General features: G+C 39.9%; 1 protein-coding gene across 2 annotated transcripts; it reads right to left on the bottom strand.

Annotated features, from left to right (window-relative positions):
- Positions 1 to 9110: 9110 nt before the first annotated feature.
- Positions 9111 to 39985, bottom strand: LOC127574388 (uncharacterized). 2 transcript variants are annotated; one of them, XM_052023375.1, is made up of 8 exons: positions 39608 to 39985; positions 32420 to 32534; positions 27172 to 27316; positions 25931 to 26035; positions 20802 to 20946; positions 18484 to 18632; positions 13670 to 13809; positions 9111 to 11979 (listed from the first exon to the last, which is right to left on the bottom strand). In XM_052023375.1, exons 2-8 carry the CDS (start codon positions 32523 to 32525, stop codon positions 11879 to 11881), a joined length of 891 nt encoding a protein of 296 aa, XP_051879335.1. In that variant the 5' UTR covers positions 32526 to 32534; positions 39608 to 39985; the 3' UTR covers positions 9111 to 11878. The 2 variants fall into 2 exon arrangements, with proteins under 2 accessions (XP_051879335.1, XP_051879336.1); XM_052023376.1 differs by lacking the exon at positions 25931 to 26035 and having other exon boundaries at positions 39608 to 39868.
- Between the last annotated feature and the right edge of the window lie 16961 nt (positions 39986 to 56946).

The raw sequence follows: 56946 nt of genomic DNA, 5'->3' as shown, positions 1-56946 counted from the left end.
GTAATGGTGGAAAAAAAAATCTAATGGCCTTCTAGGTTGATATGACCTGGTCCTGCAAAATCCAAGAAGTTTTAAAATGTTTATAGATAATGACTTCTGAATCGTAGTCACTTTAAAAAAAAGGGACAAATGATGGCAAATATCTCAATAGCATGAATAGCTTATTAGGTGAGAGGTAATGTTAAGTTGAACATGGAGAATTCCCTGCATTCATTTGAACAACTATGGATCTTTTTTCTACAATCAACCTAAAATGCAGATGGCAGTTAAATTACATGACTAGAAATCCAGAAGCCTGATCTAACAATCCAAAAACCACAATTCAAATTGTGCCATCGTAGTAGTAGAATTTTAAGTTCAATTAGTAATCTGGAATTTGGGGGCAAATAAAGCTAATTGTAGTTATGATGAGCACAAAACTAATGAGATGTAAAAATAAAACATCTGATTCATTTACATTGTTTTGCAAGGAAATATGAAATCTTTACCCAGTCTTGGGTAATGTGATTCCAGACACACCCAGTCCATGTGCTTGACTCTTAAATATCCTCTGAATTGGCTTAACAAGCTGCTCAGTTGGCATCTCACCCAAGGGCCTTTGCCAGTGACACTTGGATTCCCCAAAGGGAAAAGAAATCACCCTTTTGTTTAAAAAGAAAAAAGAAAAAGGGCAAGTCTGCTAGAGTGCAGTAATGCTAGAGTGCCAGCATAGATTATTTGCTCAAATCGTTGGTGTGGGGCTTGCATCCAAAACCTCTGATTTAGAGGCAGGTATGCTAACATTGAAGTAAGGCTGGCATATTTTTCTTGAGTATACAAACATTTTTTCCCCATTGCATTCAATTTTTCCACTTATTTATAATCTTTTTATTAGTTTTCAAATTAATACAGATTAATATATCAATGTTTATACATGTAATACAAAGAGATCAGGAGAACAATCATGACATGGATAATCATAAAGAACAATAGAGTATAAAAAATCTGTAGATCCAATGATCTGTTAGTGAATGAATATAATATAAAAGAAAAAGATTTATTATGAAATATTTTAAAAAAAAGAAAAACCCCAAAACAATAAGAAAAATTATAAACAATATATCAAACCAAACTAAGCTAAAGAAAAAAATTGAAAAAAACCCAGAAAAAACTGGACTAAAATCTCTCAATAGAAACAGCAATATTATGTCATCAACTCCGTTCCTCTAAATTGAAAGGTTATTATAAGGGGATCTATATCATGTGAAAATATTGAATAAATGGACTCCAAACTTCCTCAAATTTAAGCGAAGGATCAAAAGTACCACTCCTAATTTTTTCCAAGTTTAAACATGATATAGTTTGAGAGAACCATTGAAAAGTAGTAGGGGGTATTGGATCCTTCCATTTAAGCAAAATGGATCATTTGACCATTAATGTAACAAAGGCAATCATTCAGTTAGCGGAGGCAGATAGATGGCCAGACTCTTATCCTTGGTAAACCAAAAATTGCAGTGATAGGATGAGCTTGTAAATCAATCTTCAATACATTTGAAATAATGTTAAAAATATCTTTCCAATATTTTTCCAGAAGAGGACAGGACCAAAACATATGTGTCAAAGAAGCCACATTCGATTTACATCTGTCACATATAGGTTGATAAAAACGAGCTAGCTTATCTTTTGACATATGGGTCCTGTGAACTACCTTAAACTGTATCAAAGAATGCCTGGCACACATTGAAGGTGTATTAACTAAATGAAGAATTTTCTTCCAAGTCTCTGTAGGTATAGATGTCTGGAGTTCACTTTCCCATTCATTCTTCATTTTGTCCAGTGGTTCTGAACAAGTTTTCATAATTAAGTCATAAATTATTGCTATCAAGCCCTTCTGACAAGGATTAAAACCAAAAATTTTTTCCGTAATTTCAGTTTTGTAAGGAGTGGGAAAAGAGGATATAGTAGCTTTTAAAAAATTTCTAATTCGCAAATATCGAAAAAAGTGTGATCTAGGCAAATTGTATTTGTTAGACAATTGTTCAAAAGATGAAAAACAGTTATCAATGAATAAATCAAGAAAACATACTATTCCCTTCCTTTTCCATATGGAAAAAGCTGAGTCAACTCTAGATGGATAAAAGAAAAAAATTAGATTGAATGGGACTTGATAGATTAAATTTATTCAATCCAAAAAATTTACGAAAGTGAAACCATATTCATATTGTATGTTTAACAATTGGGTTAATCATATGTTTACTTAATTTGGTAAGTGCAAAAGGGAGTGGAGCTCCTAAAATAGAAACTAATGAAAATTCAAGTACTGATTGGGTTTCAAGGTGTACCCATTTGGGGCATTGAATTACATCTGAATCTTGTGTCCAAAAAATTAAATATCTAATATTGATTGCCCAATAATACAATCTAAAGTTAGGCAAGGCTATACCACCATCCTTTTTTAGTTTTTGTAAATATTTCTTACTTAACCTTGGGTTTTTATTCTGCCAAATATATGAAAGAATTTTAGAATCAATAGTGTCAAAAAAAGATTTCCGAACAAAAGTTGGAATTGCTTGAAATAAATATAAAAATTTTGGTAAAATAGTCATCTTAACCGCATTAATTTGGTCTACCAATGATAGAGACAGTGGGGACCATTTAGTAAATAATTGTTTAACATGGTCAATTAAAGGCAATAGATTAGCTTTAAATAAGTCCTTATGTTTCTTAGTAATTTTAACACCTAAATAGATAAAATAGTCAGTTACCAATCTAAAAGGTAATTGGCTATAAATTGGAATTTGCATATTCAATGGAAAAAGTTCACTCTTATTAAAATTTAATCTATAGCCAGAAAAAACACTAAACTGATCTAATAGTGATAGTACAGCGGGGATAGATTCCTCCGGATTAGAAATATAAAGTAACAGGTTATCTGTGTAAAGAGATATGAATCTTCTATCCACGAGTAATACCACATATATTTGAAGAATCTCAAAATGCAATAGCCAAAGGTTCTAATGCAATATCAAATAATAAAGGGCTTGACGGGCCTCGAAAAAGGCCTAAACAAAGGAGATCTTTGATTATTAGTAAGTATTGAAGCCATAGGTGCATAATAAATCATGTTAATCGCAGATATAAATTTAGGACTAAAATTGAATTATTGAAGTATACTGAATAGATATTCCCATTCGACTCTGTCAAACGCCTTTTCAGCAGCTAGTGAAACAACACATTCTGGAATTTGGGATGAAGGGGTATATATAATATTCATTAATCTCCTAATGTTAAAATGTAGATAACAATTCTGAATAAATCCTGTCTGGTCTTCAGAGATAATTTGTGGAAGAACCTTTTGCAATCTAAAGGACAATATTTTGGAAAATATTTTGGAATCTACATTTAATAAAGAATTAGGTCTATAAGATGCACAATCAGTGGGATCTTTATCCTTTTTAAAAATTAAAGTAATAGTTGCTTCATAGAAAGATTATGGTAGTTTACCCACTGATAGGGCATCCTTAAAAATTTTGGCTAACCAGGGAACAAGAACATCAGAAAAGGATTTAAAAAATTCAGCTGTGTATCCATCAGGGCCGGGTGCTTTACCCGAATTCATTGAAAATATTACTTTCTTTATTTCTTCCTCCGAAATAGGAGCATCTAATATAGAGCGTTCATTTAAAGATAACTGGGGAATCTCTTAAAAATTCATGTATTAAAGTAGGATCCTCAGGGGATTCTGATCGGTATAAAGGAGAATAAAATTCTTGAAAGGATTTGTTAATTTGAACTTGATCTATCGTGTTGGTACCATCCGGTTTACGAATTTTATTAATCTGATGTTTAGATATGGTAGCTTTCAATTGGTTGGCCAATAATTTACCAGATTTGTCACCATGTATATAAAATTGACTTTTGTTTTTAAGTAGTAGATTTTCATTTGAAGATGTTAATAATAAACTATGTTGTAGTTGCAGTTCTGTTCTCCTTTTAAAAAGCTCCAGATTAGGAGTAACAGAATATACTTTATCGATTTCTTTAATCTTGTCAGCTAATGTATATCTTTCATTATTAGTTCATTTTTTCAATCCAGCGGAATATGAAATAATTTGACCACGGATGTATCCTTTAAACGTATCCCATATTATCCCACTGGAGATTTCTTCAGTAAAATTAGTTAAAAAGAAAAATGAAATCTGTTCTTTAATAAATTGGACGAAATCTAAGTCTTGTAATAGCGAAGGGTTAAATCGCCATTGTCTGACATCAAAGGATACATCTGGTAATTTAATTGATAATCTCAATGGTGCATGATCAGAAATGGCAATTGCATCGTATTTGCAGTCCGTAGTAAATGGAGCTAATCTAGCATCAATAAAAAAATAATCAATCCTCAAGTAATTATGGTAGACATGAGAAAAGAATGAAAATTCTTTATCAACTGGGTGTAGAAATCTCCAAACATCTAAGATTCCGGATTCAACTAAAAAGGAATTAATAGAGACAGCGGATTTGTTTGGAAGTGTAGGATTTGACACAGATCTATCCATCAAAGGGTTTAGACAGCAGTTAAAATCTCCACCCATAATCACAGTGTATTCATTTAAATTAGGAAATAATGCAAACAAATGTTTAAAAAATTCAGGGTTATCTACATTGGGTGCATAAACATTAACCATAAAAACTTTTTTATTATGAAGTAGACCAGTAATTAATAAAAATCTACCATTTGGGTCTGATATTGTCTCATGATGAACAAACAAAATTGAGGAGTCTATAAAAATAGAAATTCCTTTCACCTTTGCTTGTGAATTTGAATGGAACTGTTGACCCCTCCAAAATCTAAAAAACATTGATTATCTTTCTTCCTGGTGTGAGTCTCCTGAACAAAAATGATCTGAGCATTTAATCTATGAAAAACTTTAAAGATCTTCTTGCGCTTAAGCAAATTGTTTAAGCCATTAACATTCCATGAAATAAAATTAATTGTCTTATCCATTTTGACAGATTAAAAAACATATGGTATGTAAAGGATTAATCTTGGTATATACGGATCTTGCCAACAGGAAGGAGTAAAAAAGTTCAAAGAGGAAACAGATATGACAACATTTTAGGAAAATTTGTAGTTTAGCCCAGAAGAAAAAAAACCTAGAAACAGTCCCACCCCCCCTCCCCCAACTGCCCGAAAACTGGCCAATAGACAGCCAGAAAGTTACCCTCTAATTGAATTAACCCCAATTCTATTGGTGGCGGTAGTCCAAATTAACAAATATATAAACCACTCATGTTTAGACTAAGAATGAAAAAGATAACCCAAACAGCGATATCGAAATGACAACAAAGTTATGGAATTAAAACAGAGCCAGAGGGCATTAACAGTCGACATTTAAAGAATACAGTTTAATAATTATTTCAGAAAGAAAGCAAACGATCAGTCATTTAGTTACATTCTTAATTATAATAAAAAACAAAACATTAAAAATATTAAAAGAAGAAAATAGAGAGGTTTAATTCTAAAAATTAATTAGATAATAAAGTGAGTAAGTAATAAATCAAAAGAAGAACACTGTATCTCTTCCGCATTTCTTAGCTTTTAAAATTAAAAGCTAGTTCAAAAGAAACTGCTCGGCCTCTTGAACGGATTTAAACCATTTACGAGATTTATCAGGTAGTGTAATTCTGAGCCTTGCTGGGAATAGTAATGCAGGATGATAATTGCTTTGATAGAGACGAGCCGTAACTGGTTTGTAGGTCAGCCTTTCTTTCATAACTTCTGGGACGTAATTTTCAACTATTCGAAACTTCCATTGTTTAAATTGAATCATTCCACGTTGATGAGCAGTACGAATCAAGAGTTCCTTGACGCTGACAAAATGAAATCTCAAAATTACTGGCCGAGGTTTTTGATCCGGAGCAGGTTTGAATTTTAATGAGCTCTGTCCAGAATGGGGTCAGCAGGAAACGTATCGGAGCCAAACACATCGACCAAAAGTTTAGAAAAGAATTCTGTGGGGTTACCAGTGTCGGTGTCTTCTGGAAAGTTGATGATTCTTAAATTTTTCCTCCTGCTGCGTCCTTCCAGGTCGATGATCCTCTGTTGTTGCTTTTCCAGGTTTTGCTTGGTCGTAATTAAGGCTTTTTCAAATGAATGAAGTTTGGCATCTCTCCCTTTACCAGCTTGGTCGAGTTCAGCAATTAGTTGCCTTTGTTTGGCATTCTCCTGGATAAGAATATTTTGTTTTTCTTCAAAGTCCTGTAAAATGGACTTCAATTTGGCAAAGCTCCGGTCGAACTTTCTATCCAGATTAGAAATAGCTTCCAAAGTAGGTTGGTCTCCATTACCTTTACCACTAACTGATGCTTTAGATCTGGTATTCATTTTAGCAGTTAAAAATCAAGATTAAACTTGTGCCAGTATTGTAAAAGACTTATTAAAGAGTGGTAAATAATAGATTGAAAAGTACTTGGACCAAAGCCAAGTTATGATTTAGTCCATTGAGCGCCACCAACAGACTCTCCACTCTCTTAAATGTTTAAATGATCTGTTTTGATTTTGCACCACTGCCGGTGAGCTATTCTAGTGCACAAATCTTAATTCCAGAGTTCTCTCCTTCGCCATATCTGTGGCAACCTGGGAAAAACAGTGCCATCGGTTGCAAATAGTTTCTGGTATTCTCCAATAAATTACAACACAAAATATCACTTTTTTTTAAGGTTTGGTTTCATGACTTAATACATTCTTTGACTGAACAGGATGGCATTGTGTACACAACAATGGCCATTACTATGGTGTGCTTGCCCATAAGCGGGTGGTAACTTTGAATTAAATCTAAATTATAGCACTTTTTGGTTTTGGTATTTAACAACCTTGTTCAAATTTTGACTTGCAGCAGGCAGCTGCGAACTTCTAAAGTGCATTGTATATAATTGGTTTATTATTGTCACATGTACCAAGACACAGTGGAAAAACTTTGTTTTGCATGCCATCCATACAGATCATTTCATCACGTCAGTGCATTGATGTAATACAAGGAAAAACAATAATACAGAATAAAGTGTTACAGTTACAGTGCAGGCAGACAATAAGGTGCAAGGTCATACTTGAGGTAGATTGAGGTCAGGAGTCCATCTTCGTACTAGGTGTTCAACAGTCTTTTAACAGTGGGATAGAAGCTGTCCTTGAGCCTGGTGGTATGTGCTTTCAGGCTTTTGTATCTTCTGCCTGATTTTGGGGGTGGGGGAAGAAAAGAGAATGTCCAGAGTGGGTGGGGTCTTTGATTATGTTGTTTACTGAGGCAGCGAGCAGTGTAGACAGTCCATGGAGGGGAGGCTGGTTTCCATGACGTGCTGAGTTGTGTCCACAACTCTCTGCAGTCTCTTGCAGTCATGGGTAGAGCAGTTGCTGTACCAAGCTGTGATGCATCTGGATAAGATGCTTTCTATGATTTATGTGTGTGTGTGTGTGTGTGTGTGTGTGTGGGGGGGGGGGGGGGGCGAAGGGGGATAAAAAGTTGGTGAGTGTCAAAGGGATGTGCCAAATTTCTTTAGCTTCCTGAGGAAGTAGAGGTGCTGGTGTGCTTTCTTGGCTAATGCATCTTAATGGTTGGATCAGGACAGGTTATTGGTGATGTTTCCTCCTAGGAACTTGAAGCTCTCAACCCTCTTGACCTCAGCGACCCTGTACTCTGACATCATTATTTGAGATTTGGCCCACTTACAGTGGTGTCATCTGCAAACTTGTAGATGAGTTAGAATCTAGCCATGCAGTCGTGAGCATATAGAGAATAAAATAGGGGGCTGAGGACACAGCCCTGTGGGGCACCAGTTTTGAGTATAATTGTGGCGGAGGTGCTGCTTCCTATCTTACTGATTGCAGTCTGTTGGTCAGAAAGTCAAGGATCCAGTTGCAAAGGGAGATGTTGATGTCATCCTTATTTGTATGATTTACCAAATTAAATGCATGGGGGATCAAGTTTCTCCATCATCTCTTTACCTATTAAGAAATCCAATTACACATGCCAAACCTAAAGAAAATATTGTAATTAATAATCACCACATTCTAAAGTGAGCTATCGCTTAAATAGCTTTCTGAGCAACAAAACTTGTAGATTGAAGACAATTCAGTCAAAACAAACTTTTCAGAACAAAAAAACATTCAGTTGGGAAAAAAATAGGATATTTATTGATGTAATACAAGATAATCTTCTGATCAATATCAATTTAATCTCAAGGAAGATGCTTAACTGTTTGACACTTGGAGCAAATCACTTTGCCAGAAAATGCAGTTTCCATCATGTTGGCATTTTGTTCATAAATACAGAGTCTTAACTCTATATACAGTAAACACTGAGCAATGTCAATCTATGTTATTAAATCCAAAACCTAAAGAGTCCTCCAGCTTGTTTTAGGTGCACTTGAGACTATTGTTCAACTTTTCCTTAAAATGAGGTGAGCTGTGTTGCAACCGTGTTGCAGCTGATGACTAGCATTCAGAAAGATACCATTTTCTTTTCCACCAAAGCTTTTGTGTAAACTTCTTGTATTGATGCAGTATGTCTCATTACACAGCTAGAAATCTGCAAGTGTGTTGCATGTAACTAATGATGTGGGCATGTCCTTTAATGTGCTAAATGATTATTGGTGAATAATAGTTATGATTTCAATAGTGACAATTATCAGAAAGAATAAATATTGGCAACAGACCAACTCTTTATCAAGACATCTCCTGGTATTGTCCTTTTAAATTTGAAACCTGGATAAAGGCAAGTGTCAAGTTTGCACTGACCACCTGCTTTTATATTTAAGGTACAAAGTACTGAAGCCCAGTCCACAGCAGTGAAACTCCAACTGATGGATGAATAGAAGATGCTGAACATATGACAGGGTACTTGGCATTGGAAGTGAAAAGATACATTACCGGAAAAAGTCATTATCTCAGGTAGCCTTGAGAAGCCCTTCTAAATGGATAGGGCAAAATAAAATGGTGCTCTTGCGTCACTCTAGTGCCATCAATATTTGGCATTTTTATATAATCAATGCCTATTCATCTGAAGGTAGCAATAATCCATTTTATCATGAACCTCAATTCCCTCCCCCCCCCCCACTCCATGAAAATAATAATATTGTGCTCTGAACCACTAAAGACTTTGAACCTATCACAGCATTGGTATTTGCAGCATGTTGCAAGGTAGTTCACAAAGTGTTTGGTCCAATTCAAAGTCAGCCCTAACAGGATTTTTTTTTAAAAAAGGAAACTGCATTCAGTCCAGAATCTGGTTTATTATTACTGACACGTCGTGAAATTTGTGTGGAGTGCAAGATGTAAAAGTTACTATAAGTTACCAAAAAATAGTGTAAAAGACAAATAATGAGGTAGCGTTCATGGACTGTTGAGAAATCTGATGGTGGAGGGGAAGAAGCTGTTCCTAAGACATTGGGTGTGGGTCTTCAGGCTCCTGTACCACCTCCCTGATGCTAGTAATGTGAAGAGACCGTGTCCCAGATGGTGAGCATCCTTAGTGATGGATGCTGCCTTCAGGCACGAAGATGTCCTAGATGGCGGGGAGGGTTGTTCTTGTGAAGGAGCTGGCTGAGTCTATAACCCTCTGTAGCTTCTTTCGATCCTACACATTAGAGCCTCCGTGCCAGGTGGTAATGCAACCAGTCAGAATGCTCTCCACTATACATCTGTAGAAATTTGCAAGAGTCTTTGGTGACGTACCAAATCTCCTCAACCTCCTAATGAAGTAGAGCCGCTGGTGTGTCTTCTTCGTGATTGCATCAATGTCTTGGGTCCAGGATAGATCCTCTGAGATGTTGACGCCCAGGAATTTGAAGCTGCTCACCCTTTCCACCATTGACCCCTCAACAAGGACTAGTGTGTGTTCTCCCAACTTCCCCTTCCTGAAGTCCACAATCAATTCCTTGGTCTTGCTGACATTGAGTGTGTTGTTGTGACACCACTCAACCAGCCGATCTCACTCTTGTATGCCTCCTCGTCGCCATCTGAGATTCTGCCAACAACAATGGTGTCATCAGTGAATTTATAGATGGCCTAGCCACACAGTCATGAGTGTAGAGAGAGTAGAGCAGTGAGCTAAGCACGCATCCTTGAGGTGCACCTGTGTTGATTGTCAGCAAGGAGGAGATGTCACTACTGATCAGAACTGACTGTGGTTTCCCAATAAGGAAGCAGAGGATCCAGTTGCAGAGGGAGATACAGAGGCCCAAGTTTTGAAGCTTGTTGATTAGGACTGAGGGGATGATGGTGTTGAAAGTTTTAAATCATCTAAAGATACAAATGATGCTGTCCTCCATCTATCCAATGAAGGAGACAAATGCTGAAAAGGGAGAACCACAGAGGCATATGCATTTTATGTCTTGTAGGCACCAGATCTTTAGTGGTAGAAGGCTGGAGACACAGGAAAATACTGTGCTCATTTTACATCTGATGCACAGGTCTGCAGTGACTGGAGACAGGAATTTCCTTTAAATGTTAAAATATGACTGGGGGTTTTCTGCACGTAATCTACCAATATTTGTTCATTACTCAGTGTGATCAGTATTTACTGAAGAGGAATCATTGGTTACTCTGGTCTGATAAGTGACTTGGAGTATTTTAAAACGGTTCCTATCTGTTGCCCTTCCCACACTATTACTTCACCAATGAAAGTAGTCACCTCTGAAAGGAGTCGCACATTTTGAGTGAAGAAATGGACCAATGGAAGAATACCAAGTGGGACTGTCTTCACCAATGGTGTGTGTGTTTGGATCTTCTCTGAGGAGTACATGCTGTCATAAGATGACTTTGGTACATTTCTTTCCCTCAACAAGGTTTATGAATGTAGACTCAAGGACATAAATTTGAATTAAGGTTTAATTAAATCTGAAATCTATTTTGGAGAAATCCCAGTCATGAGAAAGTGAGGAGGATAATACACCAGAGTGGTTAACCAGCAGTAACCCCCTCTCAAATCAATGTTTTAATGTCCAAGGATCTTTAACAAAATGTATAAGTTGAGAGTTAAAATATTCCTTTCATATTCCCTATAAAAAAATTCATATTCTTTAAGTTCAATTCAACATTCCGGATAGAGTAAACTGCCTCAGGCTGTAGACCAGTGCAATCAGGCATTTACAAGTAGTTAGTCTGACTTTGCAATGGAAATGAAACAGAGGATTATGAAAGGAAGAAACCTGCAGGAAAATCATGCAGCATGCTGGGGTCCAAATTTGATTCCATCAATATTAATTTCAAACTATGACTTTATCAGTTCTGTAAACATACTGCATGTTTTACTTTATATTCAGATTTCCAGGATTCCTTTTTTTATTGTTCCAAATTTTTGCCCAAATGAATCTAGAAGTGACAAGGACAGTTGTAACATAATAATGAAGCCAGGCTCTTGGGTAAAACAAAGATCAACCGCTTTGCTCTTGTGTTTCTACTGGTAAGCAATCACAAAAAAATGCCTTCTGGTCACTGCTGCAAAAACAAACCACCAAGGCTGACTGTTCACCAGGGTTAATAAGCACATTTGCTGCTTGCAGCAATCCATTATCAATCACCTGCAGCAAAATTTAGGCCCTAATGCATAAATGTTCTCAAGCTTTAATTGATCCAATTGCCAAAATGAATTTCCTTCAATTATTGCTGAAACCATTTCTTTTGCTGAATGAAATGGAGACAAGTTTCAATTAATAAAGTGAGGAGTTTGTCAAGAGTTTGAATATACATCAGCACAGCATTGAAAGACAAGCAGATTAAGTGACACACTTCAGGATTCTTGAATTCAATGATTCTATATCTATTCCCATTGTCCTATAAGAATTGCTTGAAGAAAACTATTGTTCTAAATAGATGAACTTTTATCTTTTTCTTGCATCACTTTTCCAGTCATTCCTCTGTGCTCTGATGGAGAGGGTGTTTGAAATGTCTCCAAGTAACTATGGCAATACGTGCTGCAAAGGCAATGCAGGCAGTGGCCAGCAGCACAGCTGGGGGAAGAAGACATCAGTGTTACTGGTTTGCATTTCAATTACATGATGAATACAATATACAATGGGGAGAAAACAAGCCAAAATAAAACACAGTAGTGCTTTAAAACCACCATGTGGTCTCTGGGTTGTGAAGGGCTATGAACAGCTTAACAATTATTGTGCTAAACGGATGAATTTTAGATAAAACCTGAATTCCAAATGCCACACGACCGTACTGGAAATTTGACCTGGGTCCTCTCTATGTACCACATGCACAGCTCCTACCAGACATACAGTGGCATACAATGTATGTCTTGATATCACTAATGAAAAATTCTTAAGCACACTTGAGGTCTACAAATGGTCACTCATACCAAGGCAGGACATAATTGGAAAATGATTTCCACTACAGCCTCATGCTTAAATAGGGTCTCACCGTATCGGAAACATTCCCTTTGCTCAGTCCATTCCTTGCCCACCTTTTGTACTAACTTGTTTCCATTTTTTCCCCCAATTCTCGCAATCTAAAATGTTAACTCAATTTCTCCTTCCACAGATGCAGCCTGATTTACTATTTCCTGCATTTTCTGTCTTTTATTTCAGATTTCCAGCATCTGAGTTTTTTTGATTTTTCAGTCTTCAGGCTTGCTCCTTTTGTAAGCAATGTAGTCCAAATTCCCCCATGTTGTCTCAGAAGTGACTATTGCTGGGCACTTAGGACAAAGATCTTTTACACTTGATTGGGTCCTTACCTTTTGATCCTTCCAGCACCCCTAGGCACCCAGCCCCACCCGACGACCTGTGTGGCTCTGACCCACCCCAATGCATAGTGCTGAGCACAATCTTGTCAGACCAGCCCCTCCCAAACCTCTCCCTCCCACATCAACCCCATGAGGCCAGCCCATGAACAACACCACCCCTCCCACAAGTGTGATGGTCCTGACTACAGGCCCATACTTTCAATCCCCAATGGTCCTGACCCCACCCCACCCTCTGAACCCCGTGCTATAATCAATGGGAGTTCATGTCACACCCTGATCCTCTGGAGCATCAAGGCTACAATGCCTTGAGATCATAGGTGCCACTGATGTTTGCAGCAGTGGGTCCATGACTGAAGCAGTTGTTAGTGCCCCACTGTAAAGTCCACCTTGTTAACCCAAATGGAGTTATTTGTCTATGTGTTTTATCTACTGGGGAAGGAGAAATGATGGAGGAATTAATACGTAAATATTACAGCTGACATGTTTTGTCCAGTTATTGACAGTCAGTATTGCAATGTCATTGACTGACGAGAGTAACAAGAAATTGTCTGTTCAGTGGCTGAGAATAAGCCAGATTTCAATTTACCTTGTGCTTGCTGTTGGAGAACATTTGAAGTAACTTGCAATGCACAACTGTAGCAACTAACCTCATACTCCCAGTATTCTGGTGGCAAATCTTTACAATTCACCTCAGGGGAGAATTTTAGATAGCGGTTCCACTTCTGCAATTGCCACCATAACATGACTTGATGTAAGCTATATAACTTGCAGGTCCTTCTGTATGTTATCTTTACGATAATTGGGCACTACTCTGCACTACTTCAACTCATTCAAGAAACAGACCAATGGCTGCTCTCCTAAACAAATCCATTTACCAGTTCCCAAAAAACAGGACACTAAAGGAAATGAAAACTTTCTTACTACAAATTAATTTGTCTGTTACTCACCAATATAAATGTTGTTCCTGGTTGGTGAGATGGCTTCATAATGTTTGTCCAAAGATCCTGATAATGCCACAATGACAACTGGGTAGATTGTAAGTGTGTAGCGCACATATTTATCAAACACAAAATTTTCCAAATAGAACCTGTGGACAAAAGTAAAAAAACATTTCATAATTTATATCATTTTATTATAAACTGGCAAAATATATTGTTTTAATGTTATACTTAGTTTAAAACAAGAACTCTACAGCACTATTTAAAGAAAAGCATAACATTGCTCATGCACAATATTCTACTAATGCTTGGCCAATATCAATGAATATTTTAACAGAGTGAACAGTAGTTTACCAATTTTGACCCCTCATTTGCTGAAGACACTGACCACTGAGTAGCAGTCCATTCTTCATCTACAGTTTGAGGAATTGTACAGCAGATTGCTCGATGACAGTCCAGGGCATTTCCAATATTCACATATTTGGTGTTGGCATTGGTTTATTATTGTCATATGTACTGAGATATAGTGGAAAGCTTTTGTTTATGTGCTATCCAGACAGATTATTCTTTAGTGTCACGGGTACAGAAAAGGTGAACGTCATGGAGGGACTGTCTACGGAATCTCTGTAGGTGGACGTTAGGAACAGGAAGGGGTCAATAACTTTATTGGGTGTTTTTTATAGGCCTCCCAACAGTAACAGGGATATCGAGGAGATATAGGGAAGCAGATCCTAGAAAGGTGTGATAATAACAGAGTTGTGATGGGAGATTATAATTTCCCAAATATCGATTGGCATCTCTATACAGTGAGGGGTTTAGATGGGGTGGAGTTTGTCAAGTGTGTTCAGGAAGGATTCTTGACACAATATGTAGATAAGCCTACAAGAGGAGAGGCTGTGCTTGATTTGGTATTGGGAAATGAACCTGGTCAGGTGTCAGATCTCAGTGGGAGAACATTTTGGAGGTAGTGATCATAATTCTATCTCCTTTACGATAGCATTGGAGAGAGATAGGACCAAACAGACTAGAAAGGTGTTTAGTTGGAGTAAAGGGAATTATGAGGCTCTCAGGCAGGAAATTGGAAGCTTAAATTAGGATCAGATGTTCTCGGGAAATGTATGGAAGAAATGTGGCAAATATTCAGGGGATATTTGTGCAGAGTTCTGCACAGGCATGTTCCAATGAGACAGGGAAGTTACGATAGGATACAAGAACCTTGGTGTACAAAGGCTATAATAAATCTAGTCAAAAGGAAAAGAAAAGCTTACAGAAGGTTCAGAGAGCTAGGTAATGTTATAGATCTGGAAGCGTATAAGGCTAACAGGAAGGAGCTTAAGAAGGAAATTAGGAGAGCCAAAAGGGGACATGAGAAGGCCTTGGCAGGCAGAATTAAGGAAAACCCCAAGGCATTCTACAAGTATGTGAAGAGTAAGAGGATAAGACATGAAAGAATAGGACCTATCAAGTGTAACAGTAGGAAAGTGTGTATGGATCCGGAGGAAATAGCAGAGGTACTTAATGAATACTTTACTTCAGTAATCACTATGGAAAAGGATCTTGGTGATTGTAGTGATGACTTGCAGCAGACTGAAAAGCTTGAGCATGTGGATATTAAGAAAGAGGAGGTGCTGGAGCTTTTGAAGAGCATCAAGTTGGATAAGTCACTGGGACCAGATAAGGTACCACAGGCTGCTGTGGGAGGCGAGGGAGGAGATTGTGGAGCCTCTGACGATGATCTTTGCATCATCAATGGAGACGGGAGAGGTTCCGGAGGATTGGAAGGTTGTGGATGTTGTTCCCTTATTCAAGAAAGGGAGTAGAGATAGCCCAGGGAATTATAGACCAGTGAGTCTTACTTCAGTGGTTGGTAAACTGATGGAGAAGATCCTGAGAGGCAGGATTTATGAACATTTGGAGAGGTATAATATGATTAGGAATAGTCAGCACGGCTTTGTCAAGGGCAGGTCCTGCTGTATGAGCCTGATTGATGTGTTTAGTCACATCCTCAAAAAAATTCAATGAAGGGATTGCAGTAGATGTAGTGTATATGGATTTCAGCAAGGCATTTGATAAGGTACCCCATGCAAGGCTTATTGAGAAATAAGGAGGCATGGGATCCAAGGGGACATTGCATTGTGGATACAGAACTGGCTGGCCCACAGAAGGCAAAGAATGGTTGTTGAAGGGTCGTGTTCTGCATGGAGGCCGATGACCAGTGGTGTACCTCAGGGATCTGTTCTGGGACCCTTACCCTTTGTGATTTTTATAAACGACCTGGATGAGGAAGTGGAGGGATGGGTTAGTAAATTTGCAGATAACACAAAGGTTGGAGTTATTGTGGACAGTGTGGCGGGCTGTCAGAGGTTACAGCGAGACATAAATAGGATGCAAAGCTGGGCTGAGAAGTGGCAGATGGAGTTCAACCCAGATAAGTGTGAACTGGTTCATTTTGGTAGGTCAAATATGATGGCAGAGTATAGTATTAATGGGGGGAAAGTTTAAAGGAGATTTATGTGACTTTTTTTACACATAGAGTAATAGGTGCCTGGAATGCACTGTCAGGGGTGGTGGTGGAAGCAGATATGATAGCAATGTTTCAGAGGCATTTAGACAGACACATGAACAGGCAGGGAACTGTGGAACGTAGACCCATGTACAAGCAGATGTGCAGTTTAAATTGGCATCATGGTTGGCACAGACTCTAGGCAGTGTGGAAGATCAGAGGGACCTTGGGGTCCGAGTCCATAGGACACTTAAAGCAGCTGCACAGGTTGACTCTGTGGTTAAGAAGGTATATGGTGTATTATCCTTCATCAACTGTGGAATTGAATTTAGGAGCTGAGAGGTAATGCTGCAGCAATATAGGACCCTGGTCAGACCCCACTTGGAATACTGCTCAGTTCTGATCACCTCACTACAGGAAGGATGTGGAAGCCATAGAAAGGGTGCAGAGGAGATTTACAAGGATGCTGCCTGGATTGCGAAGCACGCCTTATGAAAGCAGGTTGAGGGAACTCGGCCTTTTCTCCATGGAGCGATGGAGGATGAGGGGGGACCTGATAGAGGTATAAAAGATGATGAGAGGCATTGATCGGGTAGATAGTCAGAGGCCTTTTCCTAGGGCTGAAATGGTTGCCACAAGAGGTCATAGGTTTAAGGTGCTGGGGAGTAAGTATAGGGGAGATGTCAGGGGTAAGTTTTTTTTTACTCAGAGAGTGGTAAGTGCGTGGAATGGGCTACCGGCAACGGTGATGGAGGCAGATATGATAGGGTCTTTTAAGAGACTTTTAGATAGGTACATGGAGCTGAGAAAAATAGAGAGTTATGGGTCTGTAAGGTAGGGACATATTTGGCACAGCTTTGTGGACTGAAGGACCAGAATTGTGCTGTAGTGTTTCTATTCCATACACTGGACTTCATAGCATGTAATTAAGCAACTCTCAACAATTTTACCCTCCCTATTTCGAGCTGTCCCAAATGGAGATTAAACCAAGTTGATTAAATTTGCAAATAATATCAAACTAGAAGAGGCCATAGACTCAAAGAAAGAAACTCAGGAATTACAGAAAAAGCTAAGTGAAGTGCGAGTACCTCAATAATGGCAGACTACACTTACTACAGACATTAAGAGCGAGAAACATGCATGCTGCTGAAATAACTAAAGATAAAGCTGAAAAACAGGGGAGACATACAATTGCTGGAGGTAGTGCAGGTAAGTTCCATGAGGCTGCTCACTGATTTCACAGCTTTGGATATTGAGGAAAGGGACAAGAACTGCAATTTAAGGTATCTGGGGTAGATATAGATACATATAATAGTAAATAAGATGGAAAATGTTAATTTGGAATAAACTGTGGGTATAGCTCAAGCTTCAAACTCCAAAAGAGGCAATTTTAGGATCAATATCAGGAGGTCCTCCTCCACACTCAGTAATCACTGTGCTGAATTGACCACTGAGCAAAGTGGTGAAAGCAAACCTCCTCTAAACATTCAATTAGAATCAGATGTCTAAAGATAGGCAGAATGAGATTTTAAGTGCAAGTTCCTTGTGATTTTCTTAGTTAAGCAGACACTATTATTTTCACAAAAAATATACAATAAAATCTGTTTTTGTTTTTTGAAGCAAATACCTGGTTTATGAAACAAGAGCCTCTGATCAATCAGCATTTCTAAAACTCTCCATTGGCATTAGATAGTTAAAGTCTTCCTATTGAGTCTTAAACTTCAATATTTAATGTGAATCAGAAATTCTGACAATTTCCTCCCCTTATCCAAGGACACAGAAATTCTAACTAGGGTTTAAAAAAGTGTGAGGGTTTTTCATCAAAACATGCGAGATATAGAAGAGTCTGGACAGGGTGGATATGGAGAGGATGTTTCCTTGTGTGAGAATCTAAAACAAAGGAGTTTAAGAACACGGGTCACCCATTTAAGACTAGGGTGAAAAACATTTCCTTCAGAGAGTTTCTGGAATTCTCTTCTTCAGAGGGCAATGGAAGCAAAGACTCTGAATACTTTTTAAGGCAGGGATAGATAGATGCTTGACAAGAAGGGGAATGAAAGGTTACCAGAAGTTACAATCAGATCAAACATGATCTTATTAAATGGAGGAGCAAGCTTGAGGGTCTTAGTGATCTAATTTGTATGTTCACATGTTGCATTTTGAATGGGATCAGTGAATTCAGCACAGACTGAAAACTGATCTTGTCATTCTTGGTTTTAAGGCATAGTGTCACAGGACATGGTGCGTTTACCTTGAGAGACACTGGGAACTTTCCTAATTAAGTTATCAGACAGTTAAGTTATCACACATCTGTACATACCATAAGACTACTTCGAAGGCCAGGAGAGAAAGGCAAATTGTACCAGATGTCACCATGGTAACGCTTGCATTATAAGTTAATACAACTGCAAAGTTAAGTAGTGTTGCTATGGTGGTCCATGTTGCGTAAACAGCTATTCCATTCTGTACCTATAACATAAACAGCAGTGAGGAAGCATGTCTGCTTAAAGCTCATTTCATATTGTCTTAAAGAAAATAAAACCAAGGTGAAGGCATAGGATCCATGATAGGAGAGACCCCTACGACTAAAAAAATGACAAATATTTTCCGCAAGATTCATTTAGTTTTAATTGGAACTATTTGAAGAAATAAATGACCATCAAACTACGAAACTATTAATGTGAACATTTTGAATCAAGTACCTGACAAAAATTCTTAATAAAACACACGTTAAATCTTCATGCCTCTTTAGCCTTCACACTAATAATATCTCTTGTTCTCTATGTGGTTTTCTTTCCAAAATAGTTCAATAGGTTAAGGCTTTTATTTTTGCTATTCAACCTCTTTAGGAAAATCCAATATATATTACTAACTGGTAGAAGCCACAGAACTTAGAGCAGCACCATGCTTAGCTGATGAAATCAGTCACATCAAGAAAGTTCGTTCAGAGAGCTATGGACTTGCACCCCACAATCTCTTTGCACATCAGTGCTCCTAATGCCCCTACCATTTACTGTCTACACAAATCCTCATTCCACTCTCTATCAGAGAATGAAGGTTCCACTCTAATCACAGGGAAGGTACCTTTCTCAAAAATGACTGAATCCTTAATATGATCACTTTTGTTGCAATCACTTCTTCAGACAATGTCATAAATATAATGGCACAATTTTATTTGTAATACTGCTTCCTTGTACAGTGTCCTTATCTCATCACATTGTCTGATTCTAGGTGAGAACTAAGTGCGGGGTTCAGTGCTTGGAGTACCAAGCTGAACAATAAATTATTGTAAAGACATAAGGAATGCTTTTCAGATTGAGCTAACAAACTTGCCACTTTTGAATCACACCAGAATAATTATAAAAGTAATTAATTGTGGCATTCTTTTAGGGAGAATTACCAGGGCAGATTTCCCTCCCCTAATAATAGGTAGCGATGTTTAACATTAACCTGCTTCTATTTCCAGAATCAATAATAACCCTGAACCGCAGCCAGCCTAAATGCTATGGCAAGGTCTTCTGATGCAACCCTTCAATCCTGTTCAACTGCTATCTTGGCCAAGTGGTGATTCTTCAAGTATGTGCTGAGTCAGTGCTGGGGTATTAATATGAACACATGTAAATGTTTCAGCAGGGATCACTAGACGGGATTATTTCCCTCCTTAGCCTCAGGAGAAAAGTGAACAAAATGCAACATCTACAGAGATAAGGTAGCTCAACAAGATTAGAACTCCAAGCTGTCAGAAGACCTCCAACTCCTACCCCCATCCTGTTGGCCCACTGGACAATGAAAATTTACCTGACTAACCACAAAAGTCTAGGTCAAGGATCTTCCCAAATGTTTTAACCCGAATGAGCAGGTTATAGCATGAGTAACAAGACTCAGCATCAGTAGGGAGCCTAATGCTAGAAAGCAGAAGCCCAGGAAAATGATTTCATAAGACCATAAGACATAGAGCAGAATTAGGCTATTCAGCCCATTAAGCCTGCTCTGCCATTTGATCATGGCTGATTTATTTTTCCATCTCAACCCCATTCCTTCTCCCCATAACCTTTGATGACCTTACTGATCAAGAACCTATCAGCCTCTGCTTTAAATATACCCAATGACTTGGCCCCCACAGCTGTCTGTGGCAATGAATTCCACAAATTCGCCACCCTCTGGCTAAAGAAATTCCTCCTCATCTCTGTTCTAAAGGAACAGCCTTCTATTCTGAGGCTGTGTCATCTGATCCTAGACTCTCCCACTACTGGAGATATCCTATGTCCACTCTATCCGGGTCTTTCAATATTCGGTAGGTTTCAATGAGATTCCCACCCCCCTCTCCATCCTTCTAAACTCCAGCGAGTACAGGCCCAGAGCCATTAAATGATTCTAGAAGGAAAATCATGTGACATCCATCTAATTTCTTACAATTATTACCACTGTCCCCTGCCCCCTCAGGCAGGTACAAGAGCTCTGCGACTTATGTTATACCCCATCTTCACAACTTTAATAGTTTTGTACTTGGGGATAACAGTGTCCAAGATGCAAAAGAGAAGACTAAATCTATTATTTCCCAACAGTACAATAAATATTTTCAATTGATCTAATGAAATTTTAAGTAAGATAGTATTTAGATATTCTATATACACATACCAGTATTCTGACAAGCCACAAATCAACCTTTCTGTACTTTTGCAGCCACGGACCCTGTGTATATAGGCCATGATAAGAGAAGAAAAGAACCACATAATTTGTGAATGCGACTAATGCCAGGAAAATGAGGGCAGGTATAGTGTGCCTGAAATAAAAGAAAATTCAATTACAAATAGATATCATCTAAATGATAACAGAACTCATAGTTGGGAGATGCAAATAATTTACACAAAGAATTTTAGGAGCAGTTCAGCATTTTTTGATCGATCATATAACAAGATAAACTCCTTTAACTAGGAGAAAGTTGCTTCAAAATCTTATAGAATTTCAATTGTCCTGCTTTGTGACATTTAAAAGATTGGTCTCTCCTGCTCACCAAAATGATTGAAATCACATTCTTGTATGAACCTTCTGAAACAATTTACTATAGAAGGCACATGCTTAGAATTGAATTCTACCCAACCCTGGAATCATATCTAAATGAAGTAAAATGACATCTAATGGAAAGTGGCACAATGAAGCAATCTGCTCTTTTACAATTAGATCTCAACCATGCAACATATTCCAGTGTTGCCCACTCAAAGTTACTCTATGACTTTGCTTCCTTTCTTTGGATATGGTCTCAGTACGATGTTCCACCAGCTGTACTTGGCTCCTACCCCAGCCAAGGTTAGACTGCAACCAGTGTTTTGTATTCAGTACTGGACACCACACTTTAAGTAGGACATCAAAGCTCTGGAGCAAATGCAAAAAAGATTTACCAGATGATATTTGGGATAAGGCATTTCAGTCATGTGGAAAGATTAGAGAAGGTGGGATTGTTGCTTTACAGCAGAAGTGTTTTAAGTGAAGTGCTTATAAAACATAGGAACAAACTGATCCTACTATCTGGTAGATTAAAGGACTTTGAGCAAGATCAAAGATGCAGGGGATAGATTTTTTTTGTCAATGAGTTTGATTGATCTGAAATGCACCATCTCAAGTGTATCAGAAGTAAAATCAGAAACTGGTAGAAATATTCAGTCATGCAGAAGGCGCTGGAAGTCAGAAATAAGCATGTATGAGCTCTTGTTCTGCTGCCTGGTCTCACAATTGAGAGTCAACATTCTGTACTTTACTGAGCTGAGATACAGGTTATATTTCCTAATGGGACTCTCAGCTTTATGGGTTGCTGGCCCTCATTAAAATGGTAAGTGAGGTGGAAGTTTTTTTATTTCTTTATTTTATTTGTTTTTAATTAATTTACATCATTAAACATGTTACGTGAAATTTTAATTTCTAATTATTGATTTTTTTTCCCCATCTCTTTCTGAATATCTCTGATCAGAGACATTTTCTGGAGATCCAACAAATCACACCTCTGAACTTGTTTATTTAATAAACAGCACATGTCATTACCACATCTGTATTTGTAGGAGGTACACTGTAGGAAAGAAAGGTGGCATTGTTATAAGTGTGGAGAACAAGGTTCTTTTTAAATAAAAGGATTGTTTCATTAGTGAACATAAAACATAGAACAGTGTAGCACAGGAACAGGCCCTTTAGCCCATGATGTCTGTGCCAACCATGATGCCAATTTAAACTGCACATCTGCTTGTACATGGGTCTACGTTCCACAGTTCCCTGCCTGTTCATGTGTCTGCCTAAATGCCTCTGAAACATTGCTATCATATCTGCTTCCACCACCACCCCTGACAGTGCATTCCAGGCACCTATCACTCTATGTGTAAAAAAAGTCACATAAATCTCCTTTAAACTTTCCCCCTCTCACCTTAAAGCTATGTCCTCTAATATTTAACATTTTCACCCTGAGAAAAGGATTCTGATTATCTACCCTGTCTGTGCCTCTCATAATTTTATATATTGTCAGGTCATCCCTCAGCCTTCGACACTCCAGAGAAAACAATCCAAGTTTGTCCAACCTCTCCTTATAGCTATTACTCTCTAATCCAGCAACATCTTTTTGATTCTCTTCTGCATCTTCTCCAAAGCCTCCACATCCTTATAATAGTATGACAACCAGAACTGCACACAATACTCCAATGTGGTCTAACTCAAGTTTGATACAGCTGCAACATGACTTCCCAAATTTTATACTTGACACCCCAACTGATGAAGACAAGCATGCCATACACCTTTTTTACCACTCTATCTACTTGTTTTGCCACTTTCAGGAAGCTATGGATTGCACCCCAAGATCCCTTTGTATATCAACGCCCCTAAGAGTCCTGCCATTTACTGCATCCTTTTCACTTATATTTGACCTCCTAAAATACAACACTTCACACTTAGTCCAGTTAAACTCATCTGCCATTTCTCTCCCACATTTCCAATTGGTCTATATCCTGCTAAATCCTTTAACGACTTTCCTCACTATCCATAACTCTGACAATTATTGTGTCAACTGCAGTCTTACTTATCAGTTCACCAACATTTTCGCCCAAATCATTTATATATGTATCACAAACAGCAGAGGTCTCAGCACTGATCCTTGCAGAACACCATAGGTCATAGTCCTCCAGTCAGAATAACACCCCTCCACCAATACACTCTGTCTTAAGCCAAGTTAATTTTAAATCCAATCTACCAGGTCTCCATGCATCCCATGTAACTCAATGTTATGGATCAACCTACCAAGAGTGCCTTGTCGAAAGTTTTACTAAAGTCCATGTAGACAACATTCACTGTCCTACCAACATCAATCATCTTCGTCACCTCCTCATAAAACGAAATCGTTTGTAATACATGACCTCCCCCCACACAAAACCATGCTGACTATCCCTAAAAAGTCTTTGCTTTTTCAGATTCGAATAAATCCTACTCCTAGGAATCTTCTCCAATAATTTCCTTACCACTGATGTAAAGTTCACTAGCCTATAATTTCCTGGTTTGTCTCTACTGCCCTTCATAAACAGAGGAACCACACTGGTTATTCTCCAGTCCTCTGGGACCTTGACCGTGGCTAAAGAAGATACAAAAATCTCTGTCAAGGCCCCCACAATCTCCTCTCTTGCCTCTCAATGACCTGAGATAGACCCCATCAGGCCCTGGGTACTTAACCACATGAATGTTCTTTAAAAGACCTAACACCTCCTCCTTCTTGGTATCAACATGCCCTAGAATATCAGCATACCCTTCTATGATTTCACTGTCCTCCATGTCCTTCTCCTTGGTGAATACGAATGCAAAGTACTCATTTAGTACCTCGTCCACTTCCTCTGGCTCCAGGCATAAGTTTCCTCCTTCGTCCTTGAGCGGTCCTACCCTCTCCCTAGTTACCGTCTTGTTTTTAATGTATGTATAAAATGCTTTGGGATACTCTTTAATCCTATTCACCAAGGATATTTCACAGCCCCTCTCAGCCCTTGTGATTCCCTGTTTAAGTTCTCTCGCGCTTTCTTTATATTTCTCAAAGGCCATGTCCAACTTCAGCTTCCTAAACCTTTCATATGCTTCCTTTTCTTTGACTAAATTTGCAACCTCTCATCATCCAAGGTTCCAGAACCTTGCCATCCTTGTCTTTCTTCCTCATAGGAACATGTTGGTCCTGAATTCTGACCAGCTGGCTTTTAAATGACTTCCACATGGCAATGTGGGAGTCATTTAAAGGCATGACAACACAGCATCATTTTAGAACACTGAGGAGGAATCTGGACCTAGCTGTCCTGGAAACAGCCATCATTCCCGAGACCACAGCTCTTGCAGACCAAGAAGTCAATTACTAACCTTTCAATGTTCACAGTAGCTCTACTTATACCACATTTCACTGACCTTCACCAACCCCAATCTGTTCTTCCACTTTCTCCAACTTCGGTCCCAATCTCCTGCCCCTTATCATCCAGACCTCCCCAAATGCCAACCATTACCACCTGGCTCCAATGCCTGCCCCTCTCCCCACACTCCCACCCAAACATCCCCAAATGGACCTGTGGCCACCAGCAGTCCCAATCCCCTAAAATCAGCCTGCAAACAGAGTCCTGGCAGCACCTTTTCAAAAGTGAACATTGTGAACCTTCAGTTACAGTTGGGCTTCAGATCCAACTGAAGTCTTCCACAGAAATGTAACTGAACAGTTTTCTTTGGGATCCTCTGGAATTCCTATGCTTTTGTGTCCAAGATGCTAGTCAGGGTACGTCATTCGCATTTAAAGGGAACTATACAAGTAGTTGAGAAATGCAGGGATTTAGCAGCATTCATAAAATGCATGTTAATCAGATGTTTGGTGTAGGAGTGTGCAAAACATCTTGCAGTTTAATGCTTACTCAGAAGCTGTTCTAGGGAAGTGGAGCGGTGAGAAATCACCAAAGAAAAGGTGAGAGTTCAGGATTACCTCTGAAGCAACTCCGACCACATGTTGAGCAGTTAGGATCACTTAAAAAAACAAAGAGAAAGTAATACATGCCACGAAAAATTAACAGTGATCAAGTAAAAAGGACAGGAAAAAGGGAGATTAAAGTTTCCTACAGTCACTGGAGCAAATACCATTTTATATATATGCCTCCTTAATGTTACATTGAGCTGAGCCAATATTTCATCTCTGCAGATATCCAAGGGTGAAAAGCTGAGGTAGACTGCAACAGAAAAGCATTTTCTGATGTGTTATGCTAAAATAAACATGTTGTTGATTTTCCATAACGTTGTCTAAAGTTGCACCACATGGCAGCATCCTTACATTGTACTCCTGGGGATGCATGTTCCCCATTTCCCAAAGTGGGGTGGAGGAGACCAGCTCTCAAACATTGAGCTAACCAAGTTACAGGTGCAAACAAAAAAATATTCCCAGTTCCATTGCAGGAAAATCAGTGTTTGATTTTGCTGTCAGGCTTTTTGGACATGTAATTTGAGAAAAATGGTATTGTGTGTGCTTTAATTGTCTGATCCAATTCTGTAAGTATTCTTTTCTCCTTTAGATGGTAATCATTTGAAAGCAAGAACTTTTATAATAGAAACTACCACAATGCAAGTACAAGTGCTATTTCACCTGGATCCCATAATTATGTTAAAATTGATGTAAATACAAAGAATGGAAGTTCAAGCATTTTGGTAAAGTGTTAACATTCCTACATTTCCTCCAAGAACGATCATGGCATTCTCATTGGATTCTGATGAAATTATTTCCAATTACTTACTCTCTGTCCCAAAGAAAAAGCCAGCCTATGTTCAAAAGGTTGTTTATAATCCAAGTCATATAAAATAAACAAGGCAGTACAGAAGGCATCCATGTAAAGGTATTACTGTATGAACAAAAAACAAATAGATGTTAGTAACAATGGTGATTTAGAATGTTGTACTGAGAAAATCTGCATGTATATGGAGAAGAGAATTGAGTGTGAGATTAAACTGTTTTGACAAATGTTTTATTTTGAAAGGATTAAACAATTATTGGAACTATACTCTTTAAGAACCTGTGAAATATGCTTAACTGCCTTAATAACTCTATTCTACTCAGTGAATTAATGGCACAGAAGAACCATCAACAATTACTAATGCATCTCCAGTCTCAGCATTCTGCACAGAAGTCCATCCGTTACTTTTCTGAAATAATCTGTCAAAAATCAGTCCCATGCTGTGTAATTCTTCAAGCCCCTTAAAAATAACATTTTAACTTCTAGTTCCTGACTGTTGAAAGTACATCTTTCTATTTTATGCTCCCAAAACATCTACTGGATTACAGTAAATCTTTTGTCTCACCACTTTAAAAACTGTATCATGCAAATCTCACAGGGGTATCATATTCCATGATACATAACAAAACAGTGTAATCTGGGTTCATGCTTCTAGTTTTCACGACTTGATAGTAAACATTGTTACATTTTTGAGAATTTGTGGTCCATTTTAAAATGCAGTTGCCTGGAATATATTATCATTAACTGCAAATTATCTGGCCAATTGACTCCTAAAGCACCAAACCGATTCCAAGATTTGAACCGTTTTTCTCAACCAAGACATCCTGCCCATCAATTATGTATTTCAATATCAGCTATCTAGGCTTAAAAGTAACCCCTGACTATAGATGTTATAAATTTGTCCACAAGAATGAAGCAAAATCCAGAAATTCTGTTGTCATGGAGTCTTCACTTCTGCCTGCAGCAAAAAATTCAGTCTCCCTCTACTGTTTATGTTCAATCTCAGTAATGCAGCCTTGCTTAATCCCATTTTCTCCTTCCATATAAAAGCAGCAGGAAGCAAGTCAGGTCACTGTGAGTAAATCTGCATTTGGTTAAAGTTAAATAGCAGTTAGTTTCCTTAATCTTACTGTGTAGCTGACTTCTTACAGTCATTTTATTGAACACAGTGAAGAAAACTGAATGGTGTTTAAAGCATGATCTTATTCCAGCTCAACATAAAACCACACAGGAGCAAGCCTTACCTTCGACATAATCCGCTGCAGACATAAATAAGCCACACCGCTTGCCATGTATAAATGACTCCCCAAATAGAAAAGGTCCATCCTGCAGGGGTGAATTCAGTGCTGAGCTTGTTTGATATATTTCCAACAGTCTGAAGGAAAATACCTAATATGTTGACAAATACAATTAGTACAAGCTGTAATCAGAGACAATACAATGTCAATTCAATTCTAAGATTCTTTCCATTACTGTTTAATTAATTTTAATTTTTAATTTAATTTTACTTACAGCGTGGTATCAGGCCCTGCCGGCCCAACGAGTCTGTGCCGCCCATTTTAAACCCAAATTAACGTACCTGTATGTCTTTGTAATGTGGGAGGAAACGCGAGCACCCGGAGGAAACCCACACAGACACGGGAGAACGTACAAACTCCTTACAGACAGCAATGGGAATCGAACCCCAATCGCTGGTGCTGTAATAACGTCGTGCTAACCGCTACGCTACCGTGCACTGGTACTTCACTTTCAGAATACACATCTCGAGGAAGTTCACCAAACAGCCCTCAGGACTTGATGTTCAATACTCAACAACTTCAGGGAAGCAACCTTTCAAGTTTCCATCAGAATTGGCCAGGTTATCAACTTGTAAAATTAACTTGTTTTTTTTTGTCTGTCCACAGATACTGCTTGACCTTCTTTCCCTTTTACTTCAGATTTCAGCAGCACAGTATTTGGACCTTGAAATTCCAGCATTTTCCCCTCTCTCTTTCTCTCTCTCTTGTCCTCATCTTCTATTTATATTTCTTCCTGACTAATCGGTCACAATAGTGAAGAGAATGAATAATTATGGTGGACTATGGGGTAATAATCATCTGGGCCGTTTTGTACTGGATAGTATTGAGATCCTTGAATGTTGTTGGAGATTCAATGCAAGAGGAGAGTATTCTATTGTGCTCCTAACTTGTGCCCTTTTCATGGTGGAAATACTTTGGAGTGTCAGGAGGTGAGTCAGTCATTGCAGAATACCAACCCACTCTCCCGTTCCTGTAGCAACAATATTTTTGTCTGTTCCAGGTGAGTTTTGAGTTCATGGCGACTCCAAGATGTTGATGGTGGGGGTATTGGCAATGGTAATGTCATTGAATGCCATTGTGGTTAGACCCTCCCTTGTTGGAGATGATCACTGCTGGTCATTTTAACAGCATGAGTATTACTTGCTATGTATCAATACAATTATCATGAGTATTCCCTACCAGGTATCAGTCCTTGCCTGAAAATTGACTAGCTGATGCTGCATGCAGATACAGGCTTCTTCACTCATTGAGGAGTTGTAAACTGAATTAAACATTGTGCAATTATCAGCAAACATCCGTACTTCTGACCTTATGACAGAAGGAAAGTCAATGATGGTTGTGCCTATGAACTTGAAGAGTGATGTCCTGGGACTGGGACCTCCAACCTGCACATCCTTCTAAGTGCAAGTTAGAACACCAACCATCAAAGTGTTTTCCCCTTGATGTTCATAGAGTTCAGTTTTACCAGAGCTCCTTGATGTCACACTTAATCAAACGTTGATCAAGGACAGTCATTCTCACCCCATCTCTGGAATTCAGCTCTTTGGTCCAGGTTTGGACCAAAGCTGTAGTGATGTCTGGAGCTGAGTGTTTTTCGCACCAACCATGTGGCATGGGGTATTCTTGGAACCTCCTCTGCCCATTAGCTGTTTGATTGTCCATAACTAGATGCAGCAGGACTACAGAGCTTTGATTTGGTCTTTTGGTTGTGAGATTACTTAGCTCTGTCTACTGCTATGGCTTTTGTTGTATAGCACCTATATAGTAATGTGTTGCAGCTTCACCATACTGGCACCTCCTTTTTAGACATGACACGTTGTGGCTCCAGGCATGTGCATCTGCATTCTTCATTGAACCAAGTTTGACTTTCTGGGTTTATTACAATGGTAGAGTAAGGGTATGCTCAGCCCTGAGGTTAGTGATTGTACATTTCTGCTGCAGCTGTTATTGTTTTACCTTGTACCTCAATATACTGTGTAATGAATTGATCTGTATGAATGGTATGCAAGACAAGTTTTTCATTGTACCTCAGTACAAGTGACAATAATAAACCAATTCCAATTCCACAGCAAATCACATATGTCTGGTTTTGGGCATCCAGATACATTCTGAGTCTATCCCAGGTGACATGAGTATAGTGCCACATAACTCAACAGAAGGTGTCCACAGTGAGAAAAGATTTTGTGTCTACAACAATACTTCTACAAATTCTACCAAAGATTGACCTATCTGGCACAGGTCAATTTGCAAGGATAAGGTCAAGTGCTTCCTGTTGGTTTACTTGCTACCCGTCAATCTGGGAGACATGTCAGCAGTACTGCTACCTTGGTGATGGTCACTGAAGTCCCCTACCCAGAGCACATTCCGTGCTCTTGCTGGTCTCAGTGCTTCTTCTACATGTTGTTCAAGATGAGTTAATGCATCAAAAAGTTAAGACTTTCTCTTTTCAGAGCTAGAACACGGTTGATTGTTCCAGCAAACTCTCCCATGAATTTGGTAGAATTTCAGAAAGAAATCTGGTTGGAGATCAATGGTGAATAAAAACAACTTGAAGTTAATAGTTTCCTCAGATGTAAAGCCTGCAAAAAGGTTTCCATTAAACCTTCTAGCTCTGAAGATTTTGTATAGGAGCTTCATTGGTGAATGAATGCTTGTGCTCTCGCACACTCTATTGCTTGCAAACTTCCCAACAGGATGACTCTATTAGGTCCACCTTCAAACACAGCCAGTAGATTGTGAAGGGATATTAAAAGATAAGATAAAAAGTGATAACAAAACAAAGAACATAAATGTACTGTTTTAAAGTGAGAAAAGATGATATCATAGAGAAAACATGAGCAGTAAGAAACATGAAAAGGAGGAATAATAGAAAAGGTATACAGTTGGGAACTGGAACTGGATAAATGTGGAGAGGGAAATTAAAAGGGGTTCAGGTACAAATGGCAGGAAGTATTATATTTATTTATCCTGAAATGGTATGAGGCAATGCTCCAGATAAGCATGAACTTGTGAATGAAAACACAATGCTAAGCTTTACCCAGCACTCTCCATTTGCTGAGGGTTTGCGAGTGGTCACTGAGCAAGTTATTGCTTAAGACAATGGACCTCAAACCAAAAGTTTCCAAGTCCCCCAGTAAAAAACACAAGTATGTGCATGTAGATTTTGCCTCTGATTTATTGTGGTGACATAATCAGCAATAATAAAAGCCTTGGTATTTATACAACAGCAGCAAGCAAACATAGTCCACACATAAGGATAATGTATGCAGGTTCAAAAAACAAGGACAGTGGTAACCAAATACTTGGTAAAAGTGGATTGCAAGAAGGTGGAAGGGTGGAGATAAGGCTCTAAACAGGGAATTGAAGGCAAGCTTCAGTGTCCAGCAGGGGCTTGCAGAGGGTTAAAATAGGGGAATGAACAGAGGCTGAAATATATAATTTGGGGGTATATTTGCATCAGAAGATTACAAAATGTGCAGTACAACCATGGAAGAAACTATAGACAATGTATGGTATTTATATTTAATTTACTGAGGACTTGGACACTGGGATTGAGCAACAATGGAGATAAGATCCAAGACTTGGCATAGAACAAGATACAAACAGAAGAGTTTTGAGGAACGTCAAATTTTTGAAAAATGAAGGCTACACAAGCAGCACCAGAATAATAATGGTACAGTGCTGGCAAAAGCGTGGGCAATATTTTTGGTGGCAGACAAGCTGAATCAGGCAAAGAGTTGAAAAAATGTTATAGGTGAATAGTATAGATTGTAAACAAGATAATTTAGCCTGAAACTGTGCCCAAGGAAAGTTATGGAGTCATTTGTGAATGAGCAGGATTTGTGACTATAACTTCAGCCTACCCTAAGTTGAGCTGGAAGCAGAGATAGCTCATTCAACACTGAATCTCAGGCAAGCAGTGTGACTGCACAATGACAGTAGAGAGTGATGTAGCAGAGAGAGAGAGCTACACGGCATGCATGTAAGAGATTACCCCACATCCTCAGGTAGCATTGTCAAGGAGATTTCAGTGCCTTAATGTTGCTTTCATGGATCTTCAGGATATATTTGACAAATGGTTGTTGCTGAGACTGTAAGATGGAAAGCAGTGGTGTTCACCAGAAATACATGCAAGGACCAATGCTTCTTTTAGACATATTAAATGACTTGCATATAAGTGCACAGGATAAGATTTCAATATTTGCAGATGACATCAAATTCACTCGGAGCAGTAATCAGTGAAGAGGACAACAATAGATAGTGTGACACTAAAATGAATGAAGGGCTGAATGGCCTCCTTTTGTGCCATAATGTTTCTGTGATTCTATGAGAAATAACCAAGAATCCCCAAGGCCTCTATTGCTGAAAGTGTGAGGCTGAACAAAAAGTAATTTTCAGAAATACTATGATTATTATTGAATCGGTGGCAAAGTTGTCCCACAAAGCTAGATATTCAGAGCTGTTGGAGAATGATGACATGGTTGGCCATGCTGAAAGCCATGAAGGAAAGGATCATACAATGCACAGTTGGCAGCGTTGGAGAACGTTGTGAATAACTTAAGTTCCATAGGAAGTGCAAAAGCCATGTTGGTGAAATGTAATTTGATGGGCACAAATCTGGAAATAAAAACACATTGAGGGTTTGAAGGTTAAAGGGATACCAGAGATAAGTGTTAGTTGTGAGGGTAGGGTTAGGGGTAGGCTACTTTGAAGGGGATGTTGATGGATTCACAATAGTGAGATAACCAACTGCTGTGCTGAAAAAAAAACATGAAAACTATACAAATGGGTGGTAAGATCACATATAAAAAAATATAATTTAAAGTGACCCCAGTGCTGCTAACAAGGCCAGAATTTATTGCTAATTGACTTGAGTTGGTTGTGATGAGTGCCTTGAACTACTGTCGTCCTTCTGGTAGTGATACATTCACATTGCTCTTAAGTGAGGTATTCCAGGATTTAGACAAAACGGCAAAGGAATGGTAACAGATTTCCAAATCAGGATGATTTCTGACTTGAACCTTCCAATTGAAATTCCAACCAAATCAGTGTATGACAGAATTATGCAATCCAATTTTGTGACCAATGTACTTCAATTCTACTAGTCAAAATAGTTTAAGTGGCTTTAACTACATCCAAATCATAGTCTCACACGTTCCCTAGTTTCATGCAGCAGAATCATGCTTTTCCTTACCTGATTTTGGTCCTTTCCCTGCAAGAGCATTCATAATCAAAGTGATGATGTAGACCACTAAGGTGGAGACCAGGAGGCAAATCCGACGTAGATTTATGTTGGCCATTGGGAAATCCTAATTGATCAATTTCATTGAACATTATCAAATAAAAATGGTACAAAAAAACATTCTATTACATATTGATGACCTCTTTAGGTGACCTTAAAAATATGCCAAGCATGAAATTATTTTAAGGTATAGATTACAATAGTGCAGGTGGCCGAGAATCTATTCCAATATTATATAATATTCATGATTCTCTGTACATTCTGTTCCTAAGTTTTGCTGTTATTTATTTTGTGGGTAAGCCCCATGCAGATCCAGAGCACTGCACTACTGGAAGGGATTATAGTGGGCAGAATCACAATTTAAGCAGAATTGGAGTTGACACTGCTTTCTGCTAGAAGATTGTCTGCTTAGACATTGTCCTTCTTCCCTGGGGAAACTATTGAGTTCAAGTTCTGCAAAGTTTCACTGTGATGATTTTCCTCCAACAGTCAGTATTCACGTGTATGTATTGAAAGTGTCACCAGTTAATTAAGTACTGGAAGCTTGGTTTTGTCCTGACCCAATGTCCAAGCATATGTACAGTATTTCCAAAGTAGTTATTATGTTCACTAGTTTAAACCTATTCCTACTTTTCTAGATATTTACATTATAAACCTGTAGCATTAAAATGTGTTAACTAATTAGTAGAAAAAGGACATCCTGGATTTGTTAAAGAAAATTCAGATATCATGCTGTTTTAATATATCAGACACTTCTTAAGTTATAAGCCTTTAATGTTTAATTGTCACCAAGCAAATGTAGGATAAGGTCAATTGTGGGGTTGTTATTTTTGTCTTGTCAGGGACCTTGCAGCTTGGAATCTGTCTGCAGAATCAAGCTGCAACCCAAAAGCAGTCTTCTGAGATTGTATTACATTTTCCATGCCCAATGCAATGCCTTTGCATGCTACATACGAGTACTTATTGATCTGTGATGTTGTTCATTGTGAGATTTATTATAAGGAGTGCATTCAGGTATTCATGTGTTGATGTGGAAAACATGACATAGAAAGGTGGACAGACTTGCATTTACAGAGCGCCTCTCAAATACTCCAAACTGCTTTGCAGCCAAAATGAAATAGTTAACCCAATCCCTGATTTGTGGAAAAAACTTCCAAGACAGCTAGGTAATTATGAACTGGACTGTACCAAATTCTGTCCATAAATTAGGCAGAGGCCGACACAATCTGGTCCAATGACTGAAGGATAATGTTGACTGGAGCACCAGAGAAAATGACTTGCTCTTCAAATAGGGCCACAGGATCTTTTGCATCCACTCAAGGTACAGATAGAGCCCCAGTTTAACATCTGACCTGAGTGGTGGTACCTCCAACAGTGGAACACGCTTCTGGTGACTGGACTTTGTGCTGAGGTGTCTGAAGTATCAGAACCTTTAAGCTCGAGGTAAGAGAGCTATGAAATGAACCACTGGTGACAGTTCATGCCGGAAGTGTCTGCTGGAATTTAGTTGCATAAGGGTGGTTTTAATTGAAAGAAATGGTAAATACTGAATGGTCTAAATGTAACGAAAGTGTCAATACAGCAAAATGGTTTAAAATAATGTTCGCTGCATACCTTAAGTTTCCCTTTACAGTAAAACTGATAGTCTGGCACCTTGGGACTTTGGTAGTGCAGGACTAGCAGATTTTCTGGATTATTGGATGTTACTCATATTAGTACCCAAATGTATTTTCTTTTCTTTCTTTTTCAATCTTCTTATTAGTTTTCAAATTAATACAGATTAATATATAACATCAGTGTTTGTAGATGTAATACAGAGAGATCAGAAGAACAATCATAGCATGGATAATCATAAAAAACAATAAAGTATATAAAATAATCTGTGGATCCAACGATCTCAGTGAATGAATATAATATAAAAGAAAGGAAAGAAAAAGATTTATTATAAAATATAAAAGAAAGAAAAAAAATCCCCAAAACAATAAGAAAGTTTATAAACAGTATATCAAACCAAACTAAGCTAGGGAAAAAAAAATCCAAAAAAAAACAAACAGAAAAAAAAAACTGGACTAAAATTTCTCAGAAGAAACAGAGCAATATTATGTCATCAACTCCATTCCTCTAAGTTGAAAGGTTATTACAAGGGGATCTATATCATGTGAAAATATTGAATAAATGGACTCCAAACTTCCTCAAATTTAAGCGAAGGATCAACAGTACCACTCCTAATTTTTTCCAAGTTTAAACATGATATAGTTTGAGAGAACCATTGAAAAGTAGTAGGGGGTATTGGATCCTTCCATTTAAGCAAAATGGATCGTTTGACCATTAATGTAACAAAGGTAATCATACGGTTAGCGGAGGCAGATAGATGGCCAGACTCTATCCTTGGTAAACCAAAAATTGCAGTGATAGGATGAGGTTGTAAATCAATCCTCAATACATTTGAAATAATGTTAAAAATATCTTTCCGATATTTTTCCAAAAGAGGACAGGACCAAAACATATGTGTCAAGGAAGCCACATTCGATTTACATCTGTCACATATAGGATTTATATGTTGATAAAAACGAGCTAGCTTATCTTTTGACATATGGGTCCTGTGAACTACCTTAAACTGTATCAAAGAATGTCTGGCACACATTGAAGATGTATTAACTAAATGAAGAACTTTCTTCCAAGTCTCTATAGGTAAAGATGTCTGGAGTTCACTTTCCCATTCAATTTTTAATTTGGTCCAGTGGTTCTGAACAAATTTTCATAATTAGATCATAGATTATTGCTATCAAGCCCTTCTGACAAGGATTAAAACAGAAATTTTTTTCCATAATTCTTTTCTTTTTTGTGTGTGTTACACAGTAGGAAAATACATTTTTCAGTGAACCTGGCAAGCTTAAAGGGAATGGAAAATATCCAACTCTCCAGACTCTAGCTCCAGCTACAAACCTACCCATGTCCCTGGCCCCTGGGTTTCCAGAACCCAATCCAGGTTTCAGCCACATACCCAGTCATGGAGCAGACTAATCAGTGAGCTGGATGCTGAACCATCAGGATATCAGGACAATTGGATGACAGATAATCAAAGGTTTACTGTAATTGATATATTTACATCCAGCCACCCAAGGTTGTCTCTGACTGTTGGATGATTTTAGCAATTTACAAACTAATGCTTCACACGGAATTATTTCTGACTTATGTATTATATGCTTGTATTTATAAAACCTACGATGCCATGAGTTTTATTAAAGTGCTAAACTCTACTACCTCCTCCAAAATTTGTGAAGCCTTTTTTGTAATGCTCATTTTGCCACATGACCTGTATTGTTTTTCCTTATCTTTCCCACCAAAGTATATCACCTCACACTTTTCTCCATTGGGTTTGGGTCTGCTTGGAGTCCACTCATTACACCGGACTCTGCATATCCTCTTAAAATAGATAACTCTCCTTCTCGCTGTCAAGAATAATTCCATACTTGATAAATCAGCACCAGCATACTGATAAAGGACACAAAAAGATTGATGGATTTGGCATGTTATTAAAAAACAGCACCGGGATTAACACCACACTTTACCTTGGGAACTAAGAGAAAAAACAAATGAAGTGTCAATGTGGCTTGTATTTGTTAGAACTTACTGTTAAAGAGTCAGTACCCTGATGGTGTACAAACTCAAAAGAACTTTATAAACCATGTAAAAAGAGATATAGCAAAATTCAAAGCTCCACTATTGCTTTTTGCCTTGCTGCAGCAGCACTTTACCTGGAATGTTCCTGACTGCTCCCTTCCTCACAAGTTCACGTCTCAATAATAATATAAAAGCAATATTTTAAAATCTTTGAAATACTCTATTCTACTAGCACAGAAGCCAATTCATTTTCTGAATTTTACCCAAGTTCGCTATCAGATTCCTTAAAGATCCTCAGAAAATCTTTTATATAAACACACAAATCACTCATATTGAACTTTATTTTCCCCTAGCAAAAAAGGGTTAGTATTAAAAATGTGGAAAAGCACCCACAACAAATACCCACAAACAACAATAGGATAATGACCAGATTTTTGGGATGTTGATGGGTATTAGCAAGAACCTTTGATCTTCCTTGTTATATGGCATGGGATCTTCTTATGTGTGTCTTTGGTACTACAAAACTCCCTCCATTACAGAGACAGCAAAGGACAAAGCCATAAAGAGATCTGGAAAGCAAGTGGTAATTTTAAAAGTGAGCTAATACCAGACTGAAAGCAAGAAGATCGGCAGACGCAGGGGTAAAGGGTGAGGGTAGGTTGGTGCCAATTAGGATATGCACAGCAAAGTTGTGGATGAGCACAAGTGTATCAAGGTTGAAGGCTGGTAATAGTCTGGAGATAACATAGAACATTACAGCACAGCCCTCGATGTGCCGACATTTTATCCTACTCCAAGATCTACCTAACCCTTTCCTATCATGTAGCTCTCCATTCTTCTATCATTCACGTGCCCATCTAAGAGTCTTTTAAATGTCCCTAATGCATCTGCCTTGACCACCTCTGCCGGCAGTGTGTTCCATGCACTCACCACTCTCTGTAAAAAAAAGCTTACCCCTGACATCCCCCCTATACCTTCCTCCATTCACCTTAAAATTATGACCCCTCATGTTAGCCACTTCCACCCTGGAAAAAAGTCTCTGACTGTCCACTCAATCTATGCCTCTTATCATCTTGTACACCTCTATCAAGTCACCTCTCATCCTCCTTTACTCCAAAGAGAAAAGCCCGAGCTCACTCAACCTATCCTCATAAGACATGCTCTCCAATCCAGGCAGCATCCTGGTAAATCTCCTCTGCACCCTCTCTAAAGCTTCCACATCCTTCCTATAATGAGGTGACCAGAACTGAACACAATACAAGCAGAATAACAAAGACAAGCAGAGAATTTCAGCACCTGTTCAGCTTATATCAGGTAAGGTATGGGAGGGTTGCAGTTTTTTTTTATTGCTGGCAAGCTGAAGACTATATATCACAATGCCAACTTCATTTACCAATCTGGGAGTCACTGCCAGGCAGTGCTTCAACGTCTATCCTCGGAGTCGGCTGGTGTTGCAGTGGTGGAACTAGGCTGGTATGAGCTGGTACCCCAGGTTGCTGTGGGAGGCGAGGGAGGAGATTGCGGAACCTCTGACGATGATCTTTGTGTCGTCAATGGAGACGGGAGAGGTTCCAGAAGATTGGAGGGTTGCGGATGTTGTTCCCTTATTCAAGAAGGGGAGTAGGGATAGCCCAGGAAATTACAGACCGGTGAGTCTTACCTCAGTGGTTGGTAAGCTGATGGAGAAGATCCTGAGAGGCAGGATTTATGAACATTTGGAGAGGTATAATACGATTAGGAATAGTCAGCATGGCTTTGTTAAGGGCAGGTCCTGCCTTACGAGCCTGATTGAATTTTTTGAGGATGTGACTAAGCACATCGATGAAGGGAGAGCAGTAGGTGTAGTGTATATGGATTTCAGCAAGGCGTTTGATAAGGTACCCCATGCAAGGCTTATGGAGAAGGTGAGGAGACATGGGATCCAAGGGGACATTGCAGTGTGGATCCAGAACTGGCTGGCCCACAGAAGGCAAAGAGTGGTTGTTGAAGGGTCATATTCTGAGTGGAGGTCGGTGACCAGTGGTGTACCTCAGGGATCTGTCCTGGGACCCATACTATTTGTGATTTTTATAAATGACCTGGATGAGGAAGTGGAGGGGTGGGTTAGTAAGTTTGCAGATGACACGAAGGTTGGGGGTGTTGTGGATAGTTTGGAGGGCTGTCAGAGGTTACAGAGGGATATAGATAGGATGCAGAATTGGGCTGAGAAGTGGCAGATGCAGTTCAACCCAGATAAGTGTGAAGTGGTTCATTTTGGTAGGTCAAATATGCTGGCGGAATATAGTCTTAATGGTAGGACTCTTGGCAGTGTGGAGGATCAGAGGGATCTTGGGGTCCGAGTCCATAGGACGCTCAAAGTGGCTGCGCAGGTTGACTCTGTGGTTAAGAAGGCATATGGTGCATTGTCCTTCATCAATCGGGAAATTGAATTTAGGAGCCGTGAGGTATTGTTGCAGCTATATAGGTCCCTGGTCAGACCCCACTTGGAGTATTGTGCTCAGTTCTGGTTGCCTCACTACGGGAAAGATGTGGAAGCCATAGAGAGGGTGCAGAGGAGATTTACAAGGATGCTGCCTGGGATGCGGAGCATGCTTTATGAAAGCAGGTTAAGGGAACTCGGCCTTTTCTCCTTGGAGAGACGGAGGATGAGGGGGGACCTGATTGAGGTGTATAAGATGATGAGAGGTATTGATAGGGTAGATAGTCAGAGGCTTTTCCCCAGGGCTGAATTGGTGGCCACAAGAGGACATAGGTTTAAGGTGTTGGGGAGTAGATATAGAGGAGATGTCAGGGGTGAGTTTTTTTTACTCAGAGAGTGGTGGGTGTGTGGAATGAGCTGCCGGAAACGGTGGTGGAGGCTGATATGATAGGGTCTTTCAAGAGACTGTTAGATAGGTATACAGAGCTGAGTAAAATAGAGGGCTATGGGTAAGCCTAGTAATTTCTAGGGTAGGGACATGTTCGGCACAGCTTTGTGGGCCGAAGGGCCTGAATTGTGCTGTAATTGTTCTATGTTCTACCTCAGGGACGAGTATCAGCAATGGAAGTTTACATTGGCTACTGAAAGATTCCTTCAGACATTAAGCATTGAATACAGTCTCCAGTGTGCTTTTCTGTCAATGGCCTTTCTAAATAATCACATTTCATCAAACTTATTTTTGCTCTATGATTGACGGGAATGCGAGCCACGTCCTCTCCCGAGGGAAATTCTTAAAAACACGTTTTTAAAGGCAAGCGCCACATTTTTGTTTCTTTTGGGGTGTGCGCAGGAAAAAACACCTTGGGAAGGATTTCTTCCAAGATGGGAGACTGGAGGAGGAAAAGGTAATAAAGGGAAGGGGACAATTTGTTTTGACCAATGCATACATGGTCTGGGATTATTCTACCGAATAAACTTAAAAGTATGGTGTTAATGCCAGTAAATTAACAAGGTCTCATCAACAACTGGGTCAACGAAATTAGACATCTGCATTTGGCGACATAAGCAAGTTCTGAGGCTCTGAGCGAAATACTTACTGGAGCAAAGACGTTGGAAAGAGACTGCAAGCTGTTGCTACGTTTCGCAATTAATCCACCGGAGAACAAACACTAAAAAGGAATCACTGCGGACGTTGCATACGATCTTTAAAAAGTCATTAGCAGTTTTCCTAACAGGCGCAGCCACCCCTGGAGTGAGTTACACAAGCCTGAGCGGAGGGGCGGGACCTGCAGAGCGTAACCAGATGCCAAGTCTATGACTCGAACCATTCAACAGTCGGCAGAGCAAAACTTCCTCACTGAGCGGCACATGTCACACGCCAGAGGCCAGAGCTAAACCGTGCGGGCATCAGCAGTTCTTCGAGTCCCGCATAAAAGAGGAGTATGTGACACTGACGCTGGTCCGCACACAGCGCTACAAAGTCAAGCATCCCCACCAGTCCATACGGAGTGTTTCTTCCACGTTACAGTTCAAAGGTGCCAAACGCCGCGGTCTTCTCTGTAATTGAAAATAACTTGTTTTTACTCCTTTCCAGTTCTAAAGAAGGCTCCCGGACCTGAAACATCAAACTCTGTTTCCCTTTCCTGTCCTGCTGAATGTAAAAACATTTTCTGTTTTTATTTCACATTTCCAACCGTCATAGAGCCGTATAGCACCAGAAGCAGGCACTTTGGGCCAACTGGTCCATGCCGACCAAGGTTCCCATCTGAGCTTGTCCAATTTGCCCGAGTTTGGCCCATATCCCTGCAAACCTTTCCTACCCATGTACCTGGCCAACTTCCCTGTAAATGTTGTTAATGTACTTATCTCAGCCACTTCCTTTGCAGCTCATTCCATATATTGACCACCCTCTGGGCTAAAATGTTGCCCCCTAGGTCCCTATTAAATCTCTCCCCTCTCTTCCTAAACCTATGACCTCTATTTCTTGATTCCCACCGCTGGGAGAAAGACTGTGCACATTCACCCTATCCATGCCTCTTATTAAAATTATAAGATCAGCCCTCATTCTCCTGTGCTCCAATGAATAGAGTCCCAACCTGCTCAACCTCTCTCCATGATTCCATCCCTCTAGTCCTGGCAACCTCCTCGTAAATCTCCTCTGCACTCTTTCCAGTTTAATGGCACCTTTCCTATAGCAAGGTGACCAAAACTGAACTCAAAACACAAAATCTGCAGTTCTTTTTAAAATGTTTGCCTAAAGGCTCTTGTCCACGGAGTCTGTCAAACATAAATATAGTGTTAGTTTTGTAGCAAAAAAGGTAATTGCTAGGTAACTGAAAATTTCTGTATTACTTAACAAAACTTCTCCTCAGTTAAATTAACTATTCCGCTAATCAGACCAAAAAGACCCATTTCTTTGCTAAGAAAGATACAATAACAAGAAATTTGTGGAAATGCTTGGCTGGTCAGGCAGCCTCTGTGGAGAGAGAAGCAGAGCTAATGTCTCAGGTTGATGACCTTCCATCAGAGATATGGCGGGTGAGCTAGATGTTGCTAGAGCTGTCAAGTGTTCCCAGCATTTTCTGCATTTATTTGAGATCTCCATCATCCACAGTAGTTTGTGTTGGTTGAGGAACTGCAGTTTTTTTTACCAAAATAAACTTTATTCATAATAAAAAACAAACTATATATGATAATAAAACAATAATAAAACAGTGCAAACCTTTACATTCGTGTACCAATCAATTATTAGTGTTACTTTTTATACAAACCACAGCACCAATGCCACTCGTGTGGCTCCTTGGGGTGACACCCCAATCCCATATTTACAGTCTTTAAGGGGCTTCCTCGCCTGACCCCACCCCGCCCTCTCCTGTGGCAGAAGAACCCTAAACTGTCGTCCTTCCCCACTGTACCCTTGTGTTGGCTGCACCCAGCTTCAGTGCCTCCCTCAGCGCGTACTCCTGCAGCCTGGAATGTGCCAATCGGCAGCATTCCCCTGCAGATGTCTCATAGTGCTGGGAGACTGACAAGTTTCGGGAAGCCCAAAGGGGTCTTTCACCTAGTTGATGACCTTCCAGCAGCAGTTGATATCCACCTCTGTGTGTGTGTGTGTGCGGGAACAGCCCGTAGATCAGAGAATCCTCTGTTACGCAGCTGCTGGGGATGAACCATGACAAGGACCCTTGCATCTTTCGCCACACCCTCCTCGCAAACCCACAGCCTGCAAAGAGGTGGGTGACCGTCTCGTCCCCAGCGCAGTCCTCCTGGGGGCAGCGCACGCTGGGAGTGAGGTTCCGACCATGCAGGAAGGACCTAACTGGGAGGGCCCCTCTCGTCGCCAGCCAAGCGAGGTCTTGGTTCTTGTTGGTGAGTTCTGGCGATGAGGCATTCTGCCAGATGGTCTGGACAGTCTGTTCAGGGAACCACCCCACAGTATCCATCGAGTCCTTCAGATGTTCCGTGCTGACCACTGCCTGATGGACTTGTGGTCAAAGGTGTTGGTCTGGAAGAACTTTTCCACAAAGGACAGGTAGTGCAGCAGTGTCCAGCTGACTGGGACGTTGTGTGGCCATGGGGCCAGGCCCATCCTTTGCAACAGCAGGGACAGGTAGAACCTCGGTACGTAGTAACACTTGGTGCCCACGTACTTGGGTTGAGGAACTGCAGTTAGTCAAAGTTAGGCTGAGAGGAAAGTTCAGACAGGATGTTTCAGAATGGAGGGAGGTGGCAAGTGGTGTTCCCAGATGTCAGTGTCAGAGCCACCACTTTTTATTAATGTATCTATCAATGTGCAGGGCACACATTACAAAAGGAAACTTCAGCAGCCAGCTCCAATCCCTCCGGAGTCTGGTTCCACAAAATGTTCACAGTTCACATGCTATTCATTTGATGTTTGTTTAAAAATTAACATTCGTCGTGGTGCTGCTGTGGTCCAATCACAGGCAATGCTTTTTGAGTGGAGCTTCAGATCAGGAGTCACAGGCGACTCAGCCAAGGCTGGAGATCCATGGAAGGAGAAGAGCAGATGTCTGAAGACTACATTCCTACGATATACAGGGACACATGCTCCTTGACCTCTCCAAAGAGCATTTTCTTTACAGGCTTAAGTTCACCAAAATAGTCTTAACTGACATTCCACGTGAGAACCTCCAGCAAAATACAAACATTTGGACTGTTGTGCCTGAGGAGGTAGAGGTCACTCCAAACACCCCAGTTCAGGATCACTTCAATCAGCATGTCTGACAGTTTGCTGCTGATTATAGTGTGAGATGTGTAATTGAAGTCCATGTTCATGAAGTTACTTCATATATTTTGACTTCAATGAGGTGGCTGTTTCTTTATGACCAAGCAGAACATTGCTAGGTCCCCAAACTGTAGGCTGCCATCAACTATACAGATGTGATGATTTGGTCTCTCCTCAAGCTCTTCATGAATTAAACTAGTTTCAACTCATTCAACATACAAACTGTCACAGGAAGCTCACAGGGACTGGATGCGATAGAACGTTTCCCCAGATTAACAGTCTAGCACGGGAGGTCACAGTATCAGAATGTGGGGAAAAACACTTAGGACTGAAATATTCCTTCCCTTGGAGGGTAGAGAAATTGTGGAATTATCTACAGGGGTCAGTGGAGGTCAGGTGGATGGATATATTTGAAGAGGATGTAGATTGATTTCTAGGCCCAAAAAGCAACGTGGGGTATGGGGAGAGAACAAGTATATGGAATTAATAGTGGATCAGTCCTGACTGTATTCAACAGTAGAGCAGGCTTGAATGGTCAAATGGCCAACTCCTTCTCCTAGTGTCCATGTTTTCTATGTTTCTTACATGACTCATTTAGTTTAATGGCGTCCTCTTTACCAGACAACTTTAGCTGACAGCACTGTCCTGATGAATCATGGGAGACCACGACGAATGTTAATTTTTAAACTAACATCAAATGAATAGCATGTGAACCGTGAACATTTGGTGGAACCAGACTCCAGAGGGAATGGAGCTGGCTGCTGAAGTTACCTTCTGTAATGTGTGCCCTGCACATTGGTAGATACATTAATAACAAGTGGTGGCTCTGACTCTGACATCTGGGAACACCACTTTCTACCTCCCTCCATTCCGAAATGTCCTGCCTGAACTTTCCTCTCTTGGCTTCTGACACCCAGTGCACATTCTTAACGCAACTGTGATGAGAGTCACAGTACAACTAGTGGAGAATGCCATCAGCCTTCTCAAGATGAGGATCCACTGTCCACACCATTCTTGAGCACACTGTAGTACATGCCAAATATTTAAAGAAATTTTGGCATAATTTATCATATTTTACTCTCTGCAATTGTAACCTGACTAACAGGGGAGCTCAGCTCAAACCTGAGATAGTACAATTAGGAGAGGGGCCAGCACCACTGGGAAAGACAGAAGGATGAGCAAGGGGAAACAGCTTCAGAAGGTCTGGAGCTTTATCTTGTAGCTTTTGGCAGGAGGGAGCCGATTGCTAGGTATAATATAAAAAACAGGACCATCTCTATGATGCACAGCACAAAAAATAGACATCAGCATCTCAAAGGAGACCCTCCTTTACAAAATGCATGGTCCATTCTATTCTTTTCTAAAATCTACATTAACGAGAGATACACTATTGTTTCATTCAAAGACCCCTTTGGTTGACTGTATCCATGTCAGGGAATTCTGATTACTCCATTAGATTCATGTCTCAGCTACCTGAACACCACATTTTCAATCAGCAGGCTGGTACACAAAAAGTCTACTCAAGTTCAATTTCCAGGATTGATCTCTGGATTAAGTTACTAAAAAAGCTCACTGCTTAGAACTATAGAATCATACAGCATGGAAACAAGCCATTCAGCCCAACTCATCCACGCCAACCAGTATGAACCCTTCTGCATTAACCCATTGCCCAGCACTTGGTCCATAGCTTTCAATGCCTAAGTGATTCAAGTGCTCATCTAGACATTTTTCTAATGCTGTCAGTGACCCAGATTCAACCACTCTCTCAGGCAATCCATTCAGTTATTTGCCACTCTCTGGATGAAGAAGGCCCCTCTCAGATCCTCTCTGAATCTCTTCCTCCTTACCCTAAACTTATATTCTCTAATTTATCTACCTCTGATATGGGGAAACATTTCCTGCAGTCTACCCTATCCAGAGCCAGCATCAATTTTATATACCTCAGTCAGGTCCCCTCTTGACCTCTCCGCTCCTGGGAGAACAGACCTAGTGGAGGTCTGGAGCAGCATCCAGTATCCACTAAAAATTTTGAAGTTTGATGAAGCTAAGCACAGGACAAACAGTGGAAGCTGCAGGCTGGGAATAAGTGATCTAAAAATCAATGGATAAGTTTGAAGCCGAGGAATCTCACCAAATCTGGTCGTGACTGGGGCTGAAGAATTAAATAGCTAACAGGAGGAGGAAATCTCCTAACTATCACTCTCCTCGGTGATGTTTAGGCTCAGCTCATGTATACCAGGGACATGGCTGAAGAGTTTGTCCCAATTCGTAGTGTATGTCCTGGTTTCATTAGACCTCCCAAAATGCGTCACCTCCCATTTGTCTGGATTAAACTCCATCTGCTATTTTTCAGCATGTTTCACAAAAATATTGATGACTCTCAGCAGCTTAAGACTACCTTCCTCATCATCAACAACTCTGTCCCTCTTTGTATCATTCACAAACTTACTGATTTTGCCTCCCACATCCATGTCCAAGTTATTCATATATTACAATCCACAAGGGTCTTAGCACAGATTCTTGTGGTACACCACTAGTCATTGACATTCAATTGCAAAGACAACTTTTTACCATCACCTTCTGTCTTGTGTTGCCAAGCCAATTTTGGATCCCGTTTGCCAACTTTCCCTGGATCCCATAGCCCTAAGCCTTTTGAACCAGTGGGACCTTGTCAAAGGCCTTACTAAAGTCCATGTAAATCACATCTACTACCCTGCCCATATCAATTAAGTGCCTTGGCTCAATGGTTCATCTAACAAAATCCACTGAAGAACATATAATAGTCAACTCATAATGCCATGACTAGTGGACATTTAAATATATGTGGATATCTAGACTTTAAAGAATCAACTGCTGCTATCAGGGATAACCACTTATTACCTTAAAAAGAACTGCTTGATTATGTATGGTCCTGACAATTTATGTGATTTCTTCAATTAATTGCTTCAATTAATACCAGCAACAAACATAATGATCTATGGCAATTCAAGGCCCTTCATTATAACTGTCATTAACACCAATTAAAAAGTTCTCTTGACTCAGTAAGGATCCCTGGGACACAGAATTGTGGTTAGGTATCTCCACCATTGCAGTAACAGTCATGAAACCTGATTCACTGAAGTGAACATCTCAGACAAGGGCTTTATTGAGACATATCTATCAGTAATTAATTCTGTAGAGGGATACAATATAAATTGCATGTATTAATATTAAGTCAGACATTTTCCTTCTCAGGTATATTGATAATGTATAGTGTATGGTGTGACTTGGATGAATAAATTCCAAGTCTCCAAAGCATTAGTGTCTTAAGCAATGTATTAACCTCTTAATGATTTCCAACTTATTAACTCTGGGACATGCCAAATATGAAATTCCTCAAGAAATAATAAACCAGATGTTATGACTTTGATACAATTTTGTGCCAGACACTGCTTTTAGAGTGTTGAGAATTATTGCCTTCAATAAAAGATGTTCTGTTTATAGCTCTATGCCCGTTTATTTGCTTATGTAAGCAGCTTAACAAAGAAACCTACAGACACTAAAGTCTGTAACTAGCAAATGGTGTGCATGGAAGTATAAATGACCAACTATTGAATCAAGCAAATCACAATATAATGAGTACCAGAATTATTCCCAAACTAGTTGCCAGACCCAGCTATCTCGGGTTATTATGCTGGCAATCACAATGTTTGCATTTCATTCCATGCAATTAGGTTTTAAAACCTTGTAGAATGAAATAAAATCTAACTTAAATATGTAATTATTCCATGAATAATATAATTAGGTTGTTAAAATTATGCAGTTTAACTAAAGTTACTGATAAAAACATATGTACTGAAAATAAATATGTTACTAAAATTCACATTTAATGCAGCTCCCTTTAAGTATTATGTACCTGTGGGCAATGTGTAAATTCATTTAATTTCAATGTTGATGTGCTTCAGAATACACTATATTTCTTTCTTTGAATCCAGTGTAAAAATGTATAGATTATTTTTATCTCCAATTCCAGAGCAACAAATATGTAGATGACCATGGAAAAAGCAGTGAGTTTTGAGATTAAGGCCAACAACTTTTAATGATTGTCCTTGCACCTTGTTAATGGTCATAACAAAACTAAGTTGAACGGGAGACTGAAGTCGCTTGAATTGAAAAGGTAGACCAGATGGGATAATTCTTATCTGAGGAATGAAGGCATTTTCCCCAACAGATTTACCAGTCATTATTGCAGTCTCACTTGACACGTGGTAGTAATTTTTGAACTGATAAGCTTGTGCCATTGCATAGTATTGGTGGATCCAATATCCTCAGCAGATTGGAGCTCTTTCTTTCAGTTCAAGATGATGTGATGGCATGCTAGGTGGTAACAGAGAGTTTAAAAATTCAGCAGGAAAATGTACAGCCTCATCAACGTCTGTCACATTGTCAATAGATTTATATTGTGCTGATTGTCCAGGAAGCTTCGAAAGAAGGTCTTTATTCATGGACTGCACTATGTCATTTTTTGGTGTTAAAATTCCTCTTTCACACAACCAGTGGTAATTCAAAGAGTGTTGAGTGATATTTTGGAAAATACCTTACATCAGATTACGAGGTGATGTAGCAATCTGGCCCAAGATTTTCCCCATTTTCTAATTTGAGTAAATTCTAAGCAAGCTCTCTCATAGATAGAACGCCAGTTGAATGTGCTTGCATATTAGTTTTCAAGTGTTTAACATTTTCTCAAATATATGATGTTTTAATACAATCTTATAATTCATCTGCTTTAGTACCTCATGGAGTTACAGATAGCTTTTGATGAAAATCCAAAATTTTGATGAAAATCTGGGGCTGCCCCCCCAGTACATTCTCAGTAATGCAAAAAGATGCATTTCACTGTGTGTTTCGATGCACATGTGACAAATAAATAAATATCTTATCAAGAAATCTCCAGTTAGCAGTAGAGCTACACCTCCCATTAATTGATTATTGTGTCTATGCTCTTGCAACGTTCAGTCTAATGCTTCAAAGGCTGCTTTGTGAGCCAATGTACATTCACCCCAATCAATAAGTTTACAATCTTTTAGAATTTTATCCTTTGCAGTTTCCTGACCAATGTTATGTGTTGGCATCTCCATATTTGTCAAATCTACAAGGGCTTAAAAGTTGAATGTGCATTTTTCCCTCCCGTCAGAAGTGCTGAAGCAGTTCCTGACCTTGCCAATAGCAAGAGCAATCATGTTTTGTCTTTAGCCAAAAGTAGATTATTAAGGAAAGTTTTTCCATTTTCACCAGAAGCATCCAAAAATAAGATTCCTTGGTCATTGTAAGCAGCCTCTGTAATAGTATCTAAGAAATTCATATGGTATCTCAGTAAACTTGTTTTTTTCTCTTGGATATAGTCATCTAACTGGTTTAATTTTGTTTAATTGATAAATTGGTTTATTATTGTCATATGTACCGAGGTACGGTGAGAAACTTCTCTAGCATACTGTTCATACAGATCAATTCATTACACAGTGCATTGAGGTAGTACAAGGTAAAACAATAACAGAGTGCAGAATAAAGTGTAACAGCTACAGAGAAAGTCCAGGTAGACAACAGGGTGCAAAGTTATAACGAGGTAGATTGTTAGGTCAAGAGTCCATCTTATTGTCCTCGGGGACTGTTCAATAGTATTATAACAGCTGGATAGAAGCTGTCCTTGAGCCTGGTGGGATATGCTGTCAGGCTTTTGTATCTTCTGCCTGATGGGAGAGGGGAGAAGAGAGAATGTGCAGGGTGGGTAGGGTCTTTGATTATGTTGTCTGCTTTACTGAGGTAGCGAGAAGTCCATGGAGGGGAGGCTGGTTTCTGTGATGTGCTGACCTGTGTCCGTAACTCTCTGCACTTCCTTGTAGTCATGGGCAGAGCAGTTGCTGTACCAAGCTGTGATGCATCCGGATAGGATGCTTTCTATGGTGCAGTGATAAAAATCGGTGAGGGTCAAAGGGGACATGCCAAATTTCCTTAGCCTCCTGAGGAAGTAGAGGTGCTGGTGAGCTTTCTTGGCCGTGGTGTCTACGTGGTTGGACCAGGACAGGCTATTGGTGATGTTCACTCCTAGGAACTTGAAGCTTTCAACCCTCTTGACCTCAGCACCATTGATGTAGACAGGTGCATGTGCACTGCCCCCCTTCCTGAAGTCAATGACCAGCTCTTTTGTTTTTCTGACATTGATGGAAAGGTTGTTGTCATGACACCATGTCACCAGGCTCCCTATCTCCTTCCTGTACTTTGACTCATCATTATTTGAGATTTGGTCCACTACGGTGGTGTCATCTGCAAACATGTAGATGGAGTTAGAGCAGAATCTGGCCACACAGTCATGAGTGTGTAGGGAGTAGAGTAGAGGGCTGAGGACACAGCCTTGTGGGGCACCAGTGTTGACAATAATTGTGGCGGAGGTGTTACTGCCTATCCTCACTGATTGCGGTCTGTTGGTCAGGAAGTAAAGGATTCAGTTGCAAAGGGAGGTCCCGGGTCTAGGAATTTGGAGATGTGTTTGTCTGGAATTATAGTATTGAAGGTGGAGCTGTAGTCGATAAACAATTGTGTAATGTAGATGCCTTTACCATCCAGATGCTCCAGAGATGAGTGTCGGGCCAGGGAGATGGTGACCGCCATAGACCTGTTTCAGCGATGGGCACATTGCAGTGGCTGGTAGCTGGTCTCCTGCAGAAACTTGGTGCACAGATTTTCAGTTTCTCTTTGTGGTTCAGGTAGACCCAAAATACTTCGGTCAAGTCCACCCAAGTATTTAGTACCTTAAAAATAGCACTCTCAATGACTTTACTGAGCATTATTTGCTGATAACAGAGAGTGGACTGATGGATTGATGGGTGGATTGGTTTTGTCTTTCTTACCAGGGCAATTTTCCACGTTGTCAAAGAATTGTCAGTGCAAAATCTGATATTGGAACAAATCACCCATAAGGCATAGTGTGTTCAAGCTATCTGTATTACAGCTGAGATATTATTAGACTCAATGCCGTTCCTGCATGTGGCTTTCAGTCCTTTCTTGCTATTAGATAGAGTGAATCAAACTGGATGAATATTAACAGCCCTGGCGGTGAAAACCAAAAGAGGATATCAAGGTGGACTATCTATTCTGCATTTCTGGCTGAAGACGGTTGCAAACACTTCAGCCATATCCCTGGTATACATGAGCTGAGCCTAAACATCACCGAGGAGTGTGATAGTTAGGAGATTTCCTCCTCCTTTTAGATATTTAATTCTTCACCCCCAGTCACAACCAGATTTGATGAGATTCCTCGGCTTCGAACTTATCCATTGATTTTTAGATCACTTATTCCCAGCCTGCAGCTTCCACTGTTCGTCCTGTGCTTAGCTTCATCAAACTTCACAATTTTTTGTGGATACTGGATGCTGCTCCAGACATGACTTTCTGCTTTCCTCTTTGAACCAGCCAGCCTCCTGGCTTTATGCCAATGGCAGAGAGAAGAATATTCCAGGCCATAAGGTCACAGAATGTGGTGGAATAAGCTTCTTAACTGCTGATGGGGTGGGGGAGGGTGAGCAATGCCCCATGTCAAATTTTGAGCTGTTATATCTATTCCAAATTTACTTGACAGAGTATATGCAAAGATTTCATGTGGTAATCAAGGACAGGGTAGAATGTTTAAATAAGAGCCAAGTCATCAGGATTGAATTCAAAAAACATTTTTCATAGAAAGGAGAAAGACAACTTGTTCCTTCAAAAGGCTGGATCAATTGCCATTTTCAAGACGTCGAGATTCTTGTTAGTTAAGGTTTATAGGGGCTAAGGAACAAAGACAGTCAAGTACAGTGGAGGTGCAGATGAACTATAAACAAATGGAAAGGCACAGCCAGTTGATGAAAGACATGATCCTGGTCCAATAGACTACATTTTGCCTTTTGTGGCAAAGTGGTCAGCATAGACCTTGAAGCAAGCTGTCGAAAAATATTTATTCAACAGTTAGCCAGCATCTGTGGAAAGAGAAACAGAGTTAACATTTCAGGTGAGAGATCTTTATTAGGAACTGGGAAAGAGAGATGTGTTCAAGAGTCTCCAACCTGAAAGGTTAACTCTGTTTCACTTTCCACATATGCCGCTTGACCCTCTGAATATTTCCAGCATCTTCTGTTTTATTTCAGATTTCTAGCAGCTGTAATTTTATTTTGGTTTTTCACAAAACTCACTTTTTTTTGTTAGATGTTAGTTCAAGATGATCCCTGACATCTAGCGATATGTCAATCAACAGGCTGGTTGAACAGTCAATCATACTGAACACAGACAGCAAACTAGAATGTAAAAAAGCATAATTTTAATCTTAAATTTTAAATATTTTACAGAGTGCAATATAAAGAGTGGAACACGCGAGACTGCATATGCTGGAACTTGGAACAACAAACAGTCTGCTAGAAGAACTCAGCAGGTCAAGCGGTGGAGGGAAAGGGACTTCAAATGTTTCATGTCAAAACCCTGCATCAGGACTGACAGTGAAGAGGCGAGATGGCCAGTATAAAGAGGAGAAGGGGAGTGGCGAGAGAGGACCCCTCCCCTACCCGGCACAACCTGCCTGCCATCTCACACCCCTCCACAGTCCACCAGTTGCCTCAGAACCCTTTCTCGCCACTCCCCTTCTCCTCTCTATACTGGCCATCTCACCTCTCCACTGCAATCCTGATGCAGGGTTTCGACCCGAAACGTCGACAATTCCTTTCCCCCCACAGGTGCTGCTCGACCCACTGAGTTCTTCCAGCAGATTGTTGATGAAGATGGAACATTTAGTTTAGGTTAAGGTAGAAACTGAAATTTCATTACAAATAAAATTAATAATTTAAAATGCATTAAATTAAAAAAAACAGTACTTGAAAGAGTTATAATCTGCAAATATCAAATTATATTTTTAGAGTTAGGGAGTTTGCAAGGTATTGTTTAAAAAGCCATTAAAGTCCAACTTACACCTCAGGCAATAAGATGTAGAATTTTCAGGGTATCTTACAGTAGGAATATTTTTTGTCATTTCACTGATTTCTGGAGATGATTCCATGGAAGACTGTAAGTCAGAAGTACCTGTGGACGCACAGGAAATCACTGAGAGGACGACAGAATCTTTGCACGTACCTACTCATGTCTCTACTCAGAAGTTGCTGTACTTTTCATGGTTTAATGATGGTGAATACTGACAGTTTCACTAAAATTACAAATGCAAAATCTGGGCAAATATCTTTAAAAAGTGGGAGACAATTAGAAGTGGAAATGTTTGGGAATGGAATTACAGGCATGAAGACCCGATTGCTAAAAATCTGCCATCGATTGTGTGGGTTGTCCCCTCTGATACCTGTTCAGTCCTGAACCCCTCTGGGTGACATTATGCTAGCCGAGGCTTGGAGGTATTGAAACTAAGTACCACGATTACTCATGATTATTTGTGGCATTTTATATTATAAAATGTTACAAGCATAAAAAAAAGATATGATAAGAAATGTTACAAACTACAATACCATCCACAGCTGCAGCGTTTGTACTCTAACAACCTTGCGCTGTTTTTTAACTCTTAACTCACTGTAACTTCAACTTTCATGCCTTTATCGCCACCTGTGATACAGATGCAACCCATGCTGGGGTTGGCCCCATCTGTACAAGTTGATCAGACCAGTCCATAATTTGACATTAAGCTCCTCTTCTTATAATACAAAAGAATCACACCCACAGCCCCCTCCTTTTATGAATATTATTTCCATATCCAGCATGTACCCTAAGTGAACAAGTCCAATTAATCCTGTGTCATCAATTTGACTGCGAAAGAATTCTGAGCTTATCTACACATGGAGAAGTTGTTCTTGTTCTGCAGACTTACCATGGAGCTAACTCCACAGCTATACTGTGGAGCATTCAGATAATGTAAAATGTGTCCTCGGATTCATGTTGCTTGTGGAAGTAAATTATTTTCCTCATAACTTTCTTCAGCTGGCAGCCTGTTTTTTTTTAAATCATTGTTATAAAAAGATCCCACGGTCTCTCTTAACAGGCTGTGTGGAATTTTGGTCAGTTTTTGGTCAATGGTAATCATGTTGTTCAATCAGTGGTTAAATGCACATTTTCTCCAAGTGAGGTGAAGCTTGCACACGTGAGCAGAACTCGGAGCTCTTGGAGGACTGTGGTGCCTGAGAAGGAGGCAAACTAAAGACATCGAAGGTATTTAAGCACAAGAATGAAAATTCTAGATTTGAGGTATTGGGATCCAGGAACCAACTGTGTTCAAATCACAGGGTGATTTGAGCAGAATCCACTGTCAGTAAAGGGATGGGCAGCAGAATTTTGGATGGGATGAAGTTTAAGGAAGTGCTAGGAAAAGTGGTCGAGACTACTTTAGAAATATTGGGTCTGGGCCATGACTGAGAGTTTATTATATGGACCAAATAAGGGCAGTGACGGTAAGGTTATGGGGGTAGAGGAATGACGACCTTATAGTGGAGAGTAGTAGAGACTGGAAGCAGAGCAAACAATAGTGCTGTTGTTTCTGCATCCTTCCGACTTCCCCTCCAGAAACTCAAATTGCCTCCCTTTGTATCTATATTAGTCTGTATGTTTTTTAATTGGTACGAAGAGTTATGGCTGAAAAGGTTAGTCTTGGCCTCCCAGGGGAGTTCATTTCCTGGGGGTTATTAGCCTACTTTCATAGGCTGCTGCAATATGAAAGCATTACATTTGTTCCTCTGCAATGCGCAATGCTAGGAATGATAGGAACAAACATTCCACTGAGCTGTCAAAGACCCAAAGTCTTTGTAGTAGTAGGTCAAATGTGTCTGACTATCAGTTCAGAGTTTTTGATTTGGGAGTGGAAGTGGCGCTGATAGGGGACTTTTGGAAAACGTGTGCTATGTTTCACTCAGCAACATGCTGTAGCTTATGTAATTCTCTGACAAGAAGAAAGACTTCAAAAGTTATAAAGCAGACTCTCCAGGATCTGCTTATTATTCTAAGCCTGTATTTTCAAATGCAATTCAATGTAATAAATCTTTGGCAAAAATGCATAAAACTGTTTGCAGTCCCACTCTCTCAACCCACTCACTCACCATACCCACCTTCTCACCACTTACCTTATTCACTTGCAAACCTTCCCCACTTGCTCCTCTCCTCATACACTGCATGCTTGCTTCCCTATTTGCTCATTCCTCTCCCAGTCTCACCAACCTCACTCGCATCCTTCTCCTGCCCTCCTGCACCTACTTCCCTTGTCCACATGCTCATCCTCCCCCACTCACCGTTTTCACCTGCCAGTCTATGATGCTTTCTGTCTCTGGATGAGTGTTTATACATCTCCAGGAAGGCTGGCCCTCTCTCCTGTAAGTGGAAGATTCAGAACTCTAGAATCTGAAATGCAAGAAGACAGTTTTTGCTTTTAACGTGATGGCAGAGGAGAGGGAGATATTGCTGGTGAAAGCAGTTGAAGATTATAATCTAAGTATGCACAGCAAGAAAGAATCATAAATGGAAGAGGATAAGGTGAAAAGAAACCTGATACAATGTCCTTTCCAGCATTGCCTCTCAGTGCAGTCATGACTCTTCCTGACTACAATGGCTAAATCTAGTTCCATATCATTGGCTCCTATTCCCTTGTTTTATTATTATGTCTGCACAGTCAATTTAGCTCATTTTTAACAGCAGTTCCAGTCATTTCATTTTAAATCATCTTTTTGCACTCCTGTTCTATGTCTGTATTTATTTCCTCACAATTTATGCCTTCAGTTAACTTGAGATATCCCTTGATCTCATTTATGTTTAACCTCGATATATTTCTTGCAGATCTAACCTCTAACTACCTCTCGCCCTCCATTTTTTCTTTGAAGATTCTTCATTTTCTAAGGCAGTCCCTTGGGCTTGAGGATAACTCATTTCCACCCCAATGCTCTGTGTTCTGAGATGACTGTTGTAGCCAAGATGAAACCCACAGACTCTACAACGGACGGGGAAGAAGGTGCTTGAGGGGATAGGTGGGTGGGTAGTCTGGGAGCTGGTTTGCTCTTTCTTCTGTTTAGCTATGAGACTTGATGTCCTCAGTGCCATCCCTAATGTTCTTCCCCCACACTCAGTGATCATAGACCAGGGATTCCAAGGGGATATTCCAGTGGGGATATTACATTTTTTTTTCAGGCAACCTTTGGGGACATCCTTGAATTGTTTCCTTCATCTGTCCAGTAATCTAATCCTACTGCAGAGCCTGGAATTGGGTTCTGTTTCAGGAGTCGAGTGCGTGTGAACAGCGTGGCCTGCCCAACAGAAACTGAGTGTAATATGATCTTAATGTTGGTGCCTGGGAAAGGATACAGACATTAGTTCATTTAGCCATCCAGTGGACTTGGAGAACTTTACCGAGACAGCACTGGTGGCATCTCTCAAGTGCCTTGAGGTCCCTGATGTAGGTAATCAAGGTCTCAGAAATACATGGAAGGATTAACCCGCCATTCAGATGTGATCAGAAGTCCTTTGGTTAAATGGGGTGTCTTATGAATTGCTCTACAAACCAAGGGAATGCTGTGAAAAATAAGATATCTCTGTTAGACCAATTAATTTCCTGTGGTACTGCATGCAGCAAGCCAAGATAAGTTTCAATACTTAAGTAATACTCAACAGAGTGGTTTGGTTAGATTATGCCAATTGGAACTGCTCACATTCAGCTCAAGAGACTGATGTGTTTACATGCTGATGCCATGAAATACTGACGTCTGGGATTTACTCATGGTTTTGGAGGAACAAATTTATCAATTGGCTCTGCTGCTCTGCCATTGAGCTTCGTGTGGAGCAGAGCCAAGCCTTGCTGGGAATCCACTTCATGCCGGGGAATCACTTCTCACTTCCAATGGCGGATCAACCCTGGTGCAGGATTGAAGATCCCATTGAACATCTCATCTAAAAAATTTTTTTTTAAATTTCATATTTTTAGTTACTATCAGTGATTTAAGTTAACTAATCCTTTTTTAATTTAATGAGAGACATTTAAAAATTGCTAAAATCAATGACGATTCTCACAACTGTCAAAGCCCCACCCTTAAGTTCAATGGCCATCAAAGGCTGTTAAGAAAATTTCAGAGACCGAGTCTCCTGACTGACCCACTTGAGGCCCAGTAGCTGTCCACACTTTGCTGCTGGGTGCCTATTGGATTCAAGGCTACAGATGGTCTAAGGGATAAGCCCACTGTATCTGGACAAGTGAGGGTGGTGGTGGTGCAGCGATTAAGCTATTGGGCTAGTAATTTAGAGGCCTGGACTAAAAATCTAGAGTCCTGAGTTCAAATCCCACCACAGCAACTGGGGAATTTAAATTCAGATCAATAATGTGGAATTTGGAACAACAATTTGTTTTAGTAATGATGACTGCAAAAACCATTAGTTGTAAAATCCCATCTGGCTCACTGCTATTCTTCAGAGGAGGAAACCTGTCACCCTTAACCAGTCTGGTCTGTATGTGACTCAAGACCCCAGCATACGGTTGATTCTTCAAGCCTTCTGAAAAGGCCTGGCAAACCATTCAGTAGTTCTGTTGCCTCTATGTTCATACATAGAAAGAATAAAACTGAACACACCACCTGACATCAACTTAGGTACTGAATTTGAACACAGCAAGGTCAACCCTCACCCCCACCCTCCTGACTCCAACTTGTGTTGCTCTTGCAAAGTGCTTCTCATGAACATCTGGGGATTGGTGTCTAATTTGGGAGAGCTGTCCCATAGATTAGTCAAACAACAACCTGACAGGTGTACCCACTGAATTACACCTTACAGACATTGTGTTGGACTCCTCCATTATAATATCTGCCAGCAGGACAGACCCCCCAGAGGGGATGGCAAATGGTAGAGTATCGGTAAGAGGGAATAACTCCTCAACATTGACCCCAGGCCCAATCAACTCTCATGGGATCACGTCAAAAATAAGGAAACCTTCTCCTGATTATTACATACTGTCCTTCCTTGGCTGATGAACCAGTGCTCCTCCATGTGGAAAACAACATTACAGATAGCAAGGGCAAGAATATGCTGTTGTGAGGTGACTTCACTATCCATCACTGAGAGTGGATTAGTAAACCACCAATGAGGCAAACTGCCTGAGAACTGATGGACACAATCAGCAGAGTGGGTCTGCAGCAAAGAGTGAGTGAACCAACATGAGGGATAAGCCCACTT

This window comes from Pristis pectinata, chromosome 9 (genome assembly GCF_009764475.1).
Source record: "Pristis pectinata isolate sPriPec2 chromosome 9, sPriPec2.1.pri, whole genome shotgun sequence".
In the NCBI taxonomy this organism is placed as follows: domain Eukaryota; kingdom Metazoa; phylum Chordata; class Chondrichthyes; order Rhinopristiformes; family Pristidae; genus Pristis; species Pristis pectinata.
Note: the sequence above shows the minus strand (reverse complement) of the source record. Positions and strands in the feature narration are given on the sequence as shown.

Coding starts and splice junctions, on each gene's coding strand:
- LOC127574388 (XM_052023375.1), bottom strand. CDS start 32,525: ATGGCCAACATAAATCTACGTCGGATTTGCCTCCTGGTCTCCACCTTA. Junction 20,947..25,930: donor CTTTTTCTTTGGGACAGAGA/GTAAGTAATTGG, acceptor CTTTTATTTCAG/GCACACTATACCTGCCCTCA. Junction 18,633..20,801: donor TGTGGCTTGTCAGAATACTG/GTATGTGTATAT, acceptor TTTATGTTATAG/GTACAGAATGGAATAGCTGT.